The sequence below is a fragment of the Pelobates fuscus genome, chromosome 9 (assembly GCF_036172605.1).
Source record: "Pelobates fuscus isolate aPelFus1 chromosome 9, aPelFus1.pri, whole genome shotgun sequence".
In the NCBI taxonomy this organism is placed as follows: domain Eukaryota; kingdom Metazoa; phylum Chordata; class Amphibia; order Anura; family Pelobatidae; genus Pelobates; species Pelobates fuscus.
The window spans coordinates 2,314,161-2,386,249 of NC_086325.1; positions in this window are offsets into that span (position 1 = coordinate 2,314,161).

Sequence of the window (72,089 nt, forward strand, 5' to 3'; positions counted from 1 at the left end):
GGCGAATAGCACTCAGATCCCATACGCACAGTTCAATCGCCATGGAGTCAAAGTCTGTTACAGTTCTTCGGTATGCGATTGACTCCATGGGACGGCTATCTGGGGTAAGTCCATTCGTGTCTTTAAATCTCCCGAACACCCAGTCTTCGCACACTTCTGTCCACTGGGAAGGGAGGTCGACGGCTTCAGTGGTGTTTGGTTGAAAAAGGGTCCGTTTTCAGTTCCATGAATTTAGTACCGGACACCGCTGGTCTTTCGCATGGTTTAAAATGGCCGCCGCCTCGTGGTCGACATACGAATGACGACCACCCTGTATTCGGTTTTAATTGGGAAGTGTCTGTGGTTAACCACAACGTTCTAATTGGGATCAATAGGTTAACCAGCAGCACACTTCTCTTCTGGGTGGCCGTCCGTTCGGCAGTTTTAATCGGTAACAAAGTCAATTCCCTTAGATCCAGGCATAAGAATGGGTGAGTTCGTGAAACAAGCAAACAGATGAATCCAGCAATCTTAGTCTATACAGATAGGTCTGTCACAGCATATATTGGCAGAGGAAGCATAACTTATTGTTGCGGTATTGGTCTGTTAAAAATCCATTATGACTCATTTGGTACAGAAGGGGTTATCCCAGACCCCACTGACTAGCTAAAAGCCTCCAATAAGACAAGGGGCTTCCATCATGCTGCTACAATCACCTCAATACAAAATGGTAGATGCTGCCCCTCAGTGAGAAGCAACCAACTACACACCCTAAGTTCTGGGCTGAATGGCCAAATTTGACCAAATGTGTAACCACTTCTTTGATAACTTTGCCAGATGGGATGTTTAGCATCAGATGTTCTCCCAATGCCCTGTTCAGCTGACTAGCGGAGGAAGTGGCTTCCTCATGTCAAGGGCTGTAGTTCTCAAACACCCGGATCCCTAGAAGGTCAAGGTATTATAACAAGAACAGAGAATGTATGAACTCTGACAATGGGCAAAAACTTAGAGAAAACTTAGAGAAACTCTATAGTTTGCCCTTCAATTAGTCAACTCTCAGGTCTCAACAGGGTCTCAGGTTTCAGTAGGGACTAAAAACTAGAAAAATGATACAGCACTGACTCCAAGGGCAGGAAACCTCTGTAATGTGGATACCCTAATTGTGACGGTCTGAGTAGGTATCACTGTCTTGCATAACCTTTTCCCATAAAATAATACGCCAATAATCCACAGGTTCCAATATCGCTGGTGTCACATAATAACCCACACATGAGCCAAAGCTTAATGCTGGGAGAAGACTGGTTTAATGAGAACAAAGGCATTTTATACAGTGCATAACTCCTCCTCTGAGCCAGCGAGATAATTGAGTTTAGAGAACATACTAAACTCAATTATCTTGTGGTCAGAAAAAGTAAAATTTTTCACAATTTCTGGAAATACCCCAAAATCACATAAGAACCCCACATAAATTACATCCATGGGTAGCTTGTCTCTGTGGGAGCAACACATGCAAAATTCAGCCAAATCCATTTGGTAGTTACCGCATCGCACCGCAGGGAGAGTTGACCGGTCTGCCACGAGGTTGAAGCCGGAAAACAGTTCCAGAAGAAATGTAGCAAGAGCCGGTCTCTGTTCGTGAGGTTTTATACGAAAACTACAATAGGTAAAATATAGCTGGTTCGTGAAGAATACTCCTTGTGTTCGGTAGTTTGAAACTCCCGAACGCCATTCGTCTGAGTTACTGGGAAAGAGAATGTAGCAGAGTTCCATAGAGACCGGGGTTCGTGCGAGTGCGTTGCCGAAAATAGTTCCAGGCACTCGACAACCAAGTCCCGCAGGCAGTGTTCGGGAGACAAGATGGTCGCCACCCATTGTTCTCACCACATGTATTCGTATGCACGAAATGGCGGCCACCTAGGAGCATTCAGTTAGTCTGTGGTTTTCGTATAAATACATGGTGTTCTTAGTTCTAATTAGTCTGTGGGGTGGTCTCCATTCGGGAAAAGAACATATTAATGAATAGAACCATAAAAAGAACGAATGACTGGGGAACGATTGTCCAGAACTCCTGAATATCTTGTGCATTTTGTTTCTGGACTGTCCATATGGGTGAGATCAGTCTGATATACAAATGGTACAGGTTATCTCTGTAATGGCAAAAGTAAGCAAAATAATTTTAAGACCTAAGTCTGGACTAACCAAAGGGCAGGCTACTGCGTTTCTATAAGCTTTTGCCTGTTCTCATTGTTCTAATATTCTCTGTTTTTGTTGCAAGGTCAGGGTATCATCCTTTTACCAAAAGCACCAACCAGGAAAGCCCACTCAAGGTCTATCTACTCTGCTGCAGTATAAATTTGCTTCAGTACTCGTATTGAATCATTTGAAAAGCTTATTAAATCGTGGTCAAAATGTGACAAGTTAATAAAATGTAGTAGTGTTCACACAGACTCCCTGATAAACAAAAGGGAGTAACCATCTGCTGCTCTCCAAAACATGTACCTCATAAGACTGGATGATATATATGCTCTATCAGCTCTATCACAACAAAGCAATCCTATGTAGGATGGACAGTCCCTGTGCTGTGCCCAAATCCCTCTGTACCTCTTTTCTATCATAATTCCAAAGGTTTTCAGGGCACACTCCACTAGTGCAGTTGCAGCATCGTGGGTTTCCATGGCAATGGTCTCTGGTGAAACTTTGTAAAGTTCGCATTTGGACCTCTTTGAACTAGTTTGTCCTGCATTACATATTGGACATTGAAGCAATCAATGAGGCGCAATTTGGACGTCACGTCCTTAACTTAGTTCAATCTTCTAATCTATGTTGAATTGTTCTGATTATTTGATTGCCAGTTATGTATGTTTCTGTCCCTCCCTGGTAAGCTTGGGTATTCCCATGTGTATATGCTGCCATGATTAGCCAGTAAAGTGAAAAATGTATTCATACTTACCATAAGAGAAAAAGGGTAGTGTACCTACACAGTCTGGAATTAAAATAAAAAATTAATGACTTACTGTTAAATCTCAGAAATAACGGACTAATCACTACCAGACATAGTACTGGGTTAATAAAATCAAAAAATAAATACATTTTATTGAAAAAAACTTATAACAAAAATAATGTGCCTATGTACAAACAATTAACATATATTGGGTATTAGAAGTCTATACCCTGTTAAAAAATACCTAATGGTATTAAAAATCACAATGTAAGCTAGGGTATGATCTATAATTGTGTGCAACAACCGCTTACATAAATGAACTATCTAGTCTGCCTTACCACTTGATGCCAGAAAAGCAGGACTAATTGCCAGGTAGATTGGCAAGTGTGGAGTCCTAACAGTGAAATCAGTCGATAAGGAGATGAGCTGCTGAGTAGAAATACTAGCTGGATGGTACTTCCTAATATAAAGAGACCATCTATTTAGCCTATGAATTCAGCAGGACTGATCAGGACCGCACACAAAATCAGACAGGTGTGAAATCCTAACCGTAAAATACGGTAACTGAATAGCAGTCTGTGATTAAATAAGCTCCTGACTCGAGATAATAACGAGATAGTACTTCATAGTAATAAAGAGAGCTAAGGTTTCAAAGGAGAGGTTATCTTTCAGTCTCATCAAAGTACAATTTGTAGAAGTACTGTGATGGAAACTGTCTACTATTCACTAAGTATATAAATCTCTTACTGCTCTCCTTGATGCTAAGCAGAATTATATATAAATATCGACAGAAAAGGCATCTAGATAGGAAAAACAGCAACGTAAGCTGACACTTAAAAATAAATAATAAATGTCAGAATTTTCCAAGCCCGGTATAAAGTAAATACATCTGATTCAACATATATTGGAAACAATATATCTCTTCCTTCAGCTCAAGTCACTGTTTGGGGAGCGCCAGGCCAGAGTTATAATTGGTGGAACTGGTCGGTCTAAAGATTCATGCGGAGGGGGGATAAATATTAGTGGGTCCTATAGTTTGGATCCCTAAGTGCAAAGTTATGAGAGTATCGAGTGTCTAATAGTGCTGCTCTTTCAGATGGTCTGAATGTAAACGGAAACCTTATCAGGATAATGACAGCTGCATAGTAAAATGTCTATGCTAAAAACTCCTAAAACTATAAATCCCCCTGTGCCTTTGAGCGCACCTGCCGCTAATCCCCCTAGGCTAGTGCCGCTAAGGTGGTGGCAAAAAAGTGAATAATTAAATAATGAAAGAAAGGTAAGCTGATCAATTCAGTAGCTCAGTTGCAAGTTCAAATGCTGGTTACTAAATCATGGAAACAGCCCGCTGAGATCCCCTGATGTGCTTGTTTCGCCCGACCTGTCTCATCTGAAGGGAACCGGTCAGTACACAACATTCAGTTTAAATATGGAGAGAGATCCTCCTATTGGTGCAATGTGGCAGCTTCTCAGCAACGTAATAGATGACGTAGAGGGGGAATCATCTCGGTAGGTTCGATTAACCCCTTACTGAGTAACTGGAGATGGTCCACCTCAGTGTAAATATGGACCTGATATTAAACGGAACTAGTTTAAAATTATACAAATTACAGAATGCTCAATTAAAGCATTTTCCAACAAGGTATTGAAGATATACGAATGGAATATTGACTCAAATCAAATTTCACACAAGTAATTGTAACATGGGAATGTCATAGGATTCCCTGCACAATATATTTGATCAACGGCTAATTTCCGTGCCGGAGATGTGATGTAAAGAAGATTTATAATGAGGGTTATGTTAGTTTAGGAGTGGATATTTTGGTATTCGTGATTGAGCATGCATGCTGTAAGATCCTGCGTTTAAATGGCTGGTAGGTTTTTCCTATATACTGGATACCACAGCTATAAAATATATTTCTTTTACTAACCCAGTACAATGCCTGGTAGTGATTAGTCCGTTATTTCTGAGAGTTAATAGTAAGTCATGAATTTTTTATTTCAATTCCAGACTGTGTAGGTACACTACCCTTTTTCTCTGATATTTTCTACTTGGGGTTACCCCCCTCTCTTTAGTTTACCTAATTTTATAGCATTACAGGAGGCTTCATATTTGCTTAAATCTCTCTTTACTAGAACTCCACAGCAGCACATTAACATAGATATAAAAACACCAGAGACAAAAAAATCATGAATCTATAAAAGGCTTCTCCCAACTAACTCTTTCCTCTTTCTTTGCTGCTCCGCAGTCAGTACAGGTCAGAGTACCACTGCCTCCTGTTATACATGGGTGGTTGTGGATATTTTACTGTATTTATATGTTTATTACTGTATTGATTTATTTGTTTAGAGGATATTTTTGCATCTACCTACTTAGTGCTGTAGGGATTGATTTATTTAGCTATACTCTATTTCCTGCATCTACCTTCTTAGTGCTGTAGGGATTGATTTATTTAGCTATACTGTATTTTCTCCATCTACCTTCTTAGTGCTGTAGGGATTGATTAATTTAGCTTTACTGTATTTTCTGCATCTACCTTCTTAGTGCTATAGGGATTGATTGATTGATTTAGCTATCTGTATTTTCTGCATCTACCTTCTTAGTGCTGTAGGGATTGATTGATTTAGCTATACTGTATTTCTGCATCTACCTTTTTAGTGCTGTAGGGATTGATTTATTTAGCTATACTGTATTTTCTCCATCTACCTTCTCAGTGCTGTAGGGATTGATTCATTTAGCTATACTGTATTTTCTCTATCTACCTTCTTAGTGCTGTAGGGATTGATTTATTTAGCTATACTGTATTTTCTCCATCTACCTTCTTAGTGCTGTAGGGATTGATTTATTTAGCTATACTGTATTTTCTCCATCTAACTTCTTAGTGCTGTAGGGATTGATTTATTTAGCTATGCTGTATTTTCTGCATCTACCTTCTTAGTGCTGTAGGGATTGATTTATTTAGCTATACTGTATTTCTGCATCTACCTTCTTAGCTCTGTAGGGATTGATTTATTTAGCTATACTGTATTTTCTACATCTACCTTCTTAGTGCTGTAGGGATTGATTGATTTATCTATACTGTATTTTCTGCATCTACCTTCTTAGTGCTGTAGGGATTGATTTATTTAGCTATACTGTATTTCTGAATCTACCTTCTTAGTGCTGTAGGGATTTATTTATTTAGCTATACTGTATTTTCTGCATCTACCTTCTTAGTGCTGTAGGGATTGATTAATTTAGCTTTACTGTATTTTCTGCATCTACCTTCTTAGTGCTATAGGGATTGATTGATTGATTTAGCTATCTGTATTTTCTGCATCTACCTTCTTAGTGCTGTAGGGATTGATTGATTTAGCTATACTGTATTTCTGCATCTACCTTTTTAGTGCTGTAGGGATTGATTTATTTAGCTATACTGTATTTTCTCCATCTACCTTCTCAGTGCTGTAGGGATTGATTCATTTAGCTATACTGTATTTTCTCTATCTACCTTCTTAGTGCTGTAGGGATTGATTTATTTAGCTATACTGTATTTTCTCCATCTACCTTCTTAGTGCTGTAGGGATTGATTTATTTAGCTATACTGTATTTTCTCCATCTAACTTCTTAGTGCTGTAGGGATTGATTTATTTAGCTATGCTGTATTTTCTGCATCTACCTTCTTAGTGCTGTAGGGATTGATTTATTTAGCTATACTGTATTTCTGCATCTACCTTCTTAGCTCTGTAGGGATTGATTTATTTAGCTATACTGTATTTTCTACATCTACCTTCTTAGTGCTGTAGGGATTGATTGATTTATCTATACTGTATTTTCTGCATCTACCTTCTTAGTGCTGTAGGGATTGATTTATTTAGCTATACTGTATTTCTGAATCTACCTTCTTAGTGCTGTAGGGATTTATTTATTTAGCTATACTGTATTTTCTCCATCTACCTTCTTAGTGCTGTAGGGATTGATTTATTTAGCTATACTGTATTTTCTCCATCTACCTTCTTAGTGCTATAGGGATTGATTGATTTAGCTATCTGTATTTTCTGCATCTACCTTCTTAGTGCTTTAGGGATTTATTTATTTAGCTATACTGTATTTCTGCATCTACCTTCTTAGTGCTGTAGGGATTTATTTATTTAGCTATACTGTATTTTCTGCATCTACCTTCTTAGTGCTGTAGGGGTTGATTTATTTAGCTATACTGTATTTTCTGCATCTACCTTCTTAGTGCTATAGGGATTGATTGATTGATTTAGCTATACTGTATTTCTGCATCTACCTTCTTAGTGCTGTAGGTATTGATTTATTTAGCTATACTGTATTTCTGCATCTACCTTCTTAGTGCTGTAGGGATTGATTTATTTAGCTATACTGTATTTTCTGCATCTACCTTCTTAGTGCTGTAGGAATTGATTGATTTAGCTATACTGTATTTCTGCATCTACCTTCGTAGTGCTGTAGGGATTGACTTATTTAGCTATACTGTATTTTCTCCATCTACCTTATCAGTGCTGTAGGGATTGATTCATTTAGCTATACTGTATTTTCTCCATCTACCTTCTCAGTGCTGTAGGGATTGATTCATTTAGCTATACTGTATTTTCTCTATCTACCTTCTTAGTGCTGTAGGGATTTATTTATTTAGCTATACTGTATTTTCTGCATTTACCTTCTTAGTGCTGTAGGGGTTGATTTATTTAGCTTTACTGTATTTCTAAATCTACCGCCTTAGCTCTGTAGGGATTGATTTATTTAGCTATACTGTATTTTCTCCATCTACCTTCTTAGTGCTGTAGGGATTGATTCATTTAGCTATACTGTATTTTCTCTATCTACCTTCTTAGTGCTGTAGGGATTTATTTATTTAGCTATACTGTATTTTCTGCATCTACCTGCTTAGTGCTGTAGGGATTGATTTATTTAGCTATACTGTATTTTCTCCATCTACCTTCGTAGTGCTGTAGGGATTGATTTATTTAGCTATACTGTATTTTCCCCATCTACCTTCTTAGTGTTGTAGGGATTGATTTTTTTAGCTATACTGTATTTTCTCCATCTACCTTCTTAGGGCTGTAGGGATTTATTTATTTAGCTATACTGTATTTTCTACATCTACCTTCTTAGTGCTGTAGGAATTGATTTATTTAGCTATACTGTATTTTCTGCATCTACCTTCTTAGTGCTGTAGGAATTGATTGATTTAGCTATACTGTATTTTCAGCATCTACCTTCGTAGTGCTGTAGTGATTGATTTATTTAGCTATACTGTATTTTTGCATCTACCTTCTTAGTGCTGTAGGGATTGATTGATTTAGCTATACTGTATTTTCTGCATCTACCTTCTTAGTGATGTAGGGATTGATTTATTTAGCTATACTGTATTTCTGCATCTACCTTCTTAGTGCTGTAGGGATTGATTTATTTAGCTATACTGTATTTTCTCCATCTACCTGCTTAGTGCTCTAGTGATTGATTTATTTAGCTATACTGTATTTTCTACATCTACCTTCTTAGTGCTGTAGGGATTGATTTATTTAGCTATCTGTATTTTCTGCATCTACCTTCTTAGTGCTGTAGGGATTGATTGATTTAGCTATACTGTATTTCTGCATCTACCTTTTTAGTGCTGTAGGGATTGATTTATTTAGCTATACTGTATTTTCTCCATCTACCTTCTCAGTGCTGTAGGGATTGATTCATTTAGCTATACTGTATTTTCTCCATCTACCTTCTTAGTGCTGTAGGGATTGATTTATTTAGCTATACTGTATTTTCTCCATCTAACTTCTTAGTGCTGTAGGGATTGATTTATTTAGCTATACTGTATTTTCTGCATCTACCTTCTTAGTGCTGTAGGGATTGATTTATTTAGCTATACTGTATTTCTGCATCTACCTTCTTAGCTCTGTAGGGATTGATTTATTTAGCTATACTGTATTTTCTACATCTACCTTCTTAGTGCTGTAGGGATTGATTGATTTATCTATACTGTATTTTCTGCATCTACCTTCTTAGTGCTGTAGGGATTGATTTATTTAGCTATACTGTATTTCTGAATCTACCTTCTTAGTGCTGTAGGGATTTATTTATTTAGCTATACTGTATTTTCTGCATCTACCTTCTTAGTGCTATAGGGATTGATTGATTTAGCTATCTGTATTTTCTGCATCTACCTTCTTAGTGCTTTAGGGATTTATTTATTTAGCTATACTGTATTTCTGCATCTACCTTCTTAGTGCTGTAGGGATTTATTTATTTAGCTATACTGTATTTTCTGCATCTACCTTCTTAGTGATGTAGGGGTTGATTTATTTAGCTATACTGTATTTTCTGCATCTACCTTCTTAGTGCTATAGGGATTGATTGATTGATTTAGCTATACTGTATTTCTGCATCTAATTCTTAGTGCTGTAGGGATTGATTTATTTAGCTATACTGTATTTCTGCATCTACCTTCTTAGTGCTGTAGGGATTGATTTATTTAGCTATACTGTATTTTCTCCATCTACCTTCTCAGTGCTGTAGGGATTGATTCATTTAGCTATACTGTATTTTCTCTATCTACCTTCTTAGTGCTGTAGGGATTTATTTATTTAGCTATACTGTATTTTCTGCATTTACCTTCTTAGTGCTGTAGGGGTTGATTTATTTAGCTTTACTGTATTTCTACATCTACCGCCTTAGCTCTGTAGGGATTGATTTATTTAGCTATACTGTATTTTCTCCATCTACCTTCTTAGTGCTGTAGGGATTGATTCATTTAGCTATACTGTATTTTCTCTATCTACCTTCTTAGTGCTGTAGGGATTGATTTATTTAGCTATACTGTATTTTCTCCATCTGCCTTCGTAGTGCTGTAGGGATTGATTTATTTAGCTATACTGTATTTTCCCCATCTACCTTCTTAGTGTTGTAGTGATTGATTTATTTAGCTATACTGTATTTTCTACATCTACCTTCTTAGTGCTGTAGGGATTGATTTATTTAGCTATACTGTATTTTCTGCATCTACCTTCTTAGTGCTGTAGGAATTGATTGATTTAGCTATACTGTATTTTCTCCATCTACCTTCGTAGTGCTGTAGTGATTGATTTATTTAGCTATACTGTATTTCTGCATCTACCTTCTTAGTGCTGTAGGGATTAATTGATTTAGCTATACTGTATTTTCTGCATCATCCTTATTAGTGCTGAAGGGATTGATTTATTTAGCTATATTGTATTTCTGCATCTACCTTCTCAGTGCTGTAGGGATTGATTTATTTAGCTATACTGTATTTCTGCATCTACCTTCTTAGCTCTGTAGGGATTGATTTATTTAGCTATACTGTATTTTCTACATCTACCTTCTTAGTGCTGTAGGGATTGATTGATTTATCTATACTGTATTTTCTGCATCTACCTTCTTAGTGCTGTAGGGATTGATTTATTTAGCTATACTGTATTTCTGAATCTACCTTCTTAGTGCTGTAGGGATTTATTTATTTAGCTATACTGTATTTTCTGCATCTACCTTCTTAGTGCTATAGGGATTGATTGATTTAGCTATCTGTATTTTCTGCATCTACCTTCTTAGTGCTTTAGGGATTTATTTATTTAGCTATACTGTATTTCTGCATCTACCTTCTTAGTGCTGTAGGGATTTATTTATTTAGCTATACTGTATTTTCTGCATCTACCTTCTTAGTGCTGTAGGGGTTGATTTATTTAGCTATACTGTATTTTCTGCATCTACCTTCTTAGTGCTATAGGGATTGATTGATTGATTGATTTAGCTATACTGTATTTCTGCATCTACCTTCTTAGTGCTGTAGGGATTGATTTATTTAGCTATACTGTATTTCTGCATCTACCTTCTTAGTGCTGTAGGGATTGATTTATTTAGCTATACTGTATTTTCTCCATCTACCTTCTTAGTGCTGTAGGGATTGATTCATTTAGCTATACTGTATTTTCTCTATCTACCTTCTTAGTGCTGTAGGGATTTATTTATTTAGCTATACTGTATTTTCTGCATCTACCTGCTTAGTGCTGTAGGGATTGATTTATTTAGCTATACTGTATTTTCTCCATCTGCCTTCGTAGTGCTGTAGGGATTGATTTATTTAGCTATACTGTATTTTCCCCATCTACCTTCTTAGTGCTGTAGGGATTAATTGATTTAGCTATACTGTATTTTCTGCATCATCCTTATTAGTGCTGAAGGGATTGATTTATTTAGCTATATTGTATTTCTGCATCTACCTTCTCAGTGCTGTAGGGATTGATTGATTTAGCTATACTGTATTTTCTCCATCTTCCTTCTTAGTGCTGTAGGGATTTATTTATTTAGCTATACTGTATTTTCTGTATCTACCGTCTTAGTGCTGTAGGGATTTATTTATTTAGCTATACTGTATTTCTGCATCTACCTTCTTAGTGCTGTAGGGATTGATTGATTTAGCTATACTGTATTTTCTCCATCTTCCTTCTTAGTGCTGTAGGGATTTATTTATTTAGCTATACTGTATTTTCTGCATCTACCGTCTTAGTGCTGTAGGGATTTATTTATTTAGCTATACTGTATTTCTGCATCTACCTTCTTAGTGTTGTAGGGATTGATTTATTTAGCTATACTGTATTTTCTCCATCTACCTTCTTAGTGATGTAGGGGTTGATTTATTTAGCTATACTGTATTTTCTGCATCTACCTTCTTAGTGCTGTAGGGATTGATTTATTTAGCTATGCTGTATTTCTCCATCTACCTGCTTAGTGCTGCAGGGATTGATTTATTTAGCTATACTGTATTTTCTGCATCTACCTTCTTAGTGCTGTAGGGATTGATTTATTTAGCTATGCTGTATTTCTCCATCTACCTGCTTAGTGCTGCAGGGATTGATTTATTTAGCTATACTGTATTTTCTGCATCTACCTGCTTAGTGCTGTATGGATTGATTTATTTAGCTATACTGTATTTTCTGCATCTACCTGCTTAGTGCTGTAGGGATTGATTTATTTAGCTATACAGTATTTATTGCATCTACCTTCTTAGTGATGTAGGGATTGATTTATTTAGCTATACAGTATTTATTGCATCTACCTTCTTAGTGATGTAGGGATTGATTTATTTAGCTATACTGTATTTTCTACATCTACCTGCTTAGTGCTGTAGGGATTGATTTATTTAGCTATACTGTATTTTCTCCATCTACCTTCTTAGTGCTGTAGGGATTGATTTATTTAGCTATACTGTATTTTCTCCATCTATCTTCTTAGTGCTGTAGGGATTGATTTATTTAGCTATACTGTATTTTCTGCATCTACCTTCTTAGCTCTGTAGGGATTGATTTATTTAGCTATACTGTATTTTCTACATCTACCTTCTTAGTGCTGTAGGGATTGATTGATTTATCTATACTGTATTTTCTGCATCTACCTTCTTAGTGCTGTAGGGATTGATTTATTTAGCTATACTGTATTTCTGAATCTACCTTCTTAGTGCTGTAGGGATTTATTTATTTAGCTATACTGTATTTTCTGCATCTACCTTCTTAGTGCTATAGGGATTGATTGATTTAGCTATCTGTATTTTCTGCATCTACCTTCTTAGTGCTTTAGGGATTTATTTATTTAGCTATACTGTATTTCTGCATCTACCTTCTTAGTGCTGTAGGGATTTATTTATTTAGCTATACTGTATTTTCTCCATCCACCTTCTCAGGTCTGTAGGGATTGATTCATTTAGCTATACTGTATTTTCTGCATCTACCTTCTTAGTGCTGTAGGGCTTGATTTATTTAGCTATACTGTATTTTCTGCATCTACCTTCTTAGTGCTGTAGGGGTTGATTTATTTAGCTATACTGTATTTTCTGCATCTACCTTCTTAGTGCTATAGGGATTGATTGATTGATTTAGCTATACTGTATTTCTGCATCTACCTTCTTAGTGCTGTAGGGATTGATTTATTTAGCTATACTGTATTTCTGCATCTACCTTCTTAGTGCTGTAGGGATTGATTTATTTAGCGATACTGTATTTTCTGCATTTACCTTCTTAGTGCTGTAGGGGTTGATTTATTTAGCTATACTGTATTTCTGCATCTACCGTCTTAGCTCTGTAGGGATTGATTTATTTAGCTATACTGTATTTTCTCCATCTACCTTCTTAGTGCTGTAGGGATTGATTGATTTATCTATACTGTATTTTCTGCATCTACCTTCTTAGTGCTGTAGGGATTGATTTATTTAGCTATACTGTATTTCTGCATCTACCTTCCTAGTTCTGTAGGGATTGATTTATTTAGCTATACTGTATTTTCTCCATCTACCTTCTCAGTGCTGTAGGGATTGATTCATTTAGCTATACTGTATTTGCTCTATTTACCTTCTTAGTGCTGTAGGGATTTATTTATTTAGCTATACTGTATTTTCTGCATCTACCTGCTTAGTGCTGTAGGGATTGATTTATTTAGCTATACTGTATTTTCTGCACCTACCTTCTTAGTGCTGTAGGGATTGATTTATTTAGCTATACTGTATTTTCTCCATCTACCTTCGTAGTGCTGTAGGGATTGATTTATTTAGCTATACTGTATTTTCTCCATCTACCTTCTTAGTGTTGTAGGGATTGATTTTTTTAGCTATACTGTATTTTCTCCATCTACCTTCTTAGGGCTGTAGGGATTTATTTATTTAGCTATACTGTATTTTCAGCATCTACCTTCGTAGTGCTGTAGTGATTGATTTATTTAGCTATACTGTATTTTTGCATCTACCTTCTTAGTGCTGTAGGGATTGATTGATTTAGCTATACTGTATTTTCTGCATCTACCTTCTTAGTGATGTAGGGATTGATTTATTTAGCTATACTGTATTTCTGCATCTACCTTCTTAGTGCTGTAGGGATTGATTTATTTAGCTATACTGTATTTTCTCCATCTACCTGCTTAGTGCTCTAGTGATTGATTTATTTAGCTATACTGTATTTTCTACATCTACCTTCTTAGTGCTGTAGGGATTGATTTATTTAGCTATACTGTATTTTCTCCATCTACCTGCTTAGTGCTCTAGTGATTGATTTATTTAGCTATACTGTATTTTCTACATCTACCTTCTTAGTGCTGTAGGGATTGATTTATTTAGCTATACTATATTTTCTACATCTACCTTCTTAGTGCTGTAGGGATTGATTTATTTAGCTATACTGTATTTTCTGCATCTACCTTCTTAGTGCTGTAGGAATTGATTGATTTAGCTATACTGTATTTTCTCCATCTACCTTCGTAGTGCTGTAGTGATTGATTTATTTAGCTATACTGTATTTCTGCATCTACCTTCGTAGTGCTGTAGTGATTTATTTATTTAGCTATATTGTATTTTCTGCATCTACCTTCTTAGTGCTGTAGTGATTGATTTATTTAGCTATACTGTATTTTCTCCATCTATCTTCTTAGTGCTGTAGGGATTTATTTATTTAGCTATACTGTATTTTCTGCATCTACCTTCTTAGTGCTGTAGGGATTTATTTATTTCGCTATACTGTATTTTCTGCATCTACCTACTTAGTGCTGTAGGGATTGATTTATTTAGCTATACTGTATTTTCTCCATCTACCTTCTTAGTGCTGTAGGGATTTATTTATTTAGCTATACTGTATTTTCTGCATCTACCGTCTTAGTGCTGTAGGGATTGATTTATTTAGCTATACTGTATTTTCTGCATCTACCTTCTTAGTGCTGTATGGATTGATTTATTTAGCTATGCTGTATTTCTCCATCTACCTGCTTAGTGCTGCAGGGATTGATTTATTTAGCTATACTGTATTTTCTGCATCTACCTGCTTAGTGCTGTATGGATTGATTTATTTAGCTATACTGTATTTTCTGCATCTACCTGCTTAGTGCTGTAGGGATTGATTTATTTAGCTATACAGTATTTATTGAATCTACCTTCTTAGTGCTGTAGGGATTGATTTATTTAGCTATACTGTATTTTCTACATCTACCTTCTTAGTGCTGTAGGGATTTATTTATTTAGCTATGCTGTATTTCTGCATCTACCTGCTTAGTGCTGTAGGGATTGATTTATTTAGCTATACTGTATTTTCTCCATCTACCTGCTTAGTGCTGTAGGGATTGATTTATTTAGCTATACTGTATTTTCTCCATCTAACTTCTTAGTGCTGTAGGGATTGATTTATTTAGCTATACTGTATTTTCTGCATCTACCTTCTTAGTGCTGTAGGGATTGATTTATTTAGCTATACTGTATTTTCTACATCTACCTTCTTAGTGCTGTAGGGATTGATTGATTTATCTATACTGTATTTTCTGCATCTACCTTCTTAGTGCTGTAGGGATTGATTTATTTAGCTATACTGTATTTCTGAATCTACCTTCTTAGTGCTGTAGGGATTTATTTATTTAGCTATACTGTATTTTTTGCATCTACCTTCTTAGTGCTATAGGGATTGATTGATTTAGCTATCTGTATTTTCTGCATCTACCTTCTTAGTGCTTTAGCGATTTATTTATTTAGCTATACTGTATTTCTGCATCTACCTTCTTAGTGCTGTAGGGATTGATTTATTTAGCTATACTGTATTTTCTCCATCTACCTTCTCAGTGCTGTAGGGATTGATTCATTTAGCTATACTGTATTTTCTGCATCTACCTTCTTAGTGCTGTAGGGATTGATTTATTCAGCTATACTGTATTTTCTGCATCTACCTTCTTAGTGCTGTAGGGGTTGATTTATTTAGCTATACTGTATTTTCTGCATCTACCTTCTTAGTGCTGAAGGGATTGATTGAATTAGCTATACTGCATTTTCTCCATCGACCTTCGTAGTGCTGTAGGGATTGATTTATTTAGCTATGCTGTATTTTCTCCATCTACCTTCTTAGTGTTCTAGGGATTGCTTTATTTAGCTATACTGTATTTTCTCCATCTACCTTCTCAGTGCTGTAGGGATTGATTCATTTAGCTATACTGTATTTTCTCTATCTACCTTCTTAGTGCTGTAGGGATTGATTTATTTAGCTATACTGTATTTTCTGCAACTACCTTCTTGGTGCTGTAGGATTGATTTATTTAGCTATACTGTATTTTCTCCATCTACCTTCTTAGTGCTGTAGGGATTGATTTATTTAGCTATACTGTATTTTCTCCATCTACCTTCTTAGTGCTGTAGGGATTGATTTATTTAGCTATACTGTATTTTCTGCATTTACCTTCTTTGTGCTGTAGGGGTTGATTTATTTAGCTATACTGTATTTCTGCATCTACCGTCTTAGCTCTGTAGGGATTAATTTATTTAGCTATACTGTATTTTCTCCATCTACCTTCTTAGTGCTGTAGGGATTGATTGATTTATCTATACTGTATTTTCTGCATCTACCTTCTTAGTGCTGTAGGGATTGATTTATTTAGCTATACTGTATTTCTGCATCTACCTTCCTAGCTCTGTAGGGATTGATTTATTTAGCTATACTGTATTTTCTCCATCTACCTTCTCAGTGCTGTAGGGATTGATTCATTTAGCTATACTGTATTTTCTCCATCTACCTTCTCAGTGCTGTAGGGATTGATTCATTTAGCTATACTGTATTTTCTCTATCTACCTTCTTAGTGCTGTAGTGATTGATTTATTTAGCTATACTGTATTTTCTGCATCTACCTGCTTAGTGCTGTAGGGATTTATTTATTTAGCTATACTGTATTTTCTGCATCTACCTTCTTAGTGCTGTAGTAATTGATTGATTTAGCTATACTGTATTTTCTCCATCTACCTTCGTAGTGCTGTAGTGATTGATTTATTTAGCTATACTGTATTTCTGCATCTACCTTCTTAGTGCTGTAGGGATTGATTGATTTAGCTATACTGTATTTTCTGCATCATCCTTATTAGTGCTGAAGGGATTGATTTATTTAGCTATATTGTATTTCTCCATCTACCTTCTCAGTGCTGTAGGGATTGATTGATTTAGCTATACTGTATTTTCTGCATCTACCTTCTTAGTGCTGTAGGGATTTATTTAATTAGCTATACTGTATTTTCTGCATCTACCTTCTTAGTGCTGTAGGGATTGATTCATTTAGCTATACTGTATTTTCTCTATCTACCTTCTTAGTGCTGTAGGGATTGATTTATTTAGCTATACTGTATTTTCTCCATCTACCTTCTTAGTGCTGTAGGGATTGATTTATTTAGCTATACTGTATTTTCTGCATCTACCTTCTTAGTGCTGTAGGGATTGATTTATTTAGCTATGCTGTATTTCTCCATCTACCTGCTTAGTGCTGCAGGGATTTATTCATTTAGCTATACTGTATTTTCTGCATCTACCTTCTTAGTGCTGTAGTGATTGATTTATTTAGCTATACTGTATTTACTCCATCTACCTTCTTAGTGCTGTAGGGATTTATTTATTTAGCTATACTGTATTTTCTGCATCTACCTTCTTAGTGTTGTAGGGATTTGTTTATTTAGCTATACTGTATTTTCTGCATCTACCCTCTTAGTGCTGTAGGGATTTATTTATTTAGCTATACTGTATTTTCTGCATCTACCTACTTAGTGCTGTAGGGATTGATTTATTTAGCTATACTGTATTTTCTCCATCTACCTTCTTAGTGCTGTAGGGATTTATTTATTTAGCTATACTGTATTTTCTGCATCTACCTACTTAGTACTGTAGGGATTGATTTATTTAGCTATACTGTATTTTCTCCATCTACCTTCTTAGTGCTGTAGGGATTTATTTATTTAGCTATACTGTATTTTCTGCATCTACCTTCTTAGTGCTGTAGGGATTGATTTATTTAGCTATACTGTATTTCTGCATCTACCTTCTTAGTGCTGTAGGGATTGATTTATTTAGCTATACTGTATTTTCTCCATCTACCTTCTTAGTGCTGTAGGGATTGATTTATTTAGCTATACTGTATTTTCTGCATCTACCTTCTTAGTGCTGTAGGGATTGATTTATTTAGCTATGCTGTATTTCTCCATCTACCTGCTTAGTGCTGCAGGGATTTATTCATTTAGCTATACTGTATTTTCTGCATCTACCTGCTTAGTGCTGTATGGATTGATTTATTTAGCTATACTGTATTTTCTGCATCTACCTGCTTAGTGCTGTAGGGGTTGATTTATTTAGCTATACTGTATTTTCTGCATCTACCTTCTTAGTGCTATAGGGATTGATTGATTGATTTAGCTATACTGTATTTCTGCATCTACCTTCTTAGTGCTGTAGGGATTGATTTATTTAGCTATACTGTATTTCTGCATCTACCTTCTTAGTGCTGTAGGGATTGATTTATTTAGCTATACTGTATTTTCTCCATCTACCTTCTCAGTGCTGTAGGGATTGATTCATTTAGCTATACTGTATTTTCTCTATCTACCTTCTTAGTGCTGTAGGGATTGATTTATTTAGCTATACTGTATTTTCTGCATCTACCTTCTTAGTGCTGTAGGATTGATTTATTTAGCTATACTGTATTTTCTCCATCTACCTTCTTAGTGCTGTAGGGATTTATTTATTTAGCTATACTGTATTTTCTGCATTTACCTTCTTAGTGCTGTAGGGGTTGATTTATTTAGCTATACTGTATTTCTGCATCTACCGTCTTAGCTCTGTAGGGATTGATTTATTTAGCTATACTGTATTTTCTCCATCTACCTTCTTAGTGCTGTAGGGATTGATTGATTTATCTATACTGTATTTTCTGCATCTACCTTCTTAGTGCTGTAGGGATTGATTTATTTAGCTATACTGTATTTCTGCATCTACCTTCCTAGCTCTGTAGGGATTGATTTATTTAGCTATACTGTATTTTCTCCATCTACCTTCTCAGTGCTGTAGGGATTGATTCATTTAGCTATACAGTATTTACTCTATCTACCTTCTTAGTGCTGTAGGGATTTATTTATTTAGCTATACTGTATTTTCTGCATCTACCTGCTTAGTGCTATAGTGATTGATTTATTTAGCTATACTGTATTTTCTGCATCTACCTTCTTAGTGCTGTAGGGATTTATTTATTTAGCTATACTGTATTTTCTCCATCTACCTTCGTAGTGCTGTAGGGATTGATTTATTTAGCTATACTGTATTTTCTCCATCTACCTTCTTAGTGTTGTAGGGATTGATTTTTTTAGCTATACTGTATTTTCTCCATCTACCTTCTTAGGGCTGTAGGGATTTATTTATTTAGCTATACTGTATTTTCTACATCTACCTTCTTAGTGCTGTAGGAATTGATTTATTTAGCTATACTGTATTTTCTGCATGTACCTTCTTAGTGCTGTAGGAATTGATTGATTTAGCTATACTGTATTTTCAGCATCTACCTTCGTAGTGCTGTAGTGATTTATTTATTTAGCTATACTGTATTTTTGCATCTACCTTCTTAGTGCTGTAGGGATTGATTGATTTAGCTATACTGTATTTTCTGCATCTACCTTCTTAGTGATGTAGGGATTTATTTATTTAGCTATACTGTATTTCTGCATCTACCTTCTTAGTGCTGTAGGGATTGATTTATTTAGCTATACTGTATTTTCTCCATCTACCTGCTTAGTGCTCTAGTGATTGATTTATTTAGCTATACTGTATTTTCTACATCTACCTTTTTAGTGCTGTAGGGATTGATTTATTTAGCTATACTGTATTTTCTGCATCTACCTTCTTAGTGCTGTAGGAATTGATTGATTTAGCTATACTGTATTTTCTCCATCTACCTTCGTAGTGCTGTAGTGATTGATTTATTAAGCTATACTGTATTTCTGCATCTACCTTCTTAGTGCTGTAGGGATTGATTGATTTAGCTATACTGTATTTTCTGCATCATCCTTATTAGTGCTGAAGGGATTTATTTATTTAGCTATATTGTATTTCTGCATCTACCTTCTCAGTGCTGTAGGGATTGATTGATTTAGCTATACTGTATTTTCTGCATCTACCTTCTTAGTGCTGTAGGGATTTATTTAATTAGCTATACTGTATTTTCTGCATCTACCTTCTTAGTGCTGTAGTGGTTGATGTATTTAGCTATACTGTATTTTCTCCATCTACCTTCTTAGTGCTGTAGGGATTTATTTATTTAGCTATACTGTATTTTCTGCATCTACCTTCTTAGTGCTGTAGGGATTTATTTATTTAGCTATACTGTATTTTCTGCATCTACCCTCTTAGTGCTGTAGGGATTTATTTATTTAGCTATACTGTATTTTCTGCATCTACCTACTTAGTGCTGTAGGGAATTATTTATTTAGCTATACTGTATTTTCTCCATCTACCTTCTTAGTGCTGTAGGGATTTATTTATTTAGCTATTCTGTATTTTCTGCATCTACCTACTTAGTGCTGTAGGGATTGATTTATTTAGCTATACTGTATTTTCTCCATCTACCTTCTTAGTGCTGTAGGGATTTATTTATTTAGCTATACTGTATTTTCTGCATCTACCTTCTTAGTGCTGTAGGGATTGATTTATTTAGCTATACTGTATTTCTGCATCTACCTTCTTAGTGCTGTAGGGATTGATTTATTTAGCTATACTGTATTTTCTCCATCTACCTTCTTAGTGCTGTAGGGATTGATTTATTTAGCTATACTGTATTTTCTGCATCTACCTTCTTAGTGCTGTAGGGATTGATTTATTTAGCTATGCTGTATTTCTCCATCTACCTGCTTAGTGCTGCAGGGATTTATTTATTTAGCTATACTGTATTTTCTGCATCTACCTGCTTAGTGCTATAGTGATTGCCTGATTGATTTATTTACTCTGTTTTTCTGCATCTACCTTCTTATGGCTGCAGGGATTTATTTGTTTAGAATGTGTTTACCTTCCTACTGCCATTATGATTCATTTATTTAGATTGTATTTTTCTGTCCCTACTTTTTTGCTGTAGGGATGTATTTTCTCTTATGACTTTTCTGCATTTTCCTGTTTTGGGCCCCCATGTCTGGGGATCGTTTTTTTCTTGTTTTTTTTTTTTTTTTCCTTTTTTCCCTCCCTCTACCTCTTCCGGGTGGCTTTGTTCCCTTCACTTTTCATCCGTTTTGCGGCCGCCGGAAAGCGGTCTTCCGACCGCTTTCCTTTGCCGACCGCCGGGACCCCGGAGTAAGACCCACGTGTTGGATCCCACCCACCGGCTCCATCCGCCGAGCGAGATCCTCTGCTTCCACACCTCACCCATTCCACTCTTCCGCTCGCGGTATAACTGCTCCCACAGCGTGGGGGGGTGGGGGTTACCTTCCCATGCAGTGCGGCGGCCCCGAGCATCCACTTCTCCGCGACCGCGTGGTCGGGTGGGAGCGGGACCAGCCAGTTACCAGACTTACCGCATTAGTTCCGTCGATGGCAGGCACATGTGCTGTAGCTTTGACTGGGACTCAGCTATGACTTGGGCACATTGCACCCTCAGGCTGTCCTGGCTTTGTGCCCCATGTGGCTGTCAGGTTAGGCTACTGGGGACTATAGTGGATGATATAGATCACAGGCATGCTATATAGAGCTGTGCACAACCCCTCAAGGGTTACAGGCACAACTGGCAGTGTTACCACTTATACTCATCCCCCCCCTTTTTTGTTTGTTCAGATGATTACTTGCAATGCTCTGTTTTATAATTTTGACCATTGGAGCAGCTCTTGTGAGGTAACTCAGTTGGTGAGTTCCCTGACTAGGTGTACTCAATAAGCAAGTTCACTATTTAGGCACTATTTAACTGAAGTGCGTTATCTACAGTTGCACAGTAGAAGGCTATGTACAGTTACACAGTAGAATGCTATGTACAGTTTGTAACGGACCGTTTCAGGAGACAAGGGGTTAAAAATCCGTTTAGGCGATAATCCTCTTTCTGAGACACAGGCACAGCTACTGCAGAACTCCCAAACTGGATACAAAATAGCACTCCAAACTGAAACCTCACGAATAGCTGCTAGCATATGAACAGGAAAAGCATACATCAGCTTACACTCCTGGCATTCAGTCTCCAACAGCATACAGTGAATCCCCCCCAAGAACGAGACAAGGCTCCGTGTTGAGGGTCAAGCAGTGGTCTGAGGTGCTGGCACACCCAGCCTGGTTTTTATTACAGTCTTTGCAAATACAGGACCGCCCATAGGGAGGTATAAAACAACCGATCACATCACAGTTACATCCCACATATTCCCTCTCCTTATCCTGAGAGGAAACTCAATTACACATACAGTTAAAACACACTTTTTACCCAACTTTCATAACTCTAAAACCATACATCACATTCACATAAAAATTACATATTCACAATCCATTCAGGGGAACAACATATTAAAAAATGGCATGAATCAGACCAGGGGTTCAAAAGTTAGTAAAAGTATATTTTGGGGCCTGGCTGGCACATGGCTATCTGTCCCAGACCGGTTTCAGAGTCTTCTATCCTGGAGATAATGGAGAAATAGTCCAATTAACTCCCAGGACAGAGACCAGACTCCATTATGCACATGGGGACACAAAGACCGTAAAACACTTTAAAATACATAAAGTCACCTTTTACACATAACACACAGACGTTTCACATATCCCCAGATAGCTGGGATCTGAGCGCACAAAACTACCGAATAGCGCTCAGATCCTATTCACACAGTTCAATTGCCATGGAGCCGAAGTCTTCAACTACACGAATGGGCTCCATGGCATAGCTATCTGGGTTAACACATTCACATAAAGTCTGGTCCATAGTCCAAAGGCAGCAGGCGGGCAACCAGGCTCCTCCAATGCAATGTGGCAAGATTGGTCTCGTCACATCTCTCCCCTTTTCCAAACAGACTAACAGGGTATCTGACCTCCTGCCGGTCAGTGCCCTGGTTAGTCCAGCAGCCCACCCACAAAACAGAGAAAGCAGTACAGCCAGTGGCGTACTAAGGGGGGGGCGGGGGGGGCGGCCCGCCCCGGGTGCCACTGACTAGGGGGGTGCCATGACTTCCAGTGTCATGTGTCACCCCCCATCATTACGCTGCGCACAGCCGCAGCACCTTTGCCGCAGCACCGTAAAACACTTTAAAATACATAAAGTCACCTTTTACACATAACACACAGACGTTTCACATATCCCCAGATAGCTGGGATCTGAGCGCACAAAACTACCGAATAGCGCTCAGATCCTATTCACACAGTTCAATTGCCATGGAGCTGAAGTCTTTAACTACATGAATGGGCTCCATGGCATAGCTATCTGGGTTAACACATTCACATAAAGTCTGGTCCATAGTCCAAAGGCAGCAGGCGGGCAACCAGGCTCCTCCAATGCAATGTGGCAAGATTGGTCTCGTCACATCTCTCCCCTTTTCCAAACAGACTAACAGGGTATCTGACCTCCTGCCGGTCAGTGCCCTGGTTAGTCCAGCAGCCCACCCACAAAACAGAGAAAGCAGTACAGCCAGTGGCGTACTAAGGGGGGGGCGGGGGGGGCGGCCCGCCCCGGGTGCCACTGACTAGGGGGGTGCCATGACTTCCAGTGTCATGTGTCACCCCCCATCATTACGCTGCGCACAGCCGCAGCACCTTTGCGGCCAAACACCGGCGGGACTTCCTTCTTTATGAGGAGGAGGGGGAGGAGCGTTGCGGGCCGCGGCGTCGCGCAACGTGATGACGACGTGCGCAACGCCGTCAGTCCGCCTTCACGGATCTTCAGCGGAAGGATCCATTTCCGGGCGGTGAGGCACCCAGTGGTCGGATTCGGCGGGCAAGCAAGGCATTATCAAAATGTAAGTATAAAGTAGTTATTTTATGTCTGGGGCTGAATTAATTAGAGGGGGGGTGTATTAATTAGAGGGGGGGTTGATTCATTAAAGGGGGGGTGTATTAATTAGAGGGGGGGGGGTGGATTCATTAAAGGGGGGGTGTATTAATTAGAGGGGGTGGATTAATTAAAGGGGGGGTGTATTAGAGGGGGTGTATTAATTAGAGGGGTGTATTAATTAGAGGGGGTGTATTAATTAGAGGGTGGTGTATTAATTAGAGGGGGGTGTATTAATTAGAGGGGGGTGTATTAATTAGAGGGGGTGTATTAATTAGAGGGGGTGGATTAATTAGAGGGTGGTGGATTAATTAAGGGGGGTGGATTAATTAGAGGGGGTGGATTAATTAGAGGGGGTGGATTAATTAGAGGGGGTGTATTAATTAAAGGGGGGTGTATTAATTAGAGGGGGGTGTATTAATTAGAGGGGGGTGTATTAATTAGAGGGGGTGTATTAATTAGAGGGGGTGTATTAATTAGAGGGGGTGGATTAATTAGAGGGGGGTGTATTAATTAGAGGGGGGTGTATTAATTAGAGGGGGGTGTATTAATTAGAGGGGGTGTATTAATTAGAGGGGGTGGATTAATTAAGGGGGGTGTATTAATTAAAGGGGGGTGTATTAATTAGAGGGGGTGTATTAATTAGAGGGGGGTGTATTAATTAGAGGGGGTGGATTAATTAAGGGGGGTGTATTAATTAGAGGGGGTGTATTAATTAGAGGGGGGTGGATTAATTAGAGGGGAGTGTATTAATTAGAGGGGGTGTATTAATTAGAGGGGGTGTATTAATTAGAGGGGAGTGTATTAATTAGAGGGGGTGTATTAATTAGAGGGGGTGGATTAATTAGAGGGGAGTGTATTGATTAGAGGGGAGTGTATTAATTAGAGGGGGGTGCATTAATTAGAGGGGGTGGATTAATTAGAGGGGAGTGTATTAATTAGAGGGGGGTGTATTAATTAGAGGGGGGTGTATTAATTAGAGGGGGTGTATTAATTAGAGGGGGGTGTATTAATTAGAGGGGGTGTATTAATTAGAGGGGGGTGTATTAATTAGAGGGGGGTGGATTAATTAGAGGGGGGTGGATTAATTAAAGAGGGGTTGTGTATTAATTAAAGGGGATGTGGATTAATTAAAGGGGGTGCAGCACGGGGGAAGTTTATTTAGAGGGGGTATGTTTAATTAAAGGGGGGTGCAGGTTGTTTTTTTTATTAAGGGGGTTGCAGTATTTTATTTATTAAGGGAGGATGTGCACTGCAGATTTTTGTTTTTTATTAAGGGTGTGTGCAGGGTTTTTATTAAGGGGGGGGGCATGTTTTTTTGTTAGGGGGTTGTGAAAGTTTTTGTTTTTTATTAAGGGGGTGTGCAGGGTTTTTATTAAGGGTTTGCATGATTTTTTTAATTAAGGTGGGTTGTGCAGGTTTTTGGTTTTTTAAGGGGGTGTGCAGCTTTTTTTTTTAATTAAGGGGGATGTGCAGGGTTTTTATGTGTAGGGAGTGTATGAAATTTATGTGCAGGGTTTTTATGTGTACGGAGTGTATGAAATTTATGTGATTAGTGATTAGTGTGCAGGGTTTTTATATGAAGGGCGAAGGGCAGGGGTTTTCTAGAAGGGGCGAGACCAGGGGCTTTGTAGAAAGGGGCAGGGAAGGAGTTTTCTAGAAGTTTCTCACCAGCCCCTTTCTACAAAAGCACTGGTCTTCCCCCTTCTACAAAAATATCGCATTTATACAAAACCCCTGCCCTGGCCCCCTTCTACAAAACCTCTGCCCTAGCCGCTACATCTTTTGAACTCAAATCCCTTTCCTATGCTATTTCTAAGGATCCGCTCAATAAAGTGGTATGGGTGCCAGGTCCCTCTAGTTTTAACCCTGCAGCTGAAAACATATGTTTCACTGAGGGTTAATCCAGCCTCTAGTGGCTGTCTCACTGACAGCCGCTAGAGGCGCTTCCGCAATTCTCACTGTAAAACTTACCGTGAGAAGACGTTGGACGTCCATAGGAAAGCATTGAGTAATGCTTTCCTATGGGCAGTTTGAATGCACTTGCCGCGCATGCGCATTCGGATCTAACGTCGGCAGGGGGAGGGAGGGAGCCCGACGTTGGAGAAAGGTAAGTGGCTGAATGGGTTTAAAGGGGTGACCTCTTCTCCCCCGCCGATGTCAGCTCCCGAGTGGAGCCGAATGCACATGCGCGGCAAGAGGTGCGCGCACATTCAAACAGTCAATAGGAAAGCAAAAAATTGTGGGTGTTTTCTTACATTTTTATTATGGGGGGGGGGGGGTGCCACACTCAGGGTCCGCCCCGGGTGCCAAATGCTCTAGGTACGCCCCTGAGTACAGCCCACCCACAATAAATGGTTACTACACCTGGGTAAGGGAGAATCTTGTCCATGTCCAGGTGCCTCGCCACGGCTGCGTGGGGGACTGGTAGGCTGCCTTGGTGGGTTGCTGAGTGGGCAGAGACCACAGGTACTCTGCCCTGATGCCAGTACAACCGCGGGAGTAGTCTGGTTGGAGCCTGGTTGCTGGAGACTGACTGTCTCCCCTTTAGGTGCATAGCTCTGCTGCTGAAGGGGGAGACCGACTGTCTCCCCTTTTGCTAAACAGCTCTGTCGTGGGGGGTTGGACTGACTGTCCCTACCCCCTGTGTGGTAAGTGCAGAGACCACGGTCCCATCTGCACAGGTGTGGGGCTTACAGTCTCCCCCTGGTACATTAAGCTGTCGCTGGGGAGAGGGGGTAACAAGCTCCTCTCCCGATAGAACACTCTGCCGCTGAGGAAAGGAAACTGGGCTCTCTATTCCCTGCACATTACTAATCTGGCGCTGGGGAGAGGTGGTAACAAGCTCCTCTCCCATACATACTTCCAGTCTCTGTGGAGGGAGACCGACTGTCTCTGCTCCCAATACAGTGTCCTGATGCTGTGGAAAGGAGAGTGGGCTCTCTATTCCCTGCTGGACACTCTGCCGCTGGGGACAGGAGACTGAGCTCTCTATTCCCTGCCCATTAATGATCCGCCGCTGGGGAGAGGTGGTAGCAAGCTCCTCTCCCATACATACTTTCATCCTCTGTGGAGGGAGACCGACTGTCTCCGCTCCCAATACAGTGTCCTGCTGCTGGGGAAAGGAGACTAAGCTCTCTATTTCCTGCTGGACACTCTGCCGCTGGGGAATGGAAACTGGGCTCCCAATTCCCTGCTGTATCTCCCGCTGGGGAATGGAGACTAGGCTCCCAATTCCCAATAAATAACACTGCTGTCTGGGGGATGGAGACTAGGCTCCCAATTCACGGCACATTCACTCGGCCGCTGGGGAATGGAGACTGGGCTCCCAATTCCCGGCACATTATTCGGCCGCTGGGGAATGGAGACTGGGCTCCCAATTACCGAAAAATCACGCTGCCGCTGGGGAGGGAGGACACTGCTCTCCTCTCCCTGGACTTCACACTGCCTTCCCGGCATATCACTCTGCTGCTGGGGGGCAGGAACAAGTACCTCTGCCCCCTGTAACTCAGCCTGCCGCTGGGGAATGGAGACTGGGCTCCCAATTCCCTGCAGGACCGGTGGAGAGATCTCGGTCCCATCTCCACTGGCCTCCTCAATATCTGCCCAGCTGAATGGGTCTGGATCTGGGTCTGTCACCTTACTGTCCTGCTGAGCCTTCCCAATGGAGAGGAAGAGATATCGGTAGTCCTGTTCCAGTTCCCACTCCAGGGTTGCTAGGTGAGCCAGGTCTTGCTCTACCTCATGGGGGTCATCCCACTCATGCCTAGCCTCCCTCTCATAGAAAATGTCCTGAAGTCTGGTTTGTGCAGGGCTCCCGAAGCCAGACTCTGCAAAGGACTCCCATAACAAGCCAGGACCATCAACCTCCTCTCCCTCTGGCTTGTCATGTTCGGCTGTCCAGGGTATATACTGTGCCATATACCACCAGAGCGCATGGTAGGCATCCTCCAGCCATAGCTCCTGCCATACCCGGTGCTCTAGTTCCTTCACCCATTCCTCCAGGGGCTGCTCTCCCAGGAAGGGCATCCGCAGGGCCACTTGCTTCTGCAACTGCTGCTCTTCACTGGGGAGACTCTCACCCCGCTGGTATTGTACATTATCCAGGGCCTGGTACCAGATGCCTTTCCTTAATGCATCCCGGCAATCCAGGTCCTCCTCCTCGTATAACACTGCTGGTTCCATCCTGGTGCTGTCAGGGTCGCTGTACTGGGACATGCATTGCCGTCAACTTGTAAATCCAAAGAAATGGTGTTCTGTAGCTGTCCTTCTGGCTGTAGGAACGATCCCGCCACTTGCCACCAATTGTAACGGATCGTTTTAGCAGACAAGGGGTTAAAAATCCGTTTAGGTGATAATCCCCTTTCTGAGACACAGGCACAGCTACTACAGAACACCAAACTCCCGAACTGGATACAAATTAGCACTCCAAACTGGAACCTAACGAATAGCTGCTAGCAGACAAACAGGAAAAGCATACATCAGCTTACACTCCTGGCAATCAGTCTCCAACAGCACACAGTGAATCCCCCTCAAGAACGAGACAAGGCTCCATGTTGAGGGTCAAGCAGTGGTATGAGGTGCTGGCACACCCAGCTTGGTTTTTATTACAGTCTTTGCAAATACAGGACCGCCCACAGGGAGGTATAAAACAACCGATCACATCACAGTTACATCCCACATATTCCCTCCCCTTATCCTGAGAGGAAACTCAATTACACATATAGTTAAAACTTACTTTTTACCCAACTTTCATAACTCTAAAACCATATATCACATTCACATAAAAATTACATATTCACAATCAATTCATTCAGTGGAACAGCATATTAAAAAATGGCATGAATCAGACCCGGGGTTCAAAAGTTAGTAAAAGTATATTTTGGGGCCTGGCTGGCACATGGCTATCTGTCCCAGACCGGTTTCAGAGTCTTCTATCCTGGAGATAATGGAGAAGTAATCCAATTACCTCCCAGGACAGAGACCAGACTCCATTATGCACATGGGGACACAAAGACCGTAAAACACTTTAAAATACATAAAGTCACCTTTTACACATAACACACAGACATTTCACATATCCCCAGATAGCTGGGATCTGAGCGCACAAAACTACCGAATAGCGCTCAGATCCTATTCACACAGTTCAATTGCCATGGAGCCGAAGTCTTCAACTACACGAATGGGCTCCATGGCATAGCTATCTGGGTTAACACATTCACATAAAGTCTGGTCCATAGTCCAAAGGCAGCAGGCGGGCAACCAGGCTCCTCCAATGCAATGTGGCGAGATTGGTCTCATCACACAGTTACACAGAAGAATGCTATGTACAGTTACACAGAAGAATGCTATGTACAGTTACATAGAAGAATCCTATGTAGAGTTACATATAAGAATGTTATGTACAGTTACACAGAAGAAGGCTATGTACAGTTACACAATAATATACTATGTAGTTACATAGAAGAATATTATGTACTGTTACACAGAAGAGTGTTATGTACAAATACACAGAAGAATGTACGTACAGTTACACGGAAGAGTGTTATGTACAGTAACACGGAAGAGTGTTATGTACAGTTACACAGAAGAGTGTTATGTACAGTTACACAGAAATGTGTTATGTGCCAATAATCTGAAGAAGTGTTATGTACATCTTAGCGAAAGGTACATTTTATCGGAAGAATGGAATGCGCAGTTCCTCACCTGTACATCTTTGAAGGTCCTGACTTGTCTGTGCCCCAGGACTTGGCCGGCTTTGTCCGTGCCTTACTGATTGGCCTGCTTTGTCTGTGCCCCATTGATTGGCCTGCTTTGTCTGTGCCCCATTGATTGGCCTGCTTTGTCTGTGCCCCATTGATCTGGCCTGTGCTGTCTGTGCCAGAATGTCTGCATGCCAAGCCTACTGCCACATACTCACGCTTGTGCATTGCATGCGCTGCCCAACTTGCCTCGGTCACTATATGGGGTGCTGCCCCTATCTCCCTGTCGGTGACTCTTGTCCTCTATACTCCTTGAGGTCGCTTTGCCTCTGACCGCTGCACAGGAGAACCCTTATCCGGGTTAACAGCGGAGACAATGACTACTATGGCAGTGACCGCCTCTGTGGAATTAGGCTTCAGCCAGGGTCCTCCCTTAAGCTTATCAGGAGCTTTAAAATGGCAGGCGACTTGAATGAGTCAGACTCTCCTAGAGGAGAGCAGGCAAGGGCACATAAGCACTACTGGAAGGGTGAAGGCCCTGAACCAGTGACTTGAATTAGTCAGACTCTCCTTGAGGAGAGCAGGCAAGTGCGCATAAGCGCTACTGGAAGGGTGAATGCCCTGAACCAGGCTCCCAGAAAGATAAGACTCAGAGGAGCGGCTAACCCCTCTACAATCGGCCAGACGGCCCTGCCTTTATTGCGCGGGGGAGGCGATGACCACTGGACGCAGCAGTGACCGCCTTCTTAAAAAGGCAGACGACTTGGAGGAGTCAGACTCTCCGAGTGGAGAGCAGGCAAGGGCGCATAAGCACTACGGGTAGGGTGAAGGCCCGGAACCAGACGCACGGAAAGATTAGACTCCGGAGAAGTGTCTAGCCCTGATATGATCAACCTTGACGGCCAGAGGACACTGCCTATGTGGCACAGGGGTGAAGGTCCCCGTAACACCCCACCATGGCTGACCTAGCTGAATGGCGGGTGGACCGGTTCCCCTCGGAGGGAGAGGACGATGGGGGTGTGGATTATGATGACGGCCCCTAGTGGCACCATGAGATGTAGAACAAAGTCCACTACAGGGGTCCCGACATCCTTGGAAGACGAGGTCGTCTCGTGGATCCCCTTAAACGAACCCCTGTTCGACCCTCGATCCATTGCTCACCTGGTTTCTTTGGAATGGTCTCTGCCCGATCACCTAGCACCATCGGTGCGTTTATGGGCCCGTAGACCGCTGGCTTGAGAAGCCCGCAGGATAATTCGAGCGGTATTCCCAGCCAGGCTCCCGAACAAAGTAGCCGCAAACCCAGACTTAGATCCCGATGGGGCACTACGGTTTTGCTGGTTAAGCACCTGTCTAGTATTCAGGAGATCCTGAGAGTGGCCTACTGCAGTGCCTATGCTATGAAGTCCGCACTGGCAAGCCGATTGTTCTCCGCTACACGAGTGAGTTGTGCTAGCAGAACATACAAGGAAGTGTAAGAGGTGTCCTATTTTACATGGAAATACTTGACTGAGGCTTATCTCAGCTCCAACCCGTACCTTTTATAGGGGATTGGACCCTTGACCCGGAATTTCACACTTGCCTCCACTTTCGGATGACATCCCAGACGGGGCCCCGAGTCTGGGGTGGCAGATGACCCTATCCTAAACGCAATTTGGACCGCTGGAGGTGCTTGGAATACAGGGATCTGAGCCCCTCGGAGTCCCGGCATGAGTCTATGATTGAACGTATATTCATTAGTTGCTTTGAATTAGACGCGGCCCTCAAGAAACTTCTAGGGACTGCGGGGCCCAGTTTTGGTAAGGTGGCCTCTATTTTCTCCCTGGTGAGATAGGTATCTTGTGCATCAGTCATTTGGGTGACAATACAACCTGGTTGGCAGGTTGGGAGGAATTGAGGACATTCAGGAATACCAGAACTATCTGAAGAGATCTTTCTCGTTTTCCACGCGTTGGGACCCGGACGCGACTCTTCATCGATATAGGACATCTTGCTGTACATTCTACCTGGACGGGCTTGCCAGTACCCCTGCAAGGTACCTCCCAGACCGAAAGTTCAGACGCTCCCTGCGTTTTCCCTGGTTAGAGTCCCTGGATTTAGTTTTTTTCAACCAGGGAAATATCGACCTCCTCTACATCTCAAGGAATGGAGTCCTGGAGGGCGGATTGGATGCAAGGGGGTGCCTCCTACGCTCTCCACTGCCCGAGTTTCTCGTACGTATGGAATAGTTTTCTCTGGGAGGACCCGGCATCAAGACTTTAGTCCACGGAGGAGGACCCATCAGGCCCCGACCAGTTCGGCTGGATGACGGACCTGTTTGCTCAGCGAGGGATGCTTCCCTCAAGGAGTGTTCGTCACGGAGACGCGGATGAGTCTCCTCCGTTTGTTTGGTCTCAGGACCTTTCTACACGTGCCTCGGTCTGCAGTTCCTGGATTCCCTGGACACTTGCTCATTTGATCTCGGAGATTGTGAGACTTTGGTCTGCATGGCGACCCTGACGTAGTTGGGTCTGGTACGGATCTCCTAATTTTGCTACCGCTTTTACAGGGTTCGGGTATTGTTTGGTCACTTTATTACCGGGGACTACCATATCAATTAGATTAGGTACAACTGTTGTCAGCGGGCCTCGCTCTGCTTAGAATTCCCTTTACGGTTCCTGAGGATGGGTATTCATCTCCCCAGGGGGTACATGCATTTTTGTCATGCTCCTATGGTGGTTTCTGTCCGGTTTTGTCCATTCACTGATTCTGGATTTATTTAAGTTATTATACCTTGTTTTTTCTTTCAGATGGGTTCGGTGGTTCGGACCTTAGTTGTCCATCAGCCTTAGTCGGACCCGAGGGTCATACTATTACTTTGGTAGTGCACCCACCTGTAGGCGGTGTTCAATGTCACCGTTTGTTTAAATGGTTCTTCCCTTTTTCTCGCCCTTCATGTACTGCTTGGTTGTGGTTGGCATTGGCGGGGCGTATAGGTTTTTTCGGTTCACTTCAGTCCGTAACACTGCGACTTTAGGTACCAACATGGCAGGCGTTTTTCTCCAAGACATTGTACGCTTTCCTGCCGGTTACGAGGAGCTATCTTCGCAGAGTTTAGGTTGGTACGGCGGATCGTGTTTCTTAGGTCTTTGCTGTCCGAGCGTTAAAACAGCAAATATGAAGCCTCCTGTCATGCTATAAAATTGTAGATTATACTAGTTTTAGTGTAACTATAATCTTAATTTTATTAATGACAGGAGGCGAATATTTCCCTCCCAGTTTCTCCCTCCCTTTGTTGTTTGTTGGTTTGACTGACTTTTATTCACCTGGTCTCCTGGGCTAGGGTGGTTATTTGGGGGACTTGGGGTTTATCTGGGATATGGTACCGTCAGTATTTTATGATGGGGATTCAGGTTTTTTCACTTTCTGGGATATTATACTGTCAGTATTTACGATGGGGATTCAGGTTTTCTCAGTACATTTCATTCGCTAATCAGTGTTTTCGACTCTGTTTCTCTCGTTTCAGTTTAATGGTTTGTCTACAGTTCTTAGATCCGACTACTCTACAGGATAAAGGTCAAGGCTTCATCCACTGGTTCCACGGTTTCTAGTTCGCATGGCATTCATCGTTATGTCATGTTTGTTTCTCCTGTTATTGTATTTGTGGTGTATTGTTCATGTACTTTATTTGTCGCAGCGTGAAAGAGGAAATAGTTAGTTGGGAGAAGCCTTTTATAGATTCATGATTTTTTTTGTCTCTAGTGTTTTTATCTCTATGTTAATGTGCTGCTGTGGAGTTCTAATAAAGAGAGACTTAAGCAAATATTCGCCTCCTGTCATTAATAAAATTAAGATTATAGTCGGGGGTACGTGATGACGTGAGATGCCACACCTGATAGAGGTGGGCGGGTCCGGAATGGAGATGAGGAGAATGAACGCGGAGACAAGCTAGCCACGCCGCTCCGTGATTACTATTTGGCTGGCTGTTGGGAATAATCCGATGAAGTGAAATGGAGAGCTACTGTGGCCAGTGTGGGGCAATACAGTGGCGCTTGATGTTTGAAGTGCATACTAATACATACTGACGAGTTTTGACGAAGAGGAGAATCGCTGAGTGCTTATTTTTCTTACACAGGGAACAAGAGAGGTTTCCTTTTAAACAAACAAGAAGAAAAGAAAAGAGAAAAGGAAAAAAAAAAAAGAGAAAAAATCCTCAGTAATCTCCCAAACAGCTATAAATAGAACCGTGAGTACCTCTGAATATACTGCAACATATTAATACATCAATATATCTGTATATAAATATTGGCTCTATATATAATAAGAGGAGATTAATTCAATTCAATTAAGTTAATTACGTAAAATAAAAGTGATTCATAGGGTAAGCTATCCAATTAAAGTTTTTATAAAGAAGCTGTTAAGAAATAAAAATGACAACTAGAAAAACTTTAGAAAAGAAGAAAGAAACTAAATCAGTTCAACAAACAGAAAAGAGGCTGTCTGGCTTTTTATAACTCCCATTAAAGACGTGCAGGAACAGAACATTGAATGCATGACACACCTGGCTAATACCTCCAATATTAACTTGGAAGTTCCAACTGTTCCATCTCCATTACAATCTCAAGTAACTGCTTCAACTAGCATACAGGATCAGCTTAAGCAAGTGCTGAAGCTACAACTTAATATACTAAAACAAGATATGCTCGTAAGTTTCAACGACATAAAAAAAGATATTAAAAATTTGCAGTATCAGTGGTAGATGTGGAAAAAAAATTTGAACTGTTTGGAACTCAAATAAAAGCAATTAATATAGAAATGCAGTCTTTAACAAATAAACCTGACAATCTTGAAAAAAAACTAGCAGCTTTGGGAGACAGATCAAGAAAAAGTAATATAAGAATAAGAGGGATTTCTGAAGAAAGTACTAATGAAAAATTAAAAGAATATCTAAACAACCTATTCAAAGAAGTTCTACCTGAAATGCCTCCAGATGAACATCAAATAGAAAATTTCCATCAAATCTACAAACCTAACACAATTCCTCACACCTTCCAAGAGACGTGATAGTGAGTTTTCCTTCATTATCAATGACAAATAATCTAATGAAAGCCAGTCATATCAAACCCCGAACAAACTTGATTTACAAAGATGTAATTTTTTTGCAAGATTTATCCTATTTTACCAGGACTTGGAGAAAATCCTTTTCTACCGTGACAGACTTTCTAAGAAAAAATGAGATTAGATTTCAATGGGGTCTTCCGGCATCTTTAAAGTTTATTTGGAAACAAGAAAATAAAATTGTAAACAATATCACCTCTTTCCGGACATAACTACTTAGTGTCTGATTTAAAGACACAGTAAAGACTGATTTTCTAAATTAAAATTTACAGTCTTTGTGCTAAGAAGGGAGGATTTCCTCCAATGATTTTAAATTTATGTTATTGGTGTTGTCATGTATATGTTTTTTGCAGCAAAAGGGAAAAATAATAGTGATTATGGGGTGGAAAAGGATGTCTCGATGTCTCGATGTCTCGAAAAGCAACATGATAAAAATGCTTACACTCAATGTTCAGGGAATGAATACTATAGCAAAAAGAGCTTTACTATATAAATATTTAAGTGAAAAGCAATTAAATTTAATATTTTTACAAGAAACCCATTGGAGGCAAATAGATAAACAGAATTGGGGAGGTAAAAGATTTCCGCTTATAATTCAAGCTTCTAATAAGGATAAAAAAAAATGTGGGGTAGCTGTGATATTTGGAGAAAAAAATTAAGGCTGAAATTATTCATCAGATACAAGATATTAAAGGTAGATATTTGATAATAATATGTAAAATTGATTCTATACTTTTTACATTATGCAATATATACCTTCCTAATTATTCACCAGTTTCCTATTTAAAAACAATACTGGAAAAAGTAGACGAAATTAAAGTGGGAAAGTTAATATTAGCAGGGGACTTTATTGCTGTATTGGACCCACAGATAGATAAAAAAAACTAATGAAAGGAAACAATTTAAATCAAATGGTGATAAAACAAGCTAAAGCTTTAAAAAAGATTAAAGATGAGCATAATTTATTTGATATCTGGAGAATTTATAATCCCAATGAGAGAGACTATACGCATTTTTCTAAAGTTCATTTTTCTTATTCAAGATTGGATATGATTTGGGTAGATCCAAGCATTATTGATATGATTAAAAAAACAACAAATATTAATGAAATAGTTTGGACAGATCATAATGGGGTGTTTTGTGAAATAGCCTTTTGTAGAGTCAGAAGAGAAATATATAATTGGTGCTTGAGTGATAACTTGCTTTGTTCTGAAATAAATAAAACCTATATAGAAAATAATATAAAAAATTACTTTATAGAAAATATTTCAGAAAACACTGATCCATCTATTTTGTGGTGTGCCTATAAGGCTGTTATAAGAGGCCACTTTATCAAATTACAAAGTCAACATGATAAAAACATTACTCTATCCTACTTATATACTGAATTAAGAAATATGACTCACAGTAATAAACAATCTCCATCCCCTGAAATTTATGAGAAAATATTAGTATTGAAAGAAAACATAAAGCAAAAATTAATAGAAAGAACGGCCAAAAATATGGACAGATTAAAACTTAGATATTATTCTAAAGGCAATCGAGCTGATAAAATGCTATCTCAAAAACTTAGAAAACAAAAAGGACAGAACAAAGTGGAAAAATTAATATATAATGGAAAAACAGCAACAACTCCTAGAGAAATAGGAAAATATTTTAACGAATTCTACAGTAACCTATATAATATACCTCAAACCAGCACAGATGATGAGATCAAAAAATACTTGGAAACTATAAATAAGTTTCAACTAACAGCAATCGACAATGAACTTTTAAATAAATCCATAACTATGGATGAGATTATGAAAGCCATAAATGAGTTAGAAAGATCAAAAACACCAGGCCCTGATGGGTTTAATAATTTATTCTATAAAACATATCTGACTAATGCCTTCAACACAGCGGCAAACAGAGGATTTCTGCCAGCAGAGATGCTGAAGGCTAATATCTTACCAATTTTAAAAAATGATAAAAACCCTACCGATATTAAAAATTATCGCCCAATATCTTTGATAGATGTAGACACTAAGTTATATGCTTCAGTCTTGGCTGCTAGAATAAAGAAACTTCTTCCATTAATTATCCATAAAGATCAAATAGGATATGTTCCAGGTAGAAATTTTTATACAAGTATGAGGAGAATTGTAAACATCTTAGACGATGCAAACCGAAATAGAATTCCAGTTCTGACGCTGTCGATCGATGCTGAAAAAGCATTCGACAGAGTCAGCTGGAAATACTTAGAAGCTGTTTTGTCACACTATGGACTAGAAGGCTGGATTAAGAAAGCTATTATGGCCCTTTATGCAAACCCAGTTGCACGTACTATTGGACCTAATATTGTTGCCCCGTGGTTCCAACGTAAAAATGGAACACGGCAAGGATGTCCCCTTTCACCATTACTTTATTTACTGACTATTGAACCATTGGCTGAAAATATTAGAAATAACAAGAAGATTAATGGTTATAAAGTAATAGATGAAGATCAAAAAATCAGTTTATACGCTGACAATATTTTAATCACTGTCACAAATCCTAAAAGTTCATTGGAACATATTATGCAGGAAATAGACCGATACAGCTCTATATCAAACTACAAATTAAATGTAAATAAATCCTTGATCTTAGATATCAATCTCAATAAAAAAACGCAACAAGAGATTAAAAATAGTTACGATTTTATTTGGGTCAAGGACAGTATGGATTATTTTGGAATTAAAATTACTAGAGAAATAAATAGGATTATGGAAATACATTTTTTGGCATTATTATTGGAGCTTAATAAATGGTTAAAAGATCGTAGAAATTTAGAAATTACTTTTTGTGGACGAATAAATGTGATTAAATCAAATGTTATACCAAAGTGGAACTATATGTTCCAAATGATACCTCTTCACATCCCGATTCATTGGCTTGAGTTAATACAAAAAAGTTTCACTCAATATATTTGGAAAGGTAAGAAGCCAAGATTAAAACAATCAATATTAGTACAAAATCTACACAAGGGTGGACTCGCTTATCCATCTATAATGCATAATTTTAAAGCAGCTACTATTTTGCATATTTATAGAATGCAAATAGAAGAAAACAAAAATGAAGGATGGTATAAGATGGAAATGAAAGCAGGAGAAGTCCCTAGTTTAGATTGTTTAATCTGGAATATAGATAAAACTTTAAAAAAAAAAAAGATTATCCCAATACTATTTTGACTTAATTATTAAAAAAACTGGTCTAAAATAAAAAAAGCATTAAATATAGAAAAAAAAGTTCTGAGTTATTTGGAATTAAACATTGTGGAAAATCAAGTGGAAGATTTAAATCTTAATAATTGGAAAAAACTAGGGATATCACGACTAGAACACTTATTGATAGAAGGAACAATCAACACTTTTGCTCAAATATCATGTGCATATAACCTTCCATCTAGAGAGGTGTTCAATTTTTTAAGACTTAAAAGTTACATGTCTACACACCTTATCATACCAAAATCTAATTTGAGCAATTTGATTGATTTACTATTCACTTAAAAAAAAAACAACCAATAAACCACTTTCTAAGGCTCTAATATTGTCAGGGTACCTGAGGCCTCTACCTCTAAGGGAGGTAGAGACTTGGTGGTTTATCCGTCCAGGCGAGCTGTTTCCTCCGTTCCTCGCGGTTCATCCAGTCACTTAAACACCGGCCGCGAGGAATCCACGTCCTTTTCTAGCAGGACGCTCAATACGTGACGTCTTGACGCTATCACGAGCGACCTGTCACTCAAGTGTCCGATATCCAATCGGTACTTGTCAGAGGCGTGATTTCCATCCAGAGCCAGGGTATTTAAGCTTACTCCTCACTTCAGCTCATTGCCCTGTCGTGGTTCTAGCTTGTCTAGTCACTCAGTGCTCTGGTATTCTAGTTTGCTCTATTGGTTTTGACTCGGCTCGTTGTACTTCCCTGCTTCTCTGTTATCCCTTGACCCGGCTTGTCTCTCGCTTATCTGTCTTCTCGTTCCCTCGACCTCGGCTTGTCTCTGACTATTCTTTATTACTCTCGGTACGTTAGTCCGGCCATTCTAAGGCCCGGTATACGTACCTTTCCACTCTTTGTACTCTGCGTGTTGGATCCCTGTCCCGATCCTGACATTACGACAGGGCCAATGGATCCTGCAGGTACAAACAGTCAGCTTGGTTCTTCGGATCCCAGGTTTGACGCCATGGAGCATAGGATGGATCAGATGGCTTTGGCACTACAGGCACTTTTGTCTCGTGCTAGTAATCCACCTGAGGAGACACGCACTCCTTCTATTTCTCCTGCAGTCTCAGGTCTAGAGGTAGCCACTGTAGGTGCTTCTTCCCGTATTACCCCACCAGTACGTTATGGCGGGTCACCGGAGAAGTGTCGTGGCTTTCTAAACCAGATTAGCATCCATTTCGAATTACAACCCCGCTCTTATCCTACAGATAGAGCAAAGATTGGATTTATTATTACTCTACTCATTGAAAAAGCTTTGAGATGGGCCAATCCTTTATGGGAGAATGATAATCCACTAGTCTATAATTATAATGCCTTTGTAGCTGCGTTTAGAAGAACTTTTGACCCCCCTGGTAGAAAGGTCAATGCAGCTAGATTAATGTTGCGCCTTAGACAGGACAATCGAACACTTGTGGATTATGCACTAGAGTTCAGGTCCTTGGCGGCAGAAGTTAAGTGGAACGAACAGGCTTATATAGATGTGTTTCTGAATGGGTTATCAGATGTAATTCTTGACGAGGTCGCTACTAGAGAACTCCCTGAAAATTTGGAGGATTTAATTTCTTTTATATCTCGTATTGATGAACGCTTAAGAGAGAGGCAGAACACTCGAGATAGGACCCGTAGACCCTCCTTTAAACTAGCGCCTACCTTTCAAATCTCTGAGTTCGAAGACTTACGTATTCCTGAACCTATGCAGATAGGCAGTACTCATCTCACTGAGAGGGAGAGACAGTACAGGAGAAGGGAGGGTTTATGTATGTATTGTGGAGTCAGGGGTCATTTACGCCTAAATTGTCCCAATCGTTCGGGAAACGCTCGCACCTAAGTTCCTCTAGAGGACAGGCCTTGGGTGTTTCTACTTTGTCCTCTATTCACAACTACAAAGAGCTCAGGCTTCTGTTACCCGTTTCTTTAAAGTGGGAGAAGGGAGTAGTTAAGACTATGGCACTAATCGATTCTGGAGCTGCTGAGAGCTTTATAGATCAGGGTTTTGCTGCCAAGCATGCTATCCCATCCCAGTTAAAAGAGACACCACTGGCTGTTGAGGCCATCGATGGTAGACCGTTACTTGAGCCTGTTATTTTCCATGAGACCATACCGATTAACTTAACTGTTGGCATCCTACATAGAGAAGACATATCCTTACTGCTCATTTCTTCTCCGTCTATTCCCATAGTTCTGGGGTACTCCTGGTTGAGGAGACATAACCCTATTATTAATTGGGAGTCAGGGGAGATAGTTTCATGGGGACAGAATTGTCAAGAGAAATGCTTGCGGAAGGTCTCACCCCTCGGCTTAACCAACACATCGGCTAACTCTGACAACCCTACAGAGACACAAATTCCGTCTCAGTATCTAGATTTAAAGGCTGTATTTGACAAAAAGAAAGCCGATACCTTACCTCCACACAGGTCCTTTGATTGCAAAATTAACCTACTCCCTGGTACCATGCCGCCCAGAGGTCATGTATACCCGTTATCTACCAAAGAGAACTCAGTTCTAGAGGAGTATATTCACGAAAATTTAGACAAGGGATTCATTAGAAGGTCCTCCTCCCCTGCCGGGGCTGGATTTTTTTTTGTTGAAAAGAAGGATGGTTCTTTGAGACCTTGTATTGATTATCGAGGCCTAAATAAGATAACCATTAAAAATGCCTACCCGATTCCCTTGATTACCGAACTCTTCGATCGTTTGAAGGGCTCTACGATTTTCACCAAGTTAGACCTCAGAGGGGCATATAACTTGGTGAGAATCCAGCAGGGACATGAGTGGATGACGGCATTCAATACTCGATATGGTCACTATGAATATACTGTTATGCCTTTTGGGTTATGCAATGCACCAGCTGTATTCCAAGATCTGATAAATGAGGTTCTTAGGGAATTTCAGCAAGATTGCGTCATTGTATACCTAGATGATATACTCATTCATTCTAGTGAGATTGAGACTCATCACAAACAAGTCAGGAGGGTTTTGCACAAGCTTCTCCAGCATGGCTTGTACTGCAAGTTGGAGAAATGTAGCTTTGATCAAACCCAGGTAACCTTTCTCGGCTATGTGATCTCTGGGGAGGGATTTAAGATGGATCCGGATAAGCTCCAATCCATTCTAGAGTGGCCTTTACCCAAAGGTCTTAAAGCCGTACAGAGATTTATTGGTTTTTCTAATTATTATAGGCGCTTTATTAAGGGCTATTCTTCCATTATTGCACCTATCACTAACATGACCAAACAGGGGGCTGATACTAAGAATTGGACTACTGAAGCTCTTCTTGCGTTCAAGACTCTCAAGGAGCTTTTCGCTTCCGCTCCAATTTTAGTTCACCCCGACACTTCTCTGCCTTTTTTACTTGAGGTAGACGCATCAGAGACTGGGGTAGGTGCTGTCCTATCTCAAAGGTTGGGTGTTGATAAACCATTACATCCATGTGGATTTTTCTCTAAAAAATTGACCGGTACTGAAAGCAGGTATGACATTGGTGACAGAGAATTACTAGCGGTTATCAAGGCTTTGAAAGAATGGAGACATTTATTGGAGGGTACTTTACATCCTGTTACCATTCTGACAGACCACAAAAACTTGGCTTATATCGGAGAGGCCAAGCGTCTGTCCTCCAGGCAGGCTCGTTGGTCGTTGTTTCTTACCCATTTCAATTACGTTCTGACTTACAGACCTGGGTCAAAGAATTCTAAAGCCGATGCGCTATCTCGCCAATATGAGCCCTCTGCTTCAGTTGAACCACTTTTGTCCTCCATTGTACCCAAATGCAATATTATTGCTAATACCAGTCTCAAAATTCATTCTCCGCTACTTGACCAGATCTTGAAGTCACAACATCTAGCTCCCGGAAACACTCCTGAGGGAAGAAACTTTGTTCCTCCTGAACTTCAACTGGAGCTCTTACAATGTTTTCATGAAAGTAAAATAGCTGGTCATCCTGGTATTCGCAAGACTTACTCTCTGATATCCAAGGATTTCTGGTGGCCTTCACTTCGAAAAGATATTGAGGAGTTCGTCGCAGCTTGTGAGACTTGTGCCAAGACTAAACTATCTCATGCATCTCCATGTGGCCTGTTACACCCCTTGGACATTCCTGAGAAACCTTGGTCCTGTTTGTCCATAGACTTTATCGTTGATTTGCCTGCTTCCAAGAGACAGACTGTTATTCTCACGGTGGTGGATAGATTTACTAAGATGGCCCATTTCGTGCCATTACCTAAACTTCCGACTTCTCCTGAATTGGCGGAGATTTTTGCGAGAGAGGTTTTTCGCCTACATGGGATTCCTTCGGAGATTGTTTCTGATAGAGGTTCTCAATTTGTCTCACGTTTCTGGAGATCCTTTTGTTCTCAAATGGGCATCAAATTGAACTTCTCCTCTGCCTATCACCCTCAGTCTAACGGAGCTGCTGAACGTACTAATCAAAAGATCGAACAGTATCTGCGTTGCTTTGTTTCCGAACACCAGGACGATTGGGTCGGTCTGATTCCTTGGGCGGAGTTCGCACACAATAACCTTGTTTGCGATTCAACTCGCTCTAGCCCTTTCTTCATGAACTATGGCTTTCATCCTTCGATTTTTCCTTCGGTTTTCTCTTCTCAGGGGATACCGTCGGTTGATGATCATGTCGCCAACCTGAAGAAATTATGGGATCAGACTCGGCAAATTCTATTACATAGTTCCTCGCTGTTCAAGAAACACGCTGACAAACATAGAAGAGCGGCTCCTGTTTTTGTTCCTGGGGATAGGGTATGGTTGAGTACTAAGAATATTCGCCTAAAAGTTCCATCTATGAAATTTGCTCCTCGCTACATAGGCCCTTACAGGGTTCTCACTCGTATCAATCCGGTTGCGTATCGCCTTGCTCTACCACCTGCCTTACGCATTCCTAACTCTTTTCATGTCTCCTTGTTGAAACCCCTTATTTGCAACAAATTCTCCTCTAAGGTCTCCTCGCCTCGTCCTGTTCAGGTGGAGGGTCGGGAGGAGTACGAGGTCAGCTCCATCATTGACTCCAGAATTTCTAGGGGAAAATTGCAATATCTGGTCAACTGGAGGGGATATGGTCCTGAGGAGAGGAGTTGGGTACCTCAGGAGGACGTTCATGCTTCTCGCCTTCGCAGAGCATTTCACCTCCGCTTCCCATCTCGCCCCGGTTCATTCCGCCCGGTGGGCGTATCTGAGAGGGGGGGTACTGTCAGGGTACCTGAGGCCTCTACCTCTAAGGGAGGTAGAGACTTGGTGGTTTATCCGTCCAGGCGAGCTGTTTCCTCCGTTCCTCGCGGTTCATCCAGTCACTTAAACACCGGCCGCGAGGAATCCACGTCCTTTTCTAGCAGGACGCTCAATACGTGACGTCTTGACGCTATCACGAGCGACCTGTCACTCAAGTGTCCGATATCCAATCGGTACTTGTCAGAGGCGTGATTTCCATCCAGAGCCAGGGTATTTAAGCTTACTCCTCACTTCAGCTCATTGCCCTGTCGTGGTTCTAGCTTGTCTAGTCACTCAGTGCTCTGGTATTCTAGTTTGCTCTATTGGTTTTGACTCGGCTCGTTGTACTTCCCTGCTTCTCTGTTATCCCTTGACCCGGCTTGTCTCTCGCTTATCTGTCTTCTCGTTCCCTCGACCTCGGCTTGTCTCTGACTATTCTTTATTACTCTCGGTACGTTAGTCCGGCCATTCTAAGGCCCGGTATACGTACCTTTCCACTCTTTGTACTCTGCGTGTTGGATCCCTGTCCCGATCCTGACAAATATTAACCAAATCAAGTGTTAAGGATATAAACCCAACTGCTATACCTGTATGGAAAAAATACTTAAACATTGATATCAATATGAAACAATGGGGTTCTTCAGTGATGGATGTTAAGAAGAACATACATTAACTTAACTTGCTAGAAACACACTTTAAAGTCCTAAATAGGTGGTATTTAGTACCGGTGAAATTAAATAAAATATATCCTTTAACTAATCCTACTTGCTGGAGATGTAAAAGTGCTAGAGGTAATTTCAGACATATCTGGTGGGATTGTCATAAATTAAGAAATCTTTGGTCGATAATACAAAAGTTTATATCCATAAATCTAAAACTCAAGTTGAAAATTTCTCCAGAGGTCGTTTTGCTACATCTAAATTGTCCACTTATGGCGTATGAATTAAAGCTAATCCTTATACATCTTTTCCTAGCTGTTAAAATAGTAGTTGCGAGATGGCGGAAAAAAGATTCAGAAGTCCCCTGGAAAAATGTAAAAAAACAACTCGAGTTTCAGATAAAAATGGAGTTGATGCTGAGCAAACAAAAATCAAGTAAAAAAGTATCTGTCTGGACGAAATGTCTTGAGTTGATTGATATGAGAAATACTTGTGATTAATTAGAAGTAATTTACATACCTTGAACATTGAAAATATATAAGCTATACCTAAAGCTCCTTCCACTCTACTTATGGAAATGTTTTTTTTTTAAATTTCCACTTTTTGCTGCTATACTGTCTTGTGTTATATTGTAAATTTGTATAATATATGTACTATTAGATATTTATGTTAAATTCTATTTCAAAAGAGGTCTATATTTTCCTCTTTTCTTGTAAGTAAAATTTGTATGAATTGAATATTGACTAAAGGATATACAAATATTACAATTTGTTAAATGTTCAAAACAATTGAAAAGAAAGAAAAAAAATAAAGATTCAAAAAATCAAGATTATAGTTACACTAAAGCTAGTATAATCTACAATTTTTGGCTCTATCTCTGTTTTTCTTCTGGCATAGTTACCATAATTTTCTTTTCCAGACTATTATTCATGGCAGCATATACTACCCACCCAGTGTTGGTTTTGCCCTTCTGTAGGAGCTTGTTACTGACTGCGGGACCTATGCAGGGATACGCCTTTTAAAGGTTTGTTTTATTCCTGTCCTATCGGCCTTAGGGGTAGGGGCTAACCCATGTGTATATGCTGCCATGAATAATAGCCAGGAAAAGAAAATTACCGTAAGTATGAATCCATTTTCCACTATAGTACATGATACTACGCTATACTGTACTATACCATACAATATGATACTACGCTATACTGTACTATATGATACTATACTATGCTATACTGTACTATACTATACAATATGATACTATGCTATACTGTACTATACAATATTATACTATGCTATACTATACAATATGATACTACGCTATACTGTACTATATGATACTATACTTTGCAATACTGTACTATACTATACTGTACTATACTGTACTATACTGTATGATACTAAACAATATGATACTATGCTATACTGTACTATACTATACTGTAATATACTATACTATACTATACTATACTGTATGATACTACGCTATACTGTACTATACTATACAATATGATACTACGCTATACTGTACTATACTATACAATATTATACTATGCTATACTATACAATATGATACTACGCTATACTGTACTATATGATACTATACTTTGCTATACTGTACTATACTATACTGTACTATATTGTATGATACTATACAATATGATACTATGCTATACTGTACTATACTATACTGTACTATACTATACTATACTGTACTATACTGTATGATACTACGCTATACTGTACTATACTATACAATATGATACTACGCTATACTGTACTATATGATACTATACTTTGCTATACTGTACTATACTATACTGTACTATACTGTATGATACTATACAATATGATACTATGCTATACTGTACTATACTGTACTATACTGTACTATACTATACTATACTATACTGTACACATGACAGGATGCTTCCTATTTTGCATAACTCTCTTTACTAAACTCCATAGCAGTAAAGAAAGTGAAACATTTAAACCAATCAAAATGCAAATAGGGAGTATATTATCCCAGTAAATAGGCTCCTCCTCCTCTTTCTTTACTGCTCCATCGCAGACAGGTCAGAGTTTTTGGCTCTTCCCTTACTACTTCATAATATATACGTTTTCTGTACATTTATAATTGTTAACTTTTGCTTATTCACTTTATTTCTTCTTATTATCTTTTTCTACACTTATTCTACTTGTGTCCCCTGTATTTTTACTTTAACTTCTTTTCCCTTTACTAGGTCTCTGTGGTTAGGTCCCCTTAGTCCCAGTGGCTTCGCTCCGTTTTTCCCGCTCTTTTTCCCGCTCGTTTTCCGCCCTCGGGCGGTCCCCCGAGTTTGGGCAGGTTCCCCTGACTTTGCCCCTGCTTTGCCACCCTTGCTGGCTTCCTCTCACTCATTTACCGCGGCTCAGCGCCAGCCGCGGCTACACTCGCGGCGGCCATCTTTAACCCCACATCAAAATAATTGACAGGAGCAGTTTCCGCATAGGGCTTTATGGACCACTTCTATCCATGCTGATATTTTGTCCTCATAATATCTAGACTATTTGTATTAATGATTACAGGTCCGTTTAGCACCTATTCTTAAATTCACTTTTAGTGTATACACTTAGCACTGTTTTGGGTTTTTATTATTATTATTATGTTTAATAAAATGTTATTATTTTCTATTTTATTCAGTAGGTATACCTTGTCGGATAGTCTGTCCTGTATATATCTAGACATTCTATTGGTTCATAAATTCTGCATCATCTCTTAGATACACTATCTCTTGCCTCTTTACTTTATAATTGGGGTTATCTCTTCAGTGTATCTGATTTGGCTCTATTCGTTCTCTTCTTTACTTAAGTCACGTCAGCATATCTCATTGTATTGAACTATATATACAAGCAGGTCATCAATTACAGACAGTGATAGAGCAGAGTGTTATCCACCAAATTGTTATTTCACTAGTTAAAGTGTCTATGTGGAACCTTTCTGGAGACAGAGCCTTTATTTCTGGGTGGGTGACTGTGGTGGCTATTATGAATAACTCTATATATATGACATTTTTTCAAAAAAATTTTATGATGCAACTTTTATTTTCGCTACCCATTCTTTACTTGCGTCTTGGGTTTTCTTACGTGTGCCAAACTGTTGAACGGTCATGAGTTTGTATGACAAGTTTAGATCTATCTGTCTAATGAGGTCGTCTACTGTTTGTAGCGGTACTTACCCTTCCAGGTGCCGGCCGGGGTCCTCTATTCAAGCCGCGCGCGGCTCATCCGACAGCTGGAACTGGAAGGCGGGCAGTGACCGCGAGAAGCGGTCACGTGTCCCGCCTGACTCTAAGAGTGTGCCGCGAGTCTCGGGCGCGCTCTTAAAGGGACAGTGTGAGCCTAAATTAGAAAAGGCCTCCCATTGGTCCCTGTCATGCCACACTCCCCATACAATTAACTTTTGGGGGCGTGGATATGACAGGGACCAATCAAAATAGATGTTTAGTTATATATACTTACCTCTTTCCCTTAGTTCCTTGCCCTATCGTGGTTTCTGTTACAGTTCCCTTTAGTGCTTGTTGTGTTCAGTTGTGTTCCTCAGTATTTGACCTTGGCTTTGTATTCTGACTTCGTTTTCGCTTTATCCTTATCTGTTCTGTTTGCCGGCTTGCTGTTTACTGTGTACCAGACCCCGGCTAGTCCTAGTTTACGCTGTGTGCACTTGACCTCGGATCGTTCCTGACTCTGTACTTCTCCTATATACGTCGAGTCCGGCCACTCTAAGGTCCGGTAGACGTATCTCCCCTCTGTGTTGTCTTCTGCTTAGCTGGATCCTGCGTGTTGGGGGTATATTCTCGTTACACTGTTGGTATCTGTTTTTTCCCCCCATGATCTGGAAATTAGTAAATTGGCGGTTATAAAGGTATGGTAGAGGATGATTCTTGTGCATTTCAGGAGGCCCTCCGGGAACATGAACAAGAGACAGTTCTTTGGGTTATCCAACCGGGGTACAGGTAGTATATTTTGCAATAAATTAGCAGTATTGGCCCAGAAGGGTTGGAGCATGTGGCAAGACCACCAAACGTGGAGCATAGTGCTCACTGCACACCCACACCTCCAGCATGTGCTGCTGGATGTCGACATCATTCTTTGTATTTTATCTGGTACTAAGTACCAGCGGTATAATGTCTTACATTCAAGCTCTGAGTGGGAAATTCATACTGTGAGTCCCTTGTGTGCAGTAAATGCCTTATCACAGTCCCGGTTGTCTATGGGGTATCCCATCTCCCCATGTCAGGCCCTTTTGATTGTTTCCATCAATTGCGTTACTGCTTTATTTAGCAGATTGTATCCCTGGGACATGGTTTTCTTTGGGGGGGAGGGGCTGACACATATTTCCTAAAATTTAGACATATGCTTATAATTTGCAGGGTTTGGTAGTGTATGTAATTTGTCTATCAAGTACAAATTTAGTTGGAGATATGAGAAGAGGGCCCTAGGTCGTATTGTACCTGCACCTCAGAGAAGGATAGCAGGAGGCCTCTATCAAAAGCTTGGTATATGTGACAAACTCCTTTGCCTGTCCATGATTCCCAATTAAATGTTGGCACCAGGTATCCCACAGTCCATAGCAGTGTGGCTATTGGTACCCGAGGTTCCAACACCAAACTATGCCTCACAGTCTCCCACACCTGTAATGGGGTCTGTGCATTGGTAGTCTCATGCGCCTTGGCATCCCGGGCAATGATCTGAGTTCCTTAGCAGATGCCCAGTGGGACTCTACTCCGACCCACTGTGGCGCTGCACAGGGGTGGTGGGCAATGTTACGGAGAAAGCCTGCTCTGTGATATGTGGTGAGTTTGGAAAGGCAGTTTTGATGCTACCCATACTTTTTTCCCCTCCCAGACAAAGGACACCAGAATGTGTTACATGTTCCTTAGGTAGTATTTTGGTAAGGGTAGTTGTAGCGTTCTGAAGAGGTATTGGATTTTAGGTATAAACGTAATTTTTACCACTGCTATACGGCCCAACCAGGAGAAATAGTGCCCTTTCCATGATTTGAGAGTTTCTGTAAACTTTTAGCAGTCGAACATAGTTTTCTCGAAATAGGTGGGTAAGAGTTTTATACCTAATGAGGTCAAATAGTCATTTCTCCAGTCCAGGGGGAATACCTCTGCAGCCTAGTTAGCAAATCTTTCTTCATATGGACACTGAGAACTTGGACTTTTGTGACATTTATTTTGTAGTATGATATAGCGCCATATGCAATTAAATTTGGTAGGGACGTGAGTGGATGTGTGATTGTGATTAGGATTTCATCCACAAAGAGTTTTTATTCCCTGGTATCCAGGGGGATGTCACGTATGGACGTGTTTGCACTGATGGCCGCCGCCAGTGGTTCTAAGGCCAGTATACATAGTAGAGGCAACAGGGGGCATCCCTGTCTGGAGCCATTTGTGATGCCAATTTGTTTTAAGATAAACCCCGAGTTGAGAACTTGTGCCGTGGGGCAGGAGTAGAGTGAATGCAGCGCCTTGATGAAGGTGGTTGGTAATTTGTATTTTTGCCATACCGCGTTTAAGAAGGGCCAGTTGAGTCGGTCTAATTATTTTTCAGCATCTAGAGAGATCAATAGACATCCCTGTTCAGTTTTGCGTAAGCTGTGCATCAGACTGATGACCTTCCACATATGCTCGGACCCTTGCCTGCCTTGAGTGAACCCCACCTGGACTTCATGTATCAGGGATGGGAGAAGTTTGTTCAATCGTGTTTCTTGTATTATTGTGTATAATTTTGTTTCTGTGTTTAGGAGTGATATGGGGCGGGGGTTTTGGCTGCTCGTGGGTGGCTTCCCTGGTCCTTCGGTAATGTGTTTCCCTAAGGTCAATCGGTAGTTTGCATATAACTTGAAAGTAAGGTTTATTTCGTGCGGCGTTCGGTTATTTATGCTGGGATCTGAGCGGTACTTTCACGAAATGTGCGCTCAGACCCCAGCTATCTACCGAATGTCCATTCGTTTAAATATAATGAATAATGTACAAGTTATGCATTTTCATGTGAAATATTGGTTCTGCTGTACGGAGGGATAATCCACTTAACTGTATTTTCTAGTGGGAGTATCCCTCTTGTACGGCAGGGCATGATGGGAGAAATGTCCAGGTTGTTAAGTTCCCCATGTAGTCCCCTACTGTACAACCCCTGTAATGTCAGTAGGGAAACCCCTTGCATGGGGAATCCCATAAATACTGTGACCTGTGATTAAAAGCTCAGTTGACTCACAGCCTATGTGTCGTCTAGTTCTTGAGAAGGAAGGATTCTTACAACGCTACCGGCATTATTGTATGCTGTATTTATGTGCCTGGATTATTAAGTGTTCTTGCATAGCAAGACCACTTAATGTTATCTCACATATATATTATTATAGCCAAATTTGCCACCCTAACTCCTCCCACAGTTTTTACACTACATAGACAAAAATATACCAAATTGTGCAGATTGTTCCCGATCGGATTGCTATTACTTTGTGGAACGTTTCGCCGAATGGTTCTCGGAATATCGTCATTCTTGTGGCGAAATTTGTCCCATAGGAATGAAAGGCAAAGCTAGAGTGGGAGCTGGCAAAAGCTGAAAAATCAGGACATGATTTCTAAACTGCCACCACTCCCTCATTTTCAGGCCCACCTACACAAATCTTATATCAAAACGTTCAGCTATCCCTGCTGCCACTAAAAAAGTCCACAGCTAAGCCATAGTCCTTATAGTTTTCACAATATGACCATTTGTTTGCAACTCACGCAGTCCATTGCCATTCATTGAAACTCCACTCTGCAAAGCTCACATTTGAAGGGCAACCAGGTATTCATGCAGGTCAGGTTGTGTAACGTCCTCTGGGATTCACCTGGCTCAGAGGTTCTGGCATCTGGACCTGTCTTCCAAGTCCATTACCTTGGGCTGGGTAAGTTCAAGCTGGTGGTGCAAGCTTTGCACCTGGTCGGCCATGTGGTTGTGAGCTGCGGCCTGTTCCTCCACACGCTGCTCTGTCCGCGACTTTCTGTCCCCCTGCTCCTAAACATCCTTGTTGAGTTCCCTCAGGGATCCTTGGATATTAGCCAGGATTTTATCTGACATCGCCTCAAGGCAGATCTGCAGGAAGTCTTGTGTGACCGGTAAGTGTAGCAGCCCAGGGGAAGCCTGTAGTGGCAATGTATCATCCCCGCCACTGCCATCTTGGTCTATTTCAGTCAGACCTGAGGATTTCAGGGTTGAGATTTTTGCTGAAAAGAAGCTGGGACGCTCGGATTTTTCAGCGTGCTTCTTGTGTTTCTGGTTAGCCATGTCGGGAACCAGGTTTGGGGCAGATTCACTGCTGGAACACGCTGTTTAATCACTTTGTGAGTCTAGTTTGTTGCGAAGTGCTTCCATCCGTGTTGCTCGCTAGGGCATTCCCCCCTTATATTTTGAGATAATTTGTTTATTTTTTAGCATTTACCTCCACAATAACAGTGCAAATGTATAATTAAACAAACTGCATATATTTTTTAATGACTCTTTGTAATAAAGGAAAGATAGGTTTCAATGTTTAACATATTTAGACCCACATGGATGTCAATAATATGTTTCTAGGTGTAATCATGCCAAATATCTGTTTTTACAGCTACAACTACTTTTTCTTCCACAACCTCTTCAACAACAACTGCAAGAACTACATTTACCCCAACAAATGTTCTAACTACCACAACAAATGCTATACCAACCATTATATTAAGCACAAGTGCACAGATCTTTACAAGTACAACACCTAGCACAATTACTTTACCAACCAAAACATCCAATACAACTGCTTCAATAACACCAACACCTACAAGTACAACACCTAATATAACCACCTCAATTACCAAACCAACAGCTCCAAGTTCAACGCCAATAATAACCACCTCAATCACAACACCAACCCCTACAAGTATAAGGCTAAATATAACCACCTCAATTACCAAACCAACATCTCCAAGTACAGCGCCAATAATAATCACCTCAATTACAACACCAGCACCTACAAGTACAACACCAAATATAACCACCTCAGTTACAACACCAACACCTACAAGTACAACACCAAATATAACCACCTCAGTTACTCTTCCAGCATCTAAACCACCAACCATAAGCACTTCAGTTACCACAGTGAACTCTGCTTGTCTGACAGCAAAGAGAACTACAACAATTACCTCACCAACAATTACAAGCACAACACCAAATATATCAACAACAGTTGCCATGACAACATCTACATCACCAAACACTTTAATAACCACACTACAAATTACAAGCACAGCACCAATACAAGCAAGCACACCACAAGAAAAAAACACTTCAATCTCTACTTCAACATCTAAAACACCAAGCAGTACTGCCTTTACCATGCCTAAACCATCCACACCAAATAAAAGCACCTCAATTACCATGCTAACACCAATGATTACAATGTCAAACTCAACCACCTCAATTACTGCTACAACAGATGCAAGCACAAAACTTAGCACAAACAACTCAATTACTTCAAGAAATGCTATTTCAAATACCACCCCAAGTTTACCATCCAGCACAACCAACTCAGTCATACCAGCAAGCACAGGTACTACTATAACATTACAGAGCACCACCAGTCCACGAAGGATTCCCTCCCTATCAGCAAATACTGGTGAGTACATTTTTTTTCTGTCTTTGTCTCAATATTAAGTGATGAATACATATTAATTCCATATTTGTATTTATTGCAATATTTAGGGAAACCAACTAATTTAAACTATGCTTATGGTATAACCCCATGCTGCCAACTAGTTATCTCCTGCTTTTGTTGATTTACAATTCTAAAAGAGACATGATATAGGTTGAGGTTGCTGGATATACATCTGCTATATGTGACCTATCAGCCTATAAATACACTTTTCATTAACGCATTTAGAAAAATGAGTGAAATTATTTTGCATTTAGATGAATGGTGGAAATTAAGTTGAGATAGCAGAATAATGGGCTGGTGTTGCATAAATGAGATAAATACAGCCACAGGATAACTGTTGCAGCTGAGGAAAAGAGAAAATTATGAGTTTGATAACAGAGAAAGTCAGACAATGTAGTAAGACTAGAACTAACTGTTAACAGTTCCCCTCCTTGATTCTGTTTCATTGTATAATATGTGATCTTTACAGTAACAGAGACTGCAGAACTTCCGTTTCATGTCATCATCATCATTGGCTTGGTCATCACTGCATTACTGCCCATTTTGTTGGCAGGAATCCTTTTAGTAAGTTGCACACACATCAACTTACTCACAAATACAAGCATGCTACAAAAATATACTGCACACACAACTTTCATGTATGTTATTCATCATGATGCATTACAATACACTGTGAGATCAAGTGAGTGCTATGTTCCTATCATCCTATATTCATGTTTACCCTATGTTCCTATCTTCCTGTATACGTGATTACCCTATGTTCCTATCTTCATATATTCATGAATACATTATATTCCTTTCTTCATGATTATCTTATGTTCATGATTATCCTATATTCCAATCTTCCTATATTAACTATTACCCTATGTTCCTATCTTCCTATATTCATTATTACCCTATGATTCCATCTTCCTATATGTATAATGCATTATGTTCCTATCTGCCATGTAATGTCCCTGGAAGGGAACCAATTATAATATAGAGAGACCCATATCCAACCCAGTAACCGGACGACACACAGTCCTGGGGGTACAACACCAACTTTATTAGCCACACTCAGCTTGATACGTTCCCTATGCAAGGGGTGGACCAAATACAACAACAATGTCCCCTCTCAGGATCCTACCCCTCCCAGGGGTCGCATAACAGAACTGGAAGCCCAATCCCTTTGTCACCGCATGTGACAGGATCTTCAGTCCCTTTGTCCCCAGTTCCCGCCACCCATCTCCAGGGTTTCCCACCTTAGGGCACCAGGGCTCTGTATCCCATGAGCCTCTGTATCTGGGAGTCCCAGCGCGGGAACGTTTTCCGCCTCTGTGACTCCCAGCCACAGAAAGCCCGCCAAACCACCATTGTCCCCAATAAATCTCCCCACCAGTCTCAGGGACCCCCAGAACAGCAATTGTCATGAACAGCCCCCGTTCACAAGGTACCTGGGTGAAACCAGGCAAAGAAAGCATCTCCTTTCGGGACTCGAATGCTCCCCCTGGTCGCTGCTCATCTATACGAATGGCAGCCACTTAGGGAAGCACTCATTAATTACTTCACTTGTGGTTTCACACTTATGTTGCAAGTTGCCAACATTCTAATTGATTGGTGTGAAGATTGCAAGGGGCACTGAGGAGGTCCGCGTTTGGGAACCGAACAAGGTGGGAAGCAATTCACGAATGTTCCCCATAGATGGCTTTTCGTCTATGAATTGGCCACCACCCAGGGACGGTTCACGCTGAGGCTTCCATTGCAGATTGTGGTTTTGACACCTCATTACGAGGTGTGAACATTCTAAGACGACATTTTAAATTTGGTTTTGTGGTGGTCCCTGTTCGGGAAGCGTACGGAATTCATTCATATGGGATCTCCCAAAAGGGGAGCAGGTAAAACACAGGAATATAACACAACACAGTGGAGACACTAAGAATAACACATATCAATTCATGAACAGGCAGCGGTCCCACCACACTATCTTCCTATATTCATGATTACCCTATGTTCATATCTTCCTATATTTATGATTACCCTGTGTTCAAATCTACCAATATTCATGATTACCCTGTGTCCTGATCTTCCTATATTTGTAATTAATTATGTTCCAATCTTCCTATGTTCATGATTACCCTATGTTCCTATCTTCCTGTATTCATGATTAACCTATGTTCCTATCTTCTTATATTCATGATTATCGCATGTTCCTATCTTATTTTATTTATGTTTACCCTATGATCCTATCTTCCTATGTTCATGATTACCCTATGTTCCTATATTATTATATTCATGATTACTGTATGTTACAATTTCACTTTATTTATGATTACCTTTGTTCCTATCTTCCGATATATGTGTAATTAATTATGTTCCTATACTCATTATTACCCTACGTTCCTGTGTTCTTACATTCATTGTTATCCTATTATCCTATCATCCTATATTCATGATTACTATATGTTCCTATCTTCCTATATTAACATAGAAAGATAGAATATGATGGCAGATAAGTACCGTTAGGCCCATCTAGTCTGCCCAATTGTCTAAATAATTTTATTAGTCCCTGACCTTATCTTATAGTTAGGATAGCCTTATGCCTATCCTACGCTTGCTTAAACTCCTTTATTGTGTTAACCTCTACCACTTCAGCTGAAAGGTTATTCCATGCATCTACTACCCTCTCAGTAAAGTAATACTTCCATATATTATTTTTAAACCTTTGCTCCTCTAATTTAAGACTATGTCCTCTTGTTGTGGTAGTTTTTCTTCTCTTAAATATAGTCTCCTCCTTTACTGTATTGATTCCCTTTATGTATTTAAATGTTTCTATCATATCCCCCTGTCTCGTCTTTCCTCCAAGATATACATATTAATATCCTTTAACCTTTCCTGGTAAGTTCTATCCTGCAATCCATGAACCAGTTTAGTAGCCCTTCTCTGAACTCTTTCCAAAGTATCAATATCCTTCTGGAGATACCGTGTCCAGTACTGGGTACAATACTCCAAGTGAGGTCTCACCAGTGTTCTGTACAATGGCATGAGCACTTCCTTCTTTCTACTGCTAATACCTCTCTCTATACAACTAAGCATTTCCTGCTGCTCTATTACATTGAGTCATCAGAAATAATTACCCCCAAATCCCTTTCCTCAGATGTTGAGGTTAGGACTCTATCAATATTCTGTACTCTGCCCTTGGGTTTTTACGTCCAAGATGCATTATCTTGCACTTATCCACATTAAATGTCAGTTGCCACTCTGACCATTTTTCAATTTTACCTAAAACATTTGCCATTTGGCTTATCCCTCCTGGAACATTAACCCTGTTACATATCTTAGTATCATCAGCAAAAAGACATACAGTCAGGACCATAAATATTGGGACATTGACACGATTCTAATCTTTTTGGCTCTATACACCAACACAATGGGTTTGAAATGAAACAAACAAGATGTCCTTTAACTGCAGAGTTTCAGCTTTAATTTGAGGGTATTTACATCCAAATCAAGTGAACGGTGTAGGAATTACAACAGTTTGTTTATGTGCCTCCCACTTTTCAAGGGACCAAAAGTAATGGGACAATTGGCTGCTCAGCTGTTCCATGGCCAGGTGTGTGTTATTCCCTCATTATCCCATTTACAAGGAGCAGATAAAATGTCCAGAGTTCATTTAAGTGTGCTATTTGCATTTGGAATCTGTTGCTGTCAACTCTCAATATGAGATCCAAGAGCTGTCACTATCAGTGAAGCAAGCCATCATTAGGCTGAAAAAACAAAACAAACCCATCAGAGAGATAGCAAAAACATTAGGTGTGGCCAAATCAACTGTTTGGAACATCCTTAAAAAGCACATCTTGTTAATTTCATTTCAAATCCATTGTGGTGGTGTATAGAGCCAAAAAGATTAGAATTGTATTGATGTCCCAATATTTATGGACCTGACTGTACCTTACCATCAAGACCTTCTGCATTATCACTAATAAAAATATTACAGAAAATGGGTCCAAGTACAGATCCCTGAGGTACCCCGCTGGTGGCAATCCCATGCTTTGTATATACTATTACCCTATGTTCCTATGTTCCGATATTTGTAATTACCCTATGATCCTATCTTCCTATATAAATGATTACCCTTTATTCCTACCTTCCTATATTCTCGATTACCCTATGTTCCTATGATTCTCTTTTCCTACGTTCATGATTATCCTATTTTTATATCTTCCTATACTCATGATTACCCTATGTTCCTATATTCATGATTACTGTATGTTCCTATCTTCCTATATTCATGATTACCCTATTATTATTATTAAGTGTTCTTGCATAGCAAGACCACTTAATGTTATCTCACATATATATTATTAAGTGTTCTTGCATAGCAATACCACTTAATGTTATCTCACATATATATTATTATTAAGTGTTCTTGCATAGCAAGACCACTTAATGTTATCTCACATATATATTATTAAGTGTTCTTGCATAACAAGACCACTTAATGTTATCTCACATATATATTATTATTAAGTGTTCTTGCATAGCAAGACCACTTAATGTTATCTCACATATATATTATTATTATTATTCTTATTATTCTTATTATAGCCAAATTTGCCACCCTAACTCCTCCCACAGTTTTTACACTACATAGACAAAAATATACCAAAACGTGCAGATTGTTCCCGATCGTGTTGCTATTACTTTGTGGAACGTTTCGCCGAATGGTTCACGGAATATCGTCGTTCTTGTGGCGAAATTTGTCCCATAGGAATGAATGGCAAAGCTAGAGTGGGAGCTGGCAAAAGCTGAAAAATCAGGACATGATTTCTAAACTGCCACCACTCCCTCATTTTCAGGCCCACCTACACAAATCTTATATCAAAACGTTCAGCTATCCCTGCTGCCACTAAAAATGCTGACAGCTAAGCCATAGTCCTTATATTTTTCACAATATGACCATTTGTTTGCAACTCACGCCTTCCATTGACATTCATTGAAACTCCACTCTGCAAAGCTCACATTTGAAGGGCAATTTCTAAACTGCGACTGTGCCTTCATTGTTAAAATCTCAGAGACATACTATACATCAAAATGTAGGTCTGGGTCTTGTGATTCTCACAATATAAAGCTCTTCACTGTAGGAATTATAGTTTTTAAAATACGACCGTTTGAAGATGGCAACCGCCAAAATACTCTGACCTGTGCCAGGCTGCAGCAGCAAGTGATGTCATAGACACGGCCTTTTACACCTGCTAATGTTTTTATAACTGTATGTTTTAATGTAACTGTGAAGCACTTTGGGCAACAACATTGCAATTAAATGTGCTATATAAATAAATAATAACAGTTACTCCGCCCACTCTAGTTGTAGACTACTGATGGAGGCAAGAACACTTCACACAATTTCCCCAGAAATTGTAGCTTTTCTAGTTATTATTATTATTCTTATTATAGCCAAATTTGCCACCCTAACTCCTCCCACAGTTTTTACACTACATAGACAAAAATATACCAAAACGTGCAGATTGTTCCCGATCGGATTGCTATTACTTTGTGGAACGTTTCGCCGAATGGTTCTCGGAATATCGTCGTTCTTGTGGCAAAATTTTTCCCATAGGAATGAATGGCAAAGCTAGAGTGGGAGCTGGCAAAAGCTGAAAAATCAGGACATGATTTCTAAACTGCCACCACTCCCTCATTTTCAGGCCCACCTACACAAATCTTATATCAAAACGTTCAGCTATCCCTGCTGCCACTAGAAATGTCCATGGCTAAGCCATAGTCCTGATAGTTTTCACAATATGACCATTTGTTTGCAACTCACGCCGTCCATTGACATTCATTGAAACTCCACTCTGCAAAGCTCACATTTGAAGGGCAATTTCTAAACTGCGACTGTGCCTTCATTGTTAATATCTCAGGACATCAAAATGTAGGTCTGGGTCTTGTGATTCTCACAATATAAAGCTCTTCACTGTAGGATTTATAGTTTTTAAAATACGACCGTTTGAAGATGCAACCGCTAAAATACTCTGACCTGTGCCAGGCTGCAGCAGCAAGTGATGTCATAGACAGGGCCTTTTGCACCGTCTAATGTTTTTATAACTGTATCTTTTAATGTAACTGTGAAGCACTTTGGGCAACAACGTTGCAATTAAATGTGCTATATAAATAAATAATAACAGTTACTCCGCCCACTCCAGTTGTAGACTACTGGTGGAGGCAAGAACACTTCACACAATTTCCCCAGAAATTGTAGCTTTTCTAGTTATTATTGTTATTATTTTATTATTTATATAGCGCCAGCATAATTGCGTAGTGCTGTACAGTGGGTGGACTAACAGACACGTAATTATAACCACACAAATGGACACACAGGAACAAAGGGGTTGATGGCCCTTGTTCAATGAGCTTACATGTTAGAGGGAGTGGGGTATAGTGACACAAATAGTAGGTTATTTTTGACAGTTGCAGGAGAGGAGTCATGGGGGGTGGGGGATAAAAAACCTGCTAAAAGTTTAATTGATATGCTTTCTTGAAGAAGTGAGTTTTCAATGATTTTTTGAATGAGTGGAGACTGAGTGAAAGTCTTACGGAGAAGGGAAAGGAGTTCCACAGAAGAGGGGCAGCCCTGGAGAAATCTTGGAGGCGAGCATCAGAGGTGGGAGTACGGACAGAGGAAATACATAGGTCTTTGGCAGAGCATAGGGGCCTTGACGGGACATACTTGTGTATTAGGGAGCATAGGTAGGTTGGAGCAGCATTATGTAGGGACTAACTATCTAACTGGAAGCCAATGGAGGGACTGACAGAGCGGGGAGGCGTGGGAGGTGCGAGTGGACAGGAAAATGTGACTCGCCGCCGCATTCATTATAGATTACAGTGGTGCAATCTGGGAACACGTAAGACCATTGAGAAGGGTATAGCAGTAGTCAAGGCGAGAGAGAACAAGAGCATGGACCAACACCTTAGCCGTATCCAGGGTTAAATAGGGGCGGATGCGCGCTATGTTTTTGAGATGGAAGCAACAGGATTTGGCGATTGACTTTATATGAGGGGTGAATGAGAGGTTGGAGTCAAATAGAACACCCAGGCAGCGAGCCATTGAGGTAGAGGTGATGGTAGTGCTGTTAACTTGGAGGGAGGGAGACACAGGAGTAGTAACTGTAGCGGATTGGTACCGGGCTGTTCCACGACATGTATGAGAATAAGTGTATTTGGTCATATGGCTGGTTTAATGTGTATGTACATGTATAGAAAGCATGGTATCCGGGTATAATGACAGTTAAATGTATGTAAAGAATTGTATTCCTCTAGTTGTTCGGTAGAATCATTCAAATAAAACAAGGGAATGAAACTACCGAACAACCAGACCACCCAGGAATGAGTGTGCCTCCAATTACCGTTTGCAACAATGTTGCAAACAGGTAATTGGCAATCAGTGCAGTGTGGTCTTTGTCCTCTGGGTGGCCGCCATTCGGGAAACAAACACGTGGCGGCGGCCATCTTAAACTACCGAACAGCGGTGTTTTGCCGTCGAGTGTCTGGAACTAAAATCGGACACTTGACTAGGCAAACACCGCTGAGACCTCCATACTTCCAGAAATTCGTATGGAAACTACCGAATGACCCGCCGTTCGGTAGAAAGAGCCCCATAAACAAGGGAATTCATTCAAACCCTCTCCAGGCTCTATAACACAGGCAATTCGCCTGTTTTCATTCCCTTGTTTGTGACCGACCGCAGGGCCAAAATGCATGGAACTGTTTTCGGATACTTTACCCATGCGGTCGGTCAAATCTTTGGAACCCCATATCTCACGAACCATTCATCCGAATGGGCTAATTTTTAAGTATGTTGGTCCCCCAGAATAGAGCTATCTGGGGATGTTGGATTTGTGGATGTACCCCAAGTATTTAGGGTACATCCAAAACTCGGGGAAAACTGTGTACACAATAAGGGGATTATGATGCTAGAGGAGGGGAGGAGATCTGTGGGAGGTTACTACTTAGAGATTGGATAATGTCTTAAGTGATAGAACCTCCTCCCTTGCATGGGAGAGGGCTTTATAAGGAACTGTGGAATAAAGCTTGTCAGTCTACTCCTGAAACTGTGTGTCGTCCAGTTATTGGGATTGCGATGGGGATACTGCTGTATTACTTTACCTGCTGGAAACCTTGCCTATGGACTTAACATCACCTTGTTCCTGAGCCTCACTGGAATCTCTAGTGGAGAATAGCTGTGCAAGATCGGCTCTCCGCTACATTGGTTGGCAGCGCTGGGATCCAAACTCACCGAGGAACAAGCGTAAATGGAGTACGGATGGAGATTGATTTTTCTGCGCTAAAACGCTCCACGCTAAAGGACCTCCTAGAGGCAAGGGGTATACAAGCCAGCAATAAGAAGAAAGCAGTACTTGTTACAGAACTCATGGCAGAGTACAGAATGGAGGGCGATTCAGTTCCGGCACAGAGGGAGCCGGGAGGAACACCACAAGGATCGGAATTCCAGAGGCAGGTTCAGTTCAGGCTATCCTTTTATGGGGAAAACCCCCCAACAGAAATTGTTACCAGGACAATGGCCGAGGTACAAGAATTCATCCTAAGGACACAGGCACCAGAACAAAGCTCTGCAATTAATGTGCCACAGGAAGGTAAGCCTAAAATACCATACCAGGCTTTTAAAACATATGTGGAGGCAGAGGAAGATATAGACGCTTTCCTGCAAGACTTTGAAAGACTGTGTGCACTGCATAAAATTAACGCAGAGGACTGGGTACCTATTTTGGCCGGAAGGTTAACCGGGAGGGCAGCAGAGGCATATCGGACTGTACCTAATGACGAAATAAGGAATTACAGTAAAGTGAAAGAAATTATACTCGCCAGGTATGCTATAACACCCGAGGCATACCGGCGGAGGTTCCGGGATCTAAAGAAAACAGAGAAGGACTCGCACGCAGAGTGGGCATGCCGATTACAGGGGGCAGCGCTCGGGTGGGTGCAAGCTAGCAAGGCACGTTCTATGGAGGATGTAATACAAATGTTGCTGATGGAGCAGTTCTATGAGGGAGTAACCAATGAGGTCCAGGAATGGGTAAGGGACAGAAACCCTACTTCCCTTACCGAGGCGGCTAGGAAAGCGGATGACTACCTGGATGCACGCAGGTCACAAAAACCTGCAGCTCCAAAAGCAACCTTTAAAACATTCGGGGGAAACAACTACACCCCAGCTCCACCGAGACCGCTACCACCACCTCCACCACCCGCTGCACAGCCCCGGTTCCGACAACCCACCGCTGTCCCCTGTCATCACTGCCAGAAGTGGGGACATTATAAAAGGGAATGCCCACAGCTACGGGACCGTTCCACCTGGATTCGTCCAGGCCCACCTCCACCCAGGGCGGCCGCAGCCCACCACTACCAGGACCTAGTCACCACCCCATATGGTTCCGCAGTCCCCATTACTACTGTGGAACAATGGGAGGTACTGCACGAGGCAGATCCGGTCCAGGCCAATGTGGATAATCTACGGCACCATCGACAGACGGTATATCTGAATGGTACAGCAGTCCGGGGATTACGAGATTCGGGAGCCACCATCACTTTGGTACAGAGCCACCTGATTTCAGATCAGGCAAAACTGAACAAAACTGTTGCCGTCCGGGTAGCTGGGGGAGCAGTGTACCGGCTACCTACAGCAAGGGTACATTTACATTGGGGAGCGGGGGCAGGGGAAGTGGAGGTGGGGTTGATGCCACATTTACCGGCGGAGGTTTTATTGGGGAACGATCTGGGGAGGCTCATTTCTGCTTTTGAGCCCCAGTCACCCACCACAGGAGAGGTCAACCCTGTAGTCACCCGACAACAGGCCCGCACCCAGGACCACAACACACTGCCGGAGGTCCAGGTAAGCAACCCTACCCCCCCTCTAGAATGTGTCCCCTGGGCTCCACCTAATGAATTTGTAGCTGAAGTCGCAACAGACCCCACGCTTCAGGTGTATAGGGACAAGGTTGGCACGGGTTCCCCCGGGGCGGAGGGAGAGAAGTTTATCTGGGATAAACAACTTTTATACAGGGAAACAACCAAACAGATTACGGGGTTAGACCCGATAGCGAGGAGACAATTAGTGGTACCACAGCGGTACCGGGCTGAATTACTCCGGATAGCGCATGATATTCCGCTATCCGGACATCTAGGGGTTAGTCGCACCAGGTACAGACTAACCCAGAGTTTCTTCTGGCCAGGGATTAGCCAGGAAGTACGCAGATATTGCACGACTTGCGATACCTGCCAGAGAGTGGGAAAAAGGGGGGATCGCAGGAAGGCTAAACTTCACCCCTTACCCATAATAGAGGAACCTTTTAGCTGAATAGCGGTGGATCTGATAGGCCCCCTCAATAAAGTTAGCCCGTCAGGAAAACGGTATATTTTAACGGTCGTAGATTATGCCACCAGGTATCCAGAAGCAGTGGCTCTGACCAACATCCACGCTGAGACGGTCGCGGATGCCCTCATGCGGATATTCTCCCGGATGGGATTACCCAGGGAGATTATCTCGGATCAGGGTACCCAGTTTACCGCAGAATTCACCCAACACCTCTGGAGAATCTGTGGCATTAAGCCTATTATCAGCGCCCCTTACCACCCCCAGACGAACGGGCTCTGCGAACGATTCAATGGTACCTTGAAGCAGATGCTCCGAACCTTCGCAGAGACCCACAAGGACTGGGAACGATTCCTGCCGCACCTCCTATTTGCATACCGGGAGGTGCCGCAGGAATCCACAGGGTTCTCCCCGTTTGAATTATTGTTTGGAATGAGGGTCCGAGGCCCATTGGATCTTATTAGAGAGCATTGGGAGGGAGACCGGAGCACAGATGGCACTCCCATCCTACCATATGTGTTGGCCTTTCGGGACCGCCTAGAAGCGTTGACCAAGACGGTACGGGAAAACCTTCAGGAGGCCCAGACCCGCCAGCGTACATGGTATGATCGGGGAGCCAGGGACCGTAGCTTTCAGGTCGGGCAGAAGGTACTAATTTTAAAACCTGTCCGACATGATAAGTTACAGGCCGCCTGGCAGGGCCCATATAAGGTGGTGGAGCAAAGATGCGATACCACCTATATTATCGGCCCCTGCACAGGGACTGGGGGGCGACGCATGCGTCATGTGAACATGCTGAAGCCCTACCACGAGCGTACTGAGGAGGTAACCGCCATCTGTGCCCCTAACATGGAAGAGTTTGACAGCTTACCCCTCCCCGATTTGCTGGGGGATGGGCAGCTGTCCGGAGATTTAGGGGAGGTTACGCTGGGAGATCGGCTGAGCCCACAGGAGCGGATCGAGGTACAGCAACTATTGGAAGAGAAACGCGACACGTTCTCTAATGTACCTGGATACACGCCTCTGGCAACTCACCGGGTCGAGACCCCAGGGCAACTACCCATGCGCCAGACGCCATACCGCATTCCAGAAGCGGTACGGGCAAACATGCGTAAGGAGATCGACGAAATGCTCCAACTGGGGGTGATTGAACCCTCAGACAGTCCTTGGGCATCTCCTGTAGTCCTCGTACCAAAGCGAGACGGTACGACCCGCTTCTGCGTGGACTATAGGAGATTGAACGAGAAGACTGTATCTGACGCCTATCCGATGCCCCGGATAGACGAGTTACTGGACAGAATGGCCAGGGGCCAATACCTCACCACTATTGACTTGTGTAAAGGGTATTGGCAAATCCCCCTGGCCCCAGACGCCATCCCGAAGTCGGCCTTTGTCACCCCATTTGGCTTGTACCAGTTTAAGGTCATGCCATTTGGGATGAAAAACGCCCCAGCCACCTTCCAAAGGATGGTGGATCGACTCCTAGATGGATTCCAGGACTATACATGTGCCTACCTGGACGACATTGCTATTTTTAGCAATACGTGGCAGGAACACTTAGCTCACATCGGAGCTGTACTAGATAGGATAAGGGAAGCAGGTCTGACCTTGAAGCCGGCCAAGTGTAGTATCGGCATGGCTGAGGTACAATACCTGGGACATAGAGTAGGGTGCGGTAAACAAAAACCCGAACCCGCCAAAGTAGAGGCTGTAGCCCAGTGGCCCACCCCTAGGACTAAGACCCAGGTTTTAGCATTTCTAGGGACAGCAGGGTATTACCGGAAGTTTGTTCCCAATTATAGCGCCCTGGCCAAACCCCTCACTGACCTGACCCGTAAGAACCTTCCCCGCCAAGTAAACTGGACCCCGGAGTGTGAGCAGGCATTCCAACAATTGAAAAATGCACTGATAAATGCCCCTGTCTTGGCAGCTCCCAATCCAACTAAACGTTTTCTTGTTCACACAGACGCTTCTATGTTTGGATTGGGGGCAGTACTGAGTCAAGTCGGGGCCGATGGCGGGGAACATCCAGTGGCTTACATCAGTCGCAAACTGTTACCTCGAGAAGTAAGCTACGCCGCCATCGAAAAGGAATGCCTGGCTGTGGTGTGGGCCCTAAAGAAGCTACAACCCTATTTATATGGACAGCCCTTTTTCTTGCTCACGGATCACAACCCGTTAGTCTGGCTGAACCGGGTGGCTGGAGACAACGCCAGGCTGCTGCGCTGGAGTTTGGCGCTACAGCCTTTTGACTTTAATATCCAGTACCGGCCGGGTAAGCAGAATGGAAATGCTGACGGATTGTCAAGACAAACTGACTTAGAGAAATGATCCGTGAGCCCCCGGACATCCCCAAGCTGATCCGTGTTGGATTAGACTGTGTATGCCGGCTTGTGGGCAAGGGGGAGCAGTGTAGCGGATTGGTACCGGGCTGTCCCACGACATGTATGAGAATAAGTGTATTTGGTCATATGGCTGGTTTAATGTGTATGTACATGTATAGAAAGCATGGTATCCGGGTATAATGACAGTTAAATGTATGTAAAGAATTGTATTCCTCTAGTTGTTCGGTAGAATCATTCAAATAAAACAAGGGAATGAAACTACCGAACAACCAGACCACCCAGGAATGAGTGTGCCTCCAATTACCGTTTGCAACAATGTTGCAAACAGGTAATTGGCAATCAGTGCAGTGTGGTCTTTGTCCTCTGGGTGGCCGCCATTCGGGAAACAAACACGTGGCGGCGGCCATCTTAAACTACCGAACAGCGGTGTTTTGCCGTCGAGTGTCTGGAACTAAAATCGGACACTTGACTAGGCAAACACCGCTGAGACCTCCATACTTCCAGAAATTCGTATGGAAACTACCGAATGACCCGCCGTTCGGTAGAAAGAGCCCCATAAACAAGGGAATTCATTCAAACCCTCTCCAGGCTCTATAACACAGGCAATTCGCCTGTTTTCATTCCCTTGTTTGTGACCGACCGCAGGGCCAAAATGCATGGAACTGTTTTCGGATACTTTACCCATGCGGTCGGTCAAATCTTTGGAACCCCATATCTCACGAACCATTCATCCGAATGGGCTAATTTTTAAGTATGTTGGTCCCCCAGAATAGAGCTATTAGGGTACATCCAAAACTCGGGGAAAACTGTGTACACAATAAGGGGATTATGATGCTAGAGGAGGGGAGGAGATCTGTGGGAGGTTACTACTTAGAGATTGGATAATGTCTTAAGTGATAGAACCTCCTCCCTTGCATGGGAGAGGGCTTTATAAGGAACTGTGGAATAAAGCTTGTCAGTCTACTCCTGAAACTGTGTGTCGTCCAGTTATTGGGATTGCGATGGGGATACTGCTGTATTACTTTACCTGCTGGAAACCTTGCCTATGGACTTAACATCACCTTGTTCCTGAGCCTCACTGGAATCTCTAGTGGAGAATAGCTGTGCAAGATCGGCTCTCCGCTACAGTAACACTTAAGGAGGAAAGACCAGGAGTTCTGTTTTGGACAGGGTGAGTTTAAGGAAGTGAGCAGCCATCCAGTTGGAAATCAAAGAGAGGCAGTCGGAGACACGAGTCAAGATGGGCGGAGAGAGATCAGGAGAGGACAGGTAGATTTGCGTGTCATCTGCATAGAAATGATAACGAAAACCAAAGGAGCTGATGAGTTTACCAAGGGAGGCAGAATAGATAGAGAACAGTAGGGGACCAATGACAGAACCTTGGGGGACACCGACAGAGAGTGGTTGGGGGGAAGAGGCAGAGTCAGAGAAAAAAACACAGAAAGAGCACTGGGAGAGGTAGGAAGAGCACCAGGAGAGAGCAGAATACTGTAGAATAAAATTACGGAGAATGTGAAGAAGCTTTTGATGATCAACAGTGTCAAAGGCAGCAGAAAGGTCAAGGAGAATTAGGATAGAGTATTGGCCATGAGATTTAGCCCCAATTAAATCGTTGGATACTTTGGTCACAGCCGTTTCAACAGAATGACCAGTCCGGAATCCAGACTGAAGGGGGTCAAGCAGAGAGTTGGATTTGAGAAAGTCAGTCAGTCTGGTGTACACAGCTATCTCAAGGATCTTGGAGGCAAATGACAGTAGCGAGTTAGGGCGGTAGTTGGATGGGGAGCTTGGGTCAAGGCTGGGCTTTTTCAGAATCAGGATTACAGTTGTGTGTTTGAAGGGTGAGGGAAATGTGCCAGAGGAAAGGGAGAGATTGAAAATTTTAGTGAGAGGAAGAGCAAGAGATGGAGACAAAGCGCGGATGAGATACGAGGGAATAGGATCGAGGAAACAGGTGGTGGGGTGGGAGGACCGGAGCAGAGCAGAAACCTCTACTGCTGTAGCAGGTGCGAATGAGTGTAGAATGGTGGATGGAGTGGGATTGGTTGATATATTGGTAAGCGAAGAAGAGAGATTAGAGACCTCTTCTCTGATTGTAGAGATCTTCTCAGTGAAGTGAGATGCAAAGTTTGTGGTGGACAAGGTGGTAGAAGGAGGGGGAGTAAAAGGGCAAAGAAGAGCATCAAAAGTGTTAAATAGGTGTTTGGGCTGTTGGGACAATGTACTTATGTTAAAGTAATTTACTTTTGCTGCAGAAAGAGCCAGGCTGTAGGAGTGCAGCATAAATTTATAGTGGAGGAAGTCAGATGCAAAGTGAGACTTTCTCCAGCAGCGTTCAGCAGTTCTAGAACACTTTTGGAGGTAACGGGTAAGCTTGGTTTGCCAGGGCTGTAATTAGGGGCGCTTGCTGCGTTTAATTGTAGGAGGTGCCATGATGTAGAGTTGAGAGGAGAGAGTTGAGTTGTAGAGTGAGGTTGCAGAGTTAGGGCAAGTTAGATTTGAGATGGGTAAAAGGAGAGTTTTGAGTTTGGTGGAGAAATACTGGAATTCAGGGCAGTTGAAGTTTCTGCGAGATTGGAAAGTTGAGGGTGGTGAAATTTGGGTATGGGGTATGCTGATGTCAAATGTTAGCAGATGGTGGTCAGACAAAGGAAATGGAACAGTGGAGAGATTAGAGATGGTACAGAGATTGATGAAGATGAGGTCAAGAGTGTTTTCTGCTGTATGAGATGCTGAAGTAGACAACTTCATGAGGCCAAGGGAGGAGGTTACAGAGAGCAAATGGGAGGCATCAGGGCAGTTGAGGTTGTTGATTGGGATGTTAAAGTCCCCAAGTATGAGAGAGGGAGTGCTAGAGGAGAGAAAGTGAGGTAGCCAGGAAGAAAAATGTTCAATGAATAGCCTAGGACAGTGATGGCGAACCTTTTTGAACCCGAGTGCCCAAACCGCAATACATTCCAACTTATTTTCTTCCAAGTGCCAACACGGCAATTAAACCTGAATACTGGGGTTTAAGTTTAGAAATAAAAACTCGTACAGTTGTCCGAACTAATTCTCCTCTTCTTTCCCCCCAGCATCTTCCCTTCTCTACCCCCCTCTTCCCCAGGATCTCATCCTCTCCCCTTCTCCCCCAGCACCTCCTTCTCCTCTCCTCTCCCCAGATTCTCCTCTTCCTCTCCTCTTCTCCCCCCATAATCTCCTCCTTTTCTCCTCCCAATACTCCTCATCCTCTCCTCCAGATTCTCCTCTTCCTCTCCCCTTCTCCCCCCAGATTCTCCTCTTCCTCTCCTCTTCTCCCCAGAATCTCTTCCTCCTCTCCCCTTCTCCTCCAGCAACTCATTCTCCTCCTATCCCCAGCATCTCCTTTTCCTCCTCTCCCCCAGCAACTCCATCTTCTTCTCTCCCTGCAGCATCTCCTTCCTCTTCTCTCCCTCAGCATCTCCTCTTCCCTCCCCGCAGCATATCCTCGTCTCTCCCTCAGCATCTCCTCTTCTCTCACCGCAGCACCTCCTCTTCTCTCCCTGCAGCATCTCCTCTTCTCTCCCCCAGATTTTCCTCTTCTCTCCCCTAGGCATCTTCCCCTCCCTCCCCCAGTATATCCCACTCTCCCTACCAGCACATAAATAATGTTGTTGTTTTTTTGTTGCGGGTGGGAGTTTGAAGTCCTCCCAGGCTCCCTACCTCCTTCCCGCTGCTGTGAGGGGGTGTGGGCACTGACTTACGTGCGGGTCTTGCACTGCTCCTTCCACTGATGCTGCCAGGAAAAGGACATTACATCAATCTGTCAGTGCTCCCACACAGCCCTCCAACCCACCAGTGCCAACTTAACAACAGTATGGGCCCCCAGGCAAAGCAGGGCACAGGAAAAAATAAATAAAATTATAGATAAAATTAGGCTTATTTTTTTTAGTATCTCCAACAAATGCAATACATACATAAAATACATCCACACAGACAGAATGCTGAGTATAGACAGACTGCCCAGTACACACAAACTGCTGAATACATACACACAAACACACACACATGCTGCATTGAGCGGTGCAGTGAATGTGTTTGTGTGTACGGGTGCAGAGTGTGTGTGGAGTGCTGTGTATGAGGGGTGTGATGTGTATGAGGGGTGTGATGTGTCTGAGGGGTGCTGTGTGTGAGAGGGGTGCTGTGTGTGTGTGTGTCTGTGTGTGTTTGAGAGAGGGGGTGCTGTTTGTGTGGGTGCTGTGTTGTGCTGTGTGTAAGGGGATGCTGTGTGTGTGTGGGGGGTGCTGTGTGTGACGCGGTGCTATGTGTGAAAGGGGTGCTGTGTGCATGGGGGTGATGTGTGTGAGGGGGTGTTGTTTGCTTTGTATGAGAGGGGTGCTGTGTGTGAAAGGGGTGCTGTGTGTGAAAGGGGTGCTGTGTGTGGGGGGGTGCTGGGTGCTCTTTGTGAGAGGGATGCTGTGTGGGGGGGGGGTCCTGTGTGTTTGGTATCCTCCCTCCCTTCTGCTTACCTTATGTGCAGGAGGGGGGACACATAAACCCCCCTGGTAGTCCAGTGGTGGTAAGAGGGACAGGTCCTGCAGTTCTCCTGTCCTCCCGCCCGCGCAGTGCTGTGTGGAGCATTGCCATGGTAACACGAGGCAACGCTCCACACAGATCCCTCCCCCTGTCCTCCCGACACGGAAGCGGAGTAGGTGCATGCCATTTTGGACAGACAGGTGCCTACTCTGCATTGACGGCGAGCTATGGCCACGTGCCCACAGAGAGGGCTTGGCACAGGTTCGTCATCACTGGCCTAGGATGACCGGAAGGGGGGGGATAGATGATGGCAATTCTTAAAGAAGTGGGCTTAAAAAGGCGGACAGTGTGAACTTCAAAGGAAGTAAAGGAAAGGGCAGGGTCAGGGAGGATAGGTTGAAAGGTACTGTTACGGTATACCCAGGTATAAAAGGGGTTAATAATGCTGAGGACGTTCACCTTACAAATGGAGAGACAGCTAAGGAAAGCTCCAATCAGCCAAACAGGAACCATATGAAAATCCTTCACGTATCAAACAGCCGAACAAGTAAACCATACAAATCCAATACCCCCAAGTACGAGACCAAGCTCCGTATTGAGGGTTAAGCAGAGATCTAATTTAATGTGGGCTACCTGCCCAACATTAATGCAAGTCTTCCACCTGGTGGAGTACAGTAGCTAATCACAGTGGCCCAGACATAAACACTCCCCCCTATCCTGGAGATAATTGGGGAAGTAATCCAATTATCTCCCAGGATAGAGGTAAATCGCCATTTTACATGTAACAGTAAAAACACACAAAAATGTATAACAGGAAAAATACCAAATGCACTAGGTACAATTAACGTATCCCCAGATAGCTTAGATCTGAGCGCAAATTATTACCGAATGGCGCTCAGATCACATACATACAGTTCAATCGCCATGGATCCAAAGTCTTTCACATAGTCTTTCTGTATACGAATGGGCTCCATGGCAGAACTATCTGGGTTAAGTCCATCCGTGCAGGAAAAGTACCAAATGGGCCGACGTTCGTATGCCGGATAACGGAGAAGGAAGGTCGGCGGCTTCAGCGGTGTTCGTGAGAAATAGTGTCTGCTTTTAGTTCCAGAGAATCATCGACGAACACCGCTGGGCATTCGTGCGTCCAAGATGGCCGCGGCCTCGTGGTCGGCATACGAACGACGACTACCCAGCTTCCCTTTGACAATTAAGAGGTGTCTGCGGTTAACCACAACGTTCGAATGGGGCCAAGAGGTTAACCAGCAGCACACTTCCATGCTGGGTGGCTGGCTGTTCGGCAGTTTTTTCGGGAGTTAAGGAAATAAACAAATGGGGGGTAAGGACAGGTAATTAACCGAACAAACAGACCAAACCAAGGGAAATAGAAGTAGTTCACAGACAGATGGTTCTGTCACAGGTACATTGAGGGGAGAGAAGGATGCCTACACCGTTGAGTCTGGGAGTGTGGGAGAATTGCAGTTCACTGAAACATAAAGTAGCGGGAGTTGCGGTATCAGAGGGGGACATCCAGGCTGATCGCAAGCATGGCCACATGCCCAAAACAGTTCCAGGGAAATCAGTGCTAACAGTCGGTCAAGTTCGGTAGTCTTTTACAGATTTTCCTGCAGGGCCCATAGTCTGTGGGCAGGAGGCTGGCAAGCAAGCCCCTCCAAGAACTCGTGGCAAACTCACGTCACAGTTGGTAAAGGAGGAAAAAATGCAGGTTATATGGATGAGGTTTGTGTGGTTTCTGGTTGTCTTAGTGTGAGCAGATGAGGTGAAGGGCCCTGGGTTGGGTGAGACATCACCAGCTGCTAGAAGTAGGAGGAGAGATAGTGACAGGAGGTGTGAATGGGTTTTATATGAGCGGGGTCTAGGATGAGATTGAGTTAGAGCAGCAGAGAGAGAATAGAGAAATGAGTGCAGGGCTTCAGATGAGAGAAGTGGTGTCACGTTCACAGTAAATGATGTGGAACACAACTGCAGATTTGTTAGGACTTTGATCTTTTATTAAGACACTTAGATGGAACTGAGACTTCAGTTCCAGAATTACAGTTACTGTTTCTTTAAATAATAAACGGTTTGTTTCATTTAGCATTGATAAGGTTCAGAATTCATTAGCATCCGTTATTCTTGTTAACAGTTCAAATTATAAGAGATTCAGAGACTCAACTCAGAGTCTGTAAGTTACTTAACTTCTGGAAGTAGAGGGATTGTGTCCCCAGCTCTCCTCAGAGGCGGTTGCTTCAGTGAATGGTTGCCGAGAGTGCTGGTAGTTGTCTGTGATGAAGAGAGATGTTGGGGACTTGAATATTCCTCCAGTCCGGTCTAGTAGCGAGTGGTCGTCTCACCGAGGTATGTGAGCCGGTGAGTTTGGCGCGGTACGCGTTTCAATAATCCAGCGTCTCTCAGCTGGTGCGGTCGCATTAAATAGCCGACCGCGGCAATGTGGGGGTGTGGCTAAGCTCCGTCAAACCCGGAAGCATGAGGAGACATCGGGAGGCTTAAGGCCTGACAGTACCCCCACCCTAATGAGCAACCTCAGGGTGCTAACTCAACATGGTTTAGAAGGGTA